Source organism: Urocampus carinirostris, chromosome 12 (assembly GCF_059441175.1).
Source record: "Urocampus carinirostris isolate Australia breed hairy pipefish chromosome 12, RoL_Ucar_1.0, whole genome shotgun sequence".
NCBI classification, from domain to species: domain Eukaryota; kingdom Metazoa; phylum Chordata; class Actinopteri; order Syngnathiformes; family Syngnathidae; genus Urocampus; species Urocampus carinirostris.
Genome location: NC_142360.1, coordinates 1,860,534 through 1,932,622, shown reverse-complemented (window position 1 = coordinate 1,932,622; position 72,089 = coordinate 1,860,534). Strand labels below are relative to the sequence as shown.

The window sequence follows — 72,089 nt, the reverse complement described above, 5'->3', positions numbered from 1 at the left end:
TTAAGTTGGTTATTTATCATTTGAATGTTTATTTTGTGTATTTGAAAAAAACAACCGAAAATGTAATTTATTAATTTAATGAAAATGAGAAGAAAGAAAACAAGACTTGTTTAAATTACTTAAAAATAATACTTATTTTTACAAAATAATACGTATTTTTCCCCGTTGTTTTACTAAAAATGTCACTTGAAAAGATCATTTTTTTATCCGTCCCACTAAATTTTTGTAATTGGACCTTTTAAAGTGTATTGGGACCACAAATCAAACACAACATGCATTTGGTTGCCACTTTTTAATGGCCAAATTCAAGGACTTTTTAAAGACTTTCAAAGCCAATTTTACACATTACCACGGGGAACACCACTTTAATACTTTACATGGCTCATTAGAAAAATGTCCATAATTGATACGTAATCTAGATCCAATTAGTTCATCGATTTTTTGTCGCGCGATTTATGAGTCTCTTAGCACGTCGCAGAGCCAGTGAAGTCAAACACGAGTTGGCAAGCATAGTAGAGCGAGGTGGATTGCGAACTAAGGAACTATCATCAAAGGTTACGGTAAATTCAACGGAGAAAACAGTCCAACTGTAGTCCAGAAACGTGTGTGAGCATTTCACACCTTACAAAAAAAAAAACGGTGATAAAGCACGGGAGCACCAATATGGTGAGTCTGCAATCAAAACCATGGAGACACCGACGAGGATGAAGGGAGCTCATAAGCAGGGTAAGCCACGACATTATTTGTTTTTATTCATTTTTTATTTGTGTTTTTAAGTGTGAAAACGTAACCTTTGCCTCTGGTAGCTCGCTGATGTTAGCGTTTGGTTTTTAGCTGATTAATGACTGTGCATGTGCGTGTGAGAATTTTTATTTGAGTGAAATCATCTTAAGCAGTGTTAAATTGTGCTTTATATAAAATAAAATAAAAACTTCCACACAATGGTGGTAAGCTTGAGCATCAAGTTTTATTTTTTTATTTTTTTCTGGGAAAGTCTGAGTGATTAAGCGAGGAACTGAAGCTTTAGTCTCTGGTCGCTCGCTTGATGTATTAGCGTTTGCTTGTTAGCGACTGTGTGTGTGTGAACGAAATACTTTTATTTCAGTTAAATGAAAGAATGAGATTTATTTGGACCACACACAAAAAAAAAAAAAACAGTACATGCCACTAATTAACAAGAGGGAACAACAAATTATTTGCACCAAACACACAAAAAATGAACAATACATTATAAAGGTTTAAGCAGTATTTAATTGTGCTTTATATTAAAAAAAGCTCAACTTGCTCACAATGGTGTTAATAAGTTTAAGATTAAGCATCAAGTTTTACTTTTCTGGCAAAGATAGATAGATACTTTATTCATCGCCGTTGGGAAATTCACATTTCCAGCAGCATCCCTTCGCTGAGAACAATACAATAATAAAGCAAAAGGAATACAATATACAATATACAAATACCCAATGTGACGTGCTAATACCCACTGTAGCGTGTTGTATAGAGTATTTAAATAGTGCTACATAAAATACACACTGCAATAAAAGTACGGTGCGCTGCCACGAGCGGCTGCCTTTTCCAGCAGCTGCCCAATTGTTTTATTGTCTGCTCCTATCTTCGGCGTTTTTTCTTCCCGTTTTGACAACTACACTATGGATTACTTCTATCCTATGGACATGGGTTTTAGCGCACAATAGATGTGTGTACTCAAGAAGTTTCAGCTCCTTGCCCTAAAGAATTCTCGTGCCGGCGTGATGAAGGGGCCCATGGTGAAAGGACAGCCGGAGCTAGCGAAGCGGCTAGCGGCGTTATAAGTCTTCGGTACCATCCGCAATTATGGTAAATGCGAACTCACGACCAAATAAGATCATCGAGTGCGGGTGGAAAACATCGAAGCGCACAGGGAACGCAGTTGCTGTGTTTTGCGGAAACGTGGCTCACGTTTAGCATTCCGGACGCTAACGTGTAGCCACCCGGAGCTACCTGGAGAAATCCGGCTTCAAGGTCGCTAAACAGAGACACGAAAGCCGGGGGGAATCGGAGAGGAGGCGGACTTGCTAACACGAGGTCGTGTATCCCTGGATTTTCACAAAGAAAAGATTTCCATCTGCCGCAGGAATGTCGAACTTTTGGACTGGCGTGACGTCATCCGCTCCGCTACAAGCACCCTAGGGCATCATGTTAATCTGTTAATAAACAACGGGGTAGACTGCTGGAGGTGTGAATTTCCCTACGGGGATGAATAAAGTATCTATCTATCTATCTATCTATCTATATGCAATGTAGGGGGTGTGGTTTAATGTGGGCCTTTACTCCGCCGGCTGGAGTTAAAGAGCCTCATGGCATGAGGAAGAAAAGATCTCCTCAGTCTGTTCGTGGTACAAGACAGTGACAGCAGTCTGTCTCTGAAGCTGCTCTCCTGTCTGGATATAATGCTGTGTAGTGGATGTGATAGATGGGTGTCCTTGTAAATTCCGCTATAATTATACTCATACTATATGTTCTTATCTTACTCGAAAACAGCAAGCAATGACAAGCTTCAAGACATCATGCACGCCGCAGCAAGCATCCGTCATCACTGAGATCCTCATTAACATGCTCACATTTTTGCATCGCAATGAAAAGTTCTCAAACAAGGCAGAGTGAGTGAGTTTGTGAGCAAGGGTGATCGTGGTTACCTTTTGCTTGTTAAAGTTTAAAATTATCTCCTCCATGATCTGCTACCTTATCGTAGTGGAGGAGTTTGTGTGTCCCAATGATCCTAGGAGCTATGTTGCCAGGGGCTTTAAGCCCATGGCAAACAGGTACTAGGCGAGGGGCCAGACAAAACGCAGATCAGAAGAGCCCTTATGAAGACAGAGAACATTGGGCCAGCATTTCCCTCGCCCAGACTTGGGTTACCGGGGCCCCCATCTGGAGCCAGGCCTGGAGGTGGGGTCCGCTGGCGGGCGCCTGGTGGCCGGGCCTTTCCTCACGGGGTCCGGCCGGGCACAGCCCGAAGGGACGACGTGGGTCCCTCTTCCCATGGGCTCACCACCTGTGGGAGGGGCCAAAGGGGTCGGGTGCGTAGGGAGCTGGGTGGCAGCCAAGGGAGGGGTCCTTGGCGCGACGATCCCTGACTACAGAAACTGGCTTTTGGGACATGGAATGTTACCTCCCTGGCAGGGAAGGAGCCCGACTAGATATAGTTTGACTCACCTCCACACACAGCTTGGGCTCTGGTACTAGTCCTCTCGAAAGGGGTTGGACCCTCTTCCACTCTGGAGTTGCCCGTGGTGAGAGGCGCAGAGCCGGTGTGGGCATATTCGTTGCTCCACGGCTCAGCGCTTGTACATTGGGGTTCACCCCGGTAGACGAGAGGGTAGCCTCCCTACGCTTTTGGGTGAGGGGACGGGTCCTGACTGTTGTTTGCGCTTATGCACCAAATAGCAGTTTAGAGTACCCACCCTTCCTGGAGTCCTTGGCGGGTGTGCTTGAGAGTGCGCCCCCTGGGGACTCCCTAGTAGTGCTAGGAGACTTCAACGCAATAACAGTGAGACCTGTAGGGGCGTAATTGCGAAGAACGGCCCCCCCCTGGCCTAAACCCTGATGTATACTTATTGGACTTTTGTGCCCGTCATGGTTTGTCCATAACCAACACTGTGCTCAGACATAAGGGTGTCCATATGTACACTTGGCACCAGGACACCCTAGGCCGTAGTTTGATGGTCGACTTTGTAGTCGTTTCGTCGGACCTGCGGCCGCATGTTTTGGACACTTGGGTGAAGAGAGGGGCGGAGCTGTCAACTGATCACCACCTGGTGGTGAGTTGGCTCCAATGGTGCGGGAAGATTCCAGTCCGACCCCGCCGACCCAAGCGTGTAGTGAGGGTCTGTTGGGAACGGCTGGCAGAATCTCCTGTTAGAGGAAGTTTCAATTCACACCTCCGGCAGAACTTTGCCCATGTCCCGAGGGAGGCGGGGGACATTGAGTCAGAGTGGACAATGTTCCGCGCCTCCATTGTCGAGGCAGCTGATCGGATCTGTGGCCGTAATGGAGTCGGTGCCTGCCGCGGCGGCAACCCTCAGACCCGTTGGTGGTCACCGGGATGAGGATAAGCACCTCTGAGTCTGGTACTCAGACAGAAAAGGGTGGCATGCCCCCTCCGGGTTGGGGATGAGATCTTGCCCCAAGTGGAGGAGTTCAAAGCTCTCGATCTACCGGTCAATCTACGTTCCTACCCTCACCTTTGGTCATGAACTGTGGGTTATGACCAAAAGAACACGATCCCGGATACAAGTGGCCGAAATGAGTTTCCTCTGCAGGGTGTCTGGGTTCTCCCTTAGAGATAAGGTGAGAAGCTCAGTCATCTGGGAGGCACTCTGTGTAGAGCCACTGCTTCTCCGCAATGAGAGGAGCCAGTTGGGGTGGTTCGGGCATCTGATAAGGATGCCTCCTGAACACCTTTCTCGGGAGATGTACAGTGATGGGAGGAAGAATTTCCAAGTCGGGAAAGAAATCTGATAGCTCTTATTATGCTGCACTGGTGGATAAAACATGGTACAGTAACTCTGTTATCTAATGATAAAATCTTACTCGGTACACTGTGAAACATCATACATGTTTCTTGGTCCTAATAGTATAAGATCTTTTTTTTTTTTTTTTACAGAAGTTCTATTTGACCATTTTATTGACCAGTGTTATAAGGATGAAGGAAAATTCCAGATCATATATATGAAGCAACTAAGAGCTTTAAATTTAACAAAGATCCAAGTCAGAAACCTGATAACCATGGAAAGGAAGCTAGCAATTATCAAGAAATATGATGGAGCTTCACGAATCGCACAAGAGGGAGCCAAATTGGTTTCTAATTGAGACAGGTTGTCAACTCACCCCACACCTCCCACAATGCAGCCTGACCCTTCATTAGGACAGTTCAGGCTGCACCCAGTGTTGGGTGATTTTCATTTTCCACATTCACTTTTCCAGCATTAAAATTACCATCACCTTTTTTTCAGTGTCATCCTGATTTGTGAAGTTTGGTTTTTGTCTCTGGTTCTGACCGTTTCATTGTTGTTTTGCACCATTTGTTGGTTACTTAATTTATGATCTTGGTATTTTTGGAGCAACTTTTGCGTTTGGGTCCACTGCAAAAACACAAGAGGACTAGCATTAAAAATAAATTGATTAAAGGGCATGACTGTCCTCGCAAATTGAAGTTTTAATTGAATCCACTGTCCGCTCCTCCCTTTGCATCCACCCACTAACTCTACTCTATCAGCTCAGGTCACGTCATACTAAAGGTAAATCAAATATACTTTAGTTTATTTTTATTTACATGTATTCATAATGTTATTCAATTGTATGCACATATATTACACACAAATAGTGCTTAAGATATACTACTATATTCTTTCAATGTTTTTATTCAGCAGTACCAGGATTTAGGGAAACTTAAGCTAATTACCGTATTTTTATATTCCCTGTTATATGGCAATTTCCCCCCACCTCGGGACAGATTCATTGCTTATCCCAGGTGTCTATTGTATACTACTCATAACAAAAGATCAATTCCATCAAATGGACCAGCTGCTTTGCATTTAGAGAATTTGCATTTTATTTTAAAGCATCGAACTGTAAAACGAGGAAAATATCTGTGCTCTGATGTGCCATATATAGAAACATCATATAGATTTTTTTTTAGGCCGTAACAAACAATGATACAAAGAAAAAAAGAACCGATGAGCCAGGGACTGCCTTTTCATGCATTTTCAATGAACATGGCATGCTTGAGTAATACATCATGAAATATTCAAGTTTGGTCTTTAATGCTTTTGAATACTGACTCTGGGGTGTTTCATTACGTAATTAGAGTGCAAAGTATATTTTTCACATTGCAAACTTGCATCAAAAATATAGAACATCATACCATAGGCTGAATTTAGGACTGTCCCAAATATGACCTTTTCGTTTAATCGTGAATTCAATCTTTGCTCAACATTTTGGCACTTTGTCTAATTTTGCACTTTATTACTGCAAAGTTGTGTCAAAGAGCTACAACCTGTTACCTCACCCGTGCCTTGTTCCTCAAAAAGGTTTTAGCCTAACAAGCTGAAATCCTGCACTGTGGCAGTTGCTTTAACAAAAGGAACAGAATGATAAGTTTATATTGATTTCATGATTATTTCTCAACATGATTATTGTTCCTCTTCAAGGTGTACAGTATATGTCATATTAGGGAAAAAATTGACAATATATTCGTCATTTGTGATTTTCTTTTTTTTGGTGTGACAATTAATCGGCTACAGAAATTCCTAATCTTGTCAGCCCTGGCTGAATTTGAAGAAAAATATATCCAACATGAACCATGTGCATTTATTAAACGCAAAGAAAATAAACTTGTGAGGTAACACAAATGATTCTGCAGTCTGCAAATTGGTGTCCAGTGTGTGACTTCAAGTCTTGGGGAAAAAAGTGTGATTCCCTTTTGGCCAAGATGTTGACAAGTGACATGCACCTGTGAGCCCCATGTGTGCGCAAATGTATGTGCATACCTCAGCTTACCCAGGTAAACTCAGGTTTGCTCCCTTGTGAATTCTAAGCATAAACACTAAGCCAAGTTTATCGGTTTATGACGGTCCAGACGTACACAAATATTTAAGTTCAAGCAGAAATACCCAGAGGGTTAGTTCAACTTTTTAATAGCCAAATTCAAGTAATTTTTAAGACATTCATAGCCAATTTTCTAACTTCTCCAGTTCAGTTCACCCTGTATACGTCAGACTTTCAGAACCACTGTGAGTCTTGCCACGTGCAGAAGTTTGCTGATGACACTGCTATCGTGGGTTGTATCAGCAATGGGCAGGAGGAAGAGTACAGGAAATTGATCCTGGAATTTGTCCAATGGGGCGACGCTAACCACCTGCACCTGAACACCACATAGACAAAGGAGATGGTGGTGGACTTCAGGAGGCCGAGACCTCACCTGGAACATGAAAGCATCAAAGGAGATTATGTAGAGTTTTTCCAGACCTACAGATACCTGGATGTGCAACTGGACAATAAACTGGACTAGACTGCCAACACCAAAGCTCTGTGCAGGAAATGACAAAGCCGACTGTACTTCTTCAGAAGGCTGGCATCCTCGAACACCTACAAAAACCTCCTGCAGATGTTTTATCAGACTGCTGTGGCAAACACCCTCTTCTATGCGGCAGTGTGTTGGGGGGGCAGCACTAAGAAGAAGGATGCCTCTCTTCTTAATAAACTAGTGAGGAAGGCGGGCTCTGTTGTGGGCACAGAGCTGGACAGCCTGACAACTGTAGCTGAGAGACGGGCACTGAACAAGCTGCTGTCAATCATGGACAATTCACTACATCCACTACACAGCATCATCTCCAGACAGAAGAGCAGCTTCAGCTACAGACTGCTGTCACTGGCTTGTTCCACGGACAGACTGAGGAGATCATTTCTCCCTCATGCCATGAGGCTCTTTAACTCCGCCCAGGGGAGTAAAAGCCCACATTAACCCCCAACCCCACATTTGCATATTACCCTATTTTTATTCTATCTACCCTGGTCATATCCCTCAAGGGGGGTGACCGACAGCAAGACAAACACATACAAAAACAAAGAAAATTTAAAAAAGGGAAAAAGTAGCAGAAACACACACAAAATTTTTGGACCATGGCCAACCCAAATGCCCAAACACCCAAACAAGTTAAGCACCTCTGCACCCAAGTTGGTCATGCTTTGGTACCTCCAGAGAGCGGGACACAATAAAGCGGCCATGTCAGCTTTCACTGGTTTACCCCTGCCGCATCATTCAGGTGCCCTGCCCATCCCTTAGAACGCGTCTAAACATCCCACTATCCTTTTACAACACCTCTCCACTCATTCCTATCACCAACAAGAGCTCGAGCTTCCACTATGTTTAAACCTCTTTCCTGCAGTGCAGTCATGACACCATTGATCCACGTTAATCGCGGCCTTGCTCTTGGTCTCCTTCCATTTACTTCTGTTCTGTAGATCCTCTTCAAAATTCGCTCCTAATCCATCCTCTCCATGTGTCCAAACCAACTAAGTACTCTCTTATCCACACGCTTGCGGAGTTGCACTACTTCTCCAATTCCGTCACTCACAATTTCATTTCTCAATCTATCCAATCTTGTCACTCCTAACATACTCCTCAAACACTTAATCTGAAAAACATTTAATTTCCTTATCAAATCTGTGTTCAGGCTCCAAGTCTTTGCACCATACAACACAGTCGGCACAATCACACTCTCATACAATCCCCTTTTAACATCCATACTCATACTCTTGTTGCTCATCACTCTCCTTATAGCACCCAAAACCCTGCTTCCTTGATTCACTCTGTGCAATATCTCGCTCTCCATTCCACCAACTGCAGCCACATCACAACCCAAGTAACTAAAGCGTTCAACTTCTTCCAGCACCTGTCCATGCAACCTTATTTCTAACGCCATGCCCAGTCCATCACGTGAACACTTCATCACCTTACTCTTCCCTCTTCACACATAACTTACGTCTATCATACACTCTTCTAAACTCCATTACCAACCTCCTCAATGTTTCCTCAGAATCAGCCACAAGCGCTGTGTCATCTGCAAACAACAGCTAACTTACCTGCCAGACCGTTCCACTCTTGCAATCACCTCTTTTACGACACCATCCATGTACACATTAAACAGCCATTGTGACATCACACACCCCTGTCTCAAACCAGTCAACACAGGGAACCACTCACTTGTCTCACTCCCTACTCTTACACATGCTCTGCTGTTCACATAAAAACTCTTCAATGCTTCCAACAACTTTCAACCCACTCCATACATTACCATCACCTGCCACAACGCCTCTCGATCGACACTTTCATACGCCTTTTCCAAGTTCATGAAAGCCAAATAAACACCTTTACCTTTTACAAAATATTTCTCACACACCTGTCGTACTGCAAACACCTGATCCACACATTCTCTTCCTTTCCTGAAAGCACTCTGCTTCTCCATCACGACTTCATTAGTTCTTCCTCTCACTCTCTTAATCAAGACTCTTCCATACAGCTTACCCAGCACAGACAGCAAACTGATAGCTCTCGAATTGCTACATTCATACTTATCACCTTTACCCTTATACAATGGCACCGCACATGCACTAAACCAAACAACAAGAACCACACCACTTAAAAGGCATACATTCAATAAGCGTACTCACCAGTCAATCACAGAGGTGCCACCTTTTTTCAAGCATTCAGCAGTACAACCATCCAACCCAGTTGCCTTCCCCCCTTTCATTTCTTTCACTGCCTCTGTACCTCCCATGTTTCCACAGGCTTCACATTTCAATCACCCAACACGGGCATTCTCTCCATACCACCGATTGCCTCGACTTTCACTTCTCTCCCATCCTCCACATTTAGCAACTCCTCAAAATACTCTGCCCATCTTGTCCTGACTGCACTACCGCTAAACAGCAATCTACCGTCCTTATCTTTCACTTTTCCCGCTTCTACCAACCTTTTCTTCACTTTATACCTTTGATACGCATCACCACTCTTATCTTGCACCCACTCCTCTGAGGCATGTCTCCACTCGGTCACAGCCTCTGAGACCCCATCATTCCACCATTCACTTCCTTTCCTAATACCTCGACCAACTTTTCTCATTCCACACACTTCTTTCACACTCCTCAACACTGCCTCTGCAAACCACTTCCATTCCAATTACACACTTTCCACTTCTCTTCTATTATCCTGTTTGTACTCTTCCCCTATCCTCTCTTTAAACTCGCTTTCCTTTTCTGCATTATTCAACTCTGACATTTTCACCTCTACCCTCACAGTCTTCTTATAACTAGCCCTCCACGATCCATCTCATTTCACCTCTGTAAACATGCACATCCAACTAACTTCTTCACATCCCTTTCCTAACCACTACATAATCCATTAATGCTCTGGCCACCATCTCACCACCATCCACTCAGACAAAGGTATACTTATTTATGTCCCTCTTTTTAAACAATGTATTTGAAATCATCAAATCATTTTCCACACTCAATCAATTTCTTCCCACTCTGATTTCTTCCTGGTACTCCATATCTACCAATCACGTTTTTAACCGTTCCATCACCCACTCTAGCATTCAGTTCACCTACTATTACCACTTTCCTAAACAAAGTCCATATGCACTTATAAACATCCATACTTCTACACCCCATTTTAACCTCACCCACATCAATCTGGAAGATATCTCTTTCCACTTCACCAGTTTTTCCTTTGCTTTCTCACTCACAGGCACAGCCACTTCTTCTCTAGCATGTCCACCCGTAACTCCAGACTTTCTACCATACATACCTCCAAGCTGTAATTCACCCTTTCCTTTCATCTTATCTCATCTCATTAGCTGCACCGCTTATCCTCAGTAGGGTCGCGGGGTGCTGGAGCCCATCCCAGCAATCTTCGGGCAGTGGGCAGGGGACACCCTGAACTGATTGCCAGCCAATCGCAGGGCACACGGGGACAGACAACTCACTCGCTCATTCACACCTAGGGACAATTCGGACCGAACAATTCACCTGAAATACATGTCTTTGGAATGTGGGAGGAAACCGGAGTGCCCAGGGGAAACCCACGCAAGCACGGGGAGAACATACAAACTCCGCACAGGAAGTCTGGAGCTGGATTTGAACCCACACAGGAGGTTCCCATGACATGAACTGTGCCGCACATGCGCTAACCACTGCGCCGCACATAAACCTTCCTTTAAGTCATCATCCTTTCGATCTCCTTTCTTCCACTCAGTCGCTCTACTTCCTCATCCTCTCACATTTAGTGACCGGTTTGCGGGACCTTTCAGTCTCCCGCCCCCCTTAGTAGAGGATCACCAGTCCGCTCGCTCCCTCCACTTTTGGTCGCCTCTTACGACTTGCACTGGACCACGGTGGGAGAATTCTCACACCTCTAAGGGGGAGAGGGCCCCTCGCCACAGGACTAATTTTATTTAAGTGTCTATTCTTCGGAACACTATTTAAATGCTCTTTATTCCACACGTTATATTGGGTATTTTTGTATTTTATATATCTCTTACTTTTTTTTCCAACACAGGGATACTGCTGGAAATGTGAATTTCTCTACGGGATGAAAAAGTATCTATCTATCTATCTATCTGGAGTGAATCGTGTGTTTTCCAGATCCACGAATATATCTGCTATCTTGACTTTTTTAAATCTTGCGTGTGCATTTATCAAGACATATGATTTTTAAATCAGAAATATATTTGTGGATCTGAACAACAAGTGTATAAATATAAATCTCTCCCAATGTAGGTGTTGGGTAAAAACGGCAGTTATATGTAGCTTACACTTTCAATTACAGGAAATACTTCCCATTACAATTTGCCACTGGGAGACAAACAATTCTTTATTTTTTTTGCATGGGCCATAATGAATGCCCATAATTGATACATAATCCTTGCACTAATATACATTTCCATAGTGCCCTATTTAGGTGTAGCATACACCTGTCCTCTTGGACGTGACCCATAAGGGGCAATGAGGCTTCCTTGGAAAATGCGATACAAACTAATGATGAGAGAAGACGAAATGCAATGGCGAAGCCACCAGAGAGCAGTGTCAGCACAATTATTAGGCACACTTGATGAGAAACATGGCAACAATTTAAAGCATTTCACCCGAAATGCAATAATTTTTCATTCCTTGAAAACACAACATTAAAATTCAAGCACTGGGATTTCAAGCACCTGTGCAAACCCATATATCCAGGGACATTGGTTAAGGGACATTGGAACAATATTTTGCGTTGTGTGCTTATTCATGTATAACACTATTTTAAGTCACCACCGGAGATTAATGTAAGAAGAATAGTAAAACAAAGTCATCCTGAAAGATATAATATTGAAAAGCAGATGGAGGAAACCACACTTAATGTATCTGATGATAAATTAAACTTTGAAGGACATTAAATAAATACATTGTAAATTTAATGTTGTTATTTGTAAAGTACCATATTTTCCGCACTATAAGGCCCACCTAAAAGCCTTTATTTTTTTCAAAAGCTGACCATGCGCCTTATAATACAGTGCGCCTTATCTATGGATCAATATTAATTCGCAAAGTCTTGCAACTGACTTGCAGCCGCCGACTAGATTTTCCCCCGAACGCCAAGTAGTCCGCGGTGTATGCTGGGATTTATTTAACGGCGTTTCATTGGCGAACCAATGTGTCACTCATCATTTAAATGGATCACTATTGGCTAAAGTTATTCGGAGGTCAAGGGGAGGATCCTTTTTATCATTTACAGGCTGGCACTGGCAAAACAAAGCCTGCAATTGGCCGAAAAAGATGAATGTGTATAGCACGTGGTTGACGGCTTACAGAAAGCATTTTTTACTATTCTGCATCTGTAAATATTTTATTCTCCTGGATTTACTACACTCACGGATATAAGAGGACCACGGCTTCACATTATTATGAACACAACGACTTCGGTGAGCTACTTCGGCTATATATTTTCCCTGTATCTTGTTTCAGACTGAACTCAATGTTTCTGTGATAAGCGGTGCAGATAATGGATGGAACCGAGTGTCTATTTTTAAATTAAACTCAATTCCAAGTGTTTATTGTCATATGTACAGTAAAGTTGCGAGCGAAAAAGAAAATAGAAACTAAGGAATTGTTGGCATTTCTTGAATCCCAAGACTTTAACCTTCCGAATGATGAAACGATGCATTTGAGTGACATCGTACAGACACCGCATCCGCACGTGTTCTCGACATGTATTTGCGTCTTTGCAAGCTTTCGGAATGTTAAGGGGGTAATAAGTTTGACTGAACTATGTGACTGTTTTGTCGACGTTCCCATTGTAGCGTCTTATGTATGTAAAAAATAGGACCAAAAACTATTTTTTCGGGGTGCGCCCTATAACCCGGTGCGCCTTATAGTGCGGAAAATACGGTAAGCTACTTTTAGTTATTGTGTATTTCTCAGACTCCTATGTTACAAATTAACTTGCTATGAAATTAACTTCTTTAACCTGTTTTTTTATTTTTAATACAGAAGTAATCATTCACACACACACACACACACACACAGTCACATTCAAAGATCCACGTTTTACAGTCTTTTTCCATTGTATGTAAAGTAATGCGCATGCGTGACTCCATTGTATGTACTTCGCATGCGTGACTCTTCAATAAATGCAGCTACTGAAACCGGAAATAGATGAAAAGGATCCGGTCAAGCTAGCTGGCGGATCTCTCTCCCTTCTGCAGTAGTCCTTTTAAACTTCAATTTCTGCCTCTGCCTGAATTCTTTGGTCAGCCGTGGGTCTATATCTTTTTAAACTCCAACAGTATTATGCACAGAGTGCCTGTTATACACAAATACAGTGCATCCGGAAAGTATTCACAGCGCTTCACTTTTTCCACATTTTGTTACGTTACAGCCTCATTCCAAATTGTATTAATTTAATCTCTTATCTCAAAATTCTACACAAAATACTCCATTATGACAATGTGAAAAAGTTTTTTTTTTACTTTTTTTGAATTTATTAAAAATAGAAAACTAAGAAATCACATTTACATAAGTATTCACAGCCTTTGCCATGAAGCTCAAAATTGAGCTCAGGTGCATCCTTTTTCCACTGATCATCCTTGAGATCTTTCTACAGCTTAATTAGAGTCCACCTGCAGTAAATTCAGGTGATTGGACATGATTTGGAAAGGCACACATCTGTCTATATAAGGTCCCACAGTTGAGTGTGCATGTCAGAGCACAAACACCAAGCATGAAGTCAAAAGAACTGTCTGTAGACCTGCGAAACAGGATTGTCTTGAGGCACAAATCTGGGGAAGGATACAGAAAAAATTCTGCTGCTTCGAAGGTCCCAATGAGCACGGTGGCCTCCATTATTCGTAAATGGAAGACATTTGGAACCACCAGGATTCTTCCTAGAGCTGGCCAGCCTTCTAAACTGAGATAACATGTCATACTTAAATTCCTTGAAAATGATGATTATTTACTTTAGCCAATTTGAGTTTTCCACCCTTTACAAAAAAATGTACTTTTTACTCTTACAGTACAGTTTCTTCTGCAGAGCTATCACCACCCTAAACAAACACACAGAACTGTCAAAAATATCTTATTTGTTTTATTACATATTTATCTCATGCTTTGATTCCTTAAAAGTAATAAGAATAATTATTATTATTCTAATTTTAAGTATTTTCCCCCATTCTTTCACAAAAATGTACTCTTTACTTGGCTAGATTCACACTGCAGGGAAATCAGACTTTCTTGCACGGACACGACCAGTATCCAATCTGTTAAAATCCGTCTGAATGAAACATATCTGATTCTTCACTCTAGACCACATATGTCAGAGTCAAGGCCCGCGGGCCACATTAGGCCCGCGAGAGGGTTTTACCTGGCTCGCGTGACGATATCAATATATTATTAGATCCGGCCCGCAGGCCGCTGCAAGCCAGCAGCCCGCAGTACGCATGAATACTACATTTCCCACAATGCAACGGGGACGCACCGAGCGGGAGCAAAGCGGGAGGCGGTTTGATTTATTCAGCAGTCGATCAGCAGCAGTCATTAGCATAACAGCAAAAATTAGCCAACATATACCCATCAACAATGGCTAAACGGAAGGTGGACACTGAAAACCGGGGCTTTCAAACAAGGTGGGAGTTGGAGTACATGTTCACGGAGGTAGCTGGAAAAGTATCAGCGTCAGCCTCAAACAAGTAATGTAGAGTTGTAGTAATACAGTACTGTATATAAATGTATGTAAATACAGTAATAATACAGTAATGTTTCCTGTGCAATTACACATTTGAAGTTTTTACTCCGTTCAAGTTTAAAAGTTAAATATGCACATAAAGAAGGTCTTGTTTTTTGTTGTTCCCCTCGGGAATTTTAAAGCTTTATTGTCTATGTTGACTATGTTGTTTTTGTTTGCCGACTCTGTCCTGGGAGTGTTTCTTGTTTTTCGGCTTTTCATGGAAAATAGATCTTGATGTGGACAACAGTCTTTTGATAAAATTGTCTCCTATTTAGCAGAGAAAATGACTTTTGATTGTTATTATTTGTTAATCAGTAATTCCTTTTTTTCACACTAACCCAGAGAAAGCCCAGAAAGGAAAGTCAATGTACATTTGAGCAGGACAGATGAGGTCCAGTGTTTTGATTGCTATTGGTTTTAAGTAACAAGAGATTTTTGCACTTTATTTTATTGTATTTCGAGGCAATATTTCTTTTTAATAATTTCAGATGATTGAATGATAGAAAATGGTTATGAGTTGTTGTTGTTATGAGATATGTTATGAGTTTTTTATATAAAGGACATTTGTATTTTGTGCCTGCTGAAATTAAAAATGACTGACAGAGTCATAAGAAAATATTGCTTTATTTATACAATCATATTGTAATATATTTGTTGTGTTTTCAGTAGGTTAAATCTTGGTTTCAGTAAAGATTGGACAGTCCGGCCCTCGGCTTGTAGCCAAATGTTTTATTTGGCCCTCCGTCCATTTGACTTTGACACCCCTGCTCTAGACCCACGCCAGTTTTATATGTGGTCCTAAATCCGATACTTATCTCATCTTTTAGAAAGAGACTTCTGAATGAACAGTCGAAACACATTCATGAGACCTGCTTGTCATCGATGGCAGAATAGTGGAGGAAGTGGACAAATCAACGACCATGGCAGATAAAAACACGGCGCTACATAAATTCACACATCCATGGAAGATGAACACTTATTTATTTTGTAACTTACGGAACAGTTAACATGTGGCTCGAGTTCATTCTTAGAGCGATAGTATCCTCTGGTGGTAGTTAACAATACTTACATTCAAATCACACCACATAGAGAGCATTTGGGGGTAAAGCGCATTTTGGGATTTCATTAATATTGGTAGGAAAATGCTCCGTTGTTGACATCCATGAGTACTTTCACAAACATAAGCTCATTACGCGTGACGTCACATGTCCTTTTCTGCATGTTGCATTTAGTTGGAAGTGTGAGTGATCTCACAAAAAAATCGAAATGGAGCAATCAGCTCTGCAGTGTGAACCTAGCCTAAGTTTCCTTTCCAGGGCCATCACTGTACCAAACATGCACACAAAATTGTCAAAAATATCTTAAAGATGTATGTAAAATGTTTGATCCATTTTTATTCTTGAATGTTATGTCTTTTGCACCTTATTCATTGCACTACAACTTAGGGTAGTCTATAAGCACTACCTTTGTAAATATTAAATTCCAATCCTATTTTTTTTTTAAGGGTGTTTTATTAGATTTTTAACGCCACGTCTAAACTTAGTGTCAATGAAGTTCATTATTTCAATATCAATGACAATAAAGAGAATTATAATTACTTTAACTCAAACTTTTGTGGTGTACTCTGTAACAGACCTCAATCACAATGTTCAATTTGTTGTCACCATTCTATTTGATGATTCTAATACACATGTGTCAAACTCATGGACCGGGGGCCAAATGTGGCCCGCCGCAACATTTTAGAAGGGTTCCTACAGTTTAAGGCAAGTTGAATTCAAGACTTTTTAATTCCTTGCAAAATAAAATTTAGGACCAAGTCGACAAAAGAAAAAAATATGAATAATTTTTTTTTTTTAAATTAAGACAAAACAAAAAAAAACACTGCATGAATTAAAGGCAATTTGAACAAATGCTTATTTTTTTTAAATCACATAATTGTCCAGTTAAAAACTTTGCATCTCGAAAAGATAGCATTCTCCAAAGTTTTTGACATGAAAAATAAACATTCATGAAGCATTTTTATCATGATGCATGAAAAATGATTTGAACAAAAAAAAATGGTAAATAAACAAATACAAATATTATGTGTTCACATTTTTAAGACTTTCGAAAATTGGATTAAAGACATCCATCATTTATCTGCTCCGCTTATCCTCAGTAGGGTCGCGGAAGAGGACACGTGACGTCACACGCAATGAGCTTACGTTTGCGAAAGTACTCATGGATGTCAACAGCAGAGCATTGTCCTCCCGATAGTAATTCGATCCGAAACCTTGCTTTCCCCCCATATGCTCTCCATGTGGTGTGATTTGAATCTAAGTATTGTTAAATACCACCAGAGGATACCATCGCTCTAAGAATGAACTCGAGCGACATGTTGTGAATCCAGTTTTACCCAATGCAATGTTAACTTTTCCGTGAGTTACAACATAAATAAGTGTCCACCCCAGGTATCTTCGGGCAGTGGGCAGGGGACATCCTAAACTGATTACCAGCCAGTCGCATGGCACACAGAGACAGACAACTCACTTTATCATTCATAGCTGGTGATAATTTGGACCGGCCAAATAACCTGACACGCATGTCTTTGGAATGTGGGTGGAAACCGTAGTGCCTGGAGCAGAACATGCTGTGGTAGCTAGACTTAAACCCTGAACCACTGCATCATGGGGATGCGCGCTAACCACCCCAGCTGCCGTGCCACCCGAATTCAAGACGTCCTAATGCCAATCAAGGCCTTATTATTAGAATAATGAATTTAATGCCTTTTAAGACTTTTCAAAGATCCGCGGGGACCCTTTTTATGTGGCTCGCAAGATATTAAAATGTCTGCGCGTCTAAAAATTAATGGGGTAAAAAGAGTGCTTTGACAAAAAAAAAAAACGACATTTCCGACAATGCCTGTCAACTAAAATACCTGCAAATTGACGGTTAAGTGCCACTATTCCCATATTAAATCTAATGAGTGGAATTAACAAATAAAATTTTGTTAATTTATTAAATTAAGTTCATAATGGATGGATGGTGTTATGAGTGCACTGCAGGAAAGAGGTTTAAATCTAGTGGAAGCTAAAGCTCTGGTTGTTGATAGGAATGAGTGTGAAAGGATAGTAGGATGTTTGGACGCGTTCTAAGGGATGGGCAGGGCACCTGTATGATGCGGCAGGGGTAAACCAGTGAAAGCTGTCGGGCCCTGCTGTTGAACTAAAGAGTGTGTTGTGTCATGGGCGCTTTCTTGTGTCCAGTTTTATCTGGAGGTACGGAAGCATGACCAACTTCGGTGCCGAGGTGCCTAACTCTTTTGGGTGTTTGGGCATTTTGGTTGGCCATGGTCCAAAAATGTTTGTGTGTGTTTTTTTGCTATTTTTTTCCCTTTGTTATTGTAAGTTTTGTCTTGCTGTCGGTCACCCCTCTTGAGGGATATGACCAAGGTAGATAGATAGATAGATAGATAGTTCATAACATATATGTTGAGTGACATTTTTTCAATGCAACATTAATGTTTGTGGCTTGATTAAATAATACATTGTAGATTTTTACATACTATTCATTTACATTTGGTTACATTTGTAAGTTACATCAGGCCCTTAAAAAGATGGGGCACTTCAAATGAGGTGTCCTTAAAAAGTTGAAAGTAAAATATTTTCTCTATTGAGTACAGTGGAACCTCGGTTTTCGAACGCCTCTCAGTTCGAACAAATCGGTTCTCGACCCAAAATTTCGAGAAATTCTTGCTTCGCTTTTCGTTCAAAAAATCAGAGTTCGAACGCCGGTACGCTAGGGGCGATGCTGAGCGGTGTACGGGTGTAGATTGCCCCCACCCCTCGTGAACAACTGTTATGACGTGCGCGCACACTTCTTTTTGCTTTCGCTTTAGATATCGGTGAACGGAGTGTTTTAGCCCCTAATTATGCCTCCGAAAAAGGTCGGCGCAAGCAGCAAAGTTGCTGCAGGTGAAAAAAGAAGGGTAGTGCGTACAACTATTGCATTTAAGAAAGAAATAATAGCAAAATATGAAGAAGCTGTGCGAGTTTCCGATCTTGCTATACATACAGCATGGTTTCTGCTGAAGACCACAAAGGTAAGAAATCCTATTCATAATTATTTTCTTTATCCTTTAACCGCTCACCACTTTTTGTGGAGACCTGGGTGCTGAATGACGTGTAAACGACCTGATTTTTTTAGTTGTACACGTTCATGTTAGCGTAATCTTTAGTACGGAAGATTACGCTAACGCGAACGTACGATTAGCCTGGGTTAGCTTCAGGTTTACGTGCATGGTAAGCGTTCAGGGTGTTGGAACGGATTAAAATGATTTTACATTACTTTTAATGGCAAAAACGATTTTCGGTGATCGACCAAATCGGTTTTCGAACAGGGTTCTGGAATGGATTATGGTCGAGAACAGAGGTTCCACTGTATGTGTTAACAAGTCCCAACTGAGTTCTAAAAACCTTTATATATTTTTTTTTCTCACCACGCCCATCTTCTTTTATTTTAATTTTAGCACCGCTGTTCTGGGACTTGCAACACAATATGAATGGGGGAAGAGGAGTGGAGAGGGATTTCGGGCTTGTCTTCTGGCTTTTTTGTTAGTCCAGCCTGAAAATGGGAAAAATAAGAAAAGGCCTGTTTCAAACACAGTCCAAACGCCAAGCCAAACCCCCAAAAAGATGAAAAAAAGTTTTTTAGTACTCGAAGAATGAGCTGACTGAAGCTGCGATCATGACTTAAGTTAGGAGATGATCGCATGTTAAGGTCAGGCATACCTCCCACCACAAGAGGGTTCCAACTGGAGTTTTGAACTGGGCACATATATGTCCAATTATCACACACCTGTGCCGAATCATCCCGACCCTTTTAAAAGGACATTTTTGTTAAGCAAACTCTGTCGAGTATCTTATTTTATTTTTTTATTATTTTTTTACAGTTCTCATGTCATTATATTTGTGTCATTTACACTCTACTTCTCTTCCCAGATTATTTTTTTTTTCGTTTCTTTTTTACTTTGATCCCCACATTTTCAATTTCCAGTTTCGGTCATTGTTTCTAGTTTTAACTTTGTCAAGTTGGCTTTTTGTTTGTAGTTTTTTGTTTGGACATTTTGTTAGTTGTTAAATACCCACTTGTTTGTTTCGTACTTTGGTCCTGATTTTGGTTGATAAATACAGTGGGACCTCGCTACTTCGCGGTTCGACGTTCGCAGCTTCAGAGCTTCGCGGTCTGTAATGGTTAAAAATGTTTTTTTTTTTTTTTTTTTTTTGAAGGGGCGTCGCTACTTCGCAGATTTTCACTTTTTGCGGGTTTTTTTGGCGTCAGCGGACGCGGGATAAGCTGGATGGTACGGGACGGGGGGGGGGGGCTAACCCCGTAACTGGGGGGAGCCTGCTCGTCCGATGACCCCAGTAGTAGTTGTTTCCCGGCGCGCGGTTTCGGTGCGGCTTCCACAGTTCCAGCCTCTCCCACATGGATGCATCATCCACAATCAAAATTAAACACAGAGTAGCAACATTTCAAGTTGCCGACCCCACCTTTAAAGCCCCAATGCGTAATATTTGACCACTAGATGGCACTGAGTTGTCTCGTTTGAGCGAGGACCAGTGACATATGGCACAGCGTGGCGGGAGATGCTGGACAAACATGGCGCCAACATGAGTGGGGATTCCACAGTGTACAAGAAATAAAAAATTCTCGGTCTAGATTTCTTTTTATGAAAATTAACAATGGTATGATAGTTCATGTATTTTTGCCAAGTATTCAAATCGATGTTTTTTTATCACTGGGTCAAAATGTTTTTGTAGACACACTGTCCCTTTAATGACAGCCATTACTTCGATGTGGCACACGGTGAAAATAAGTTAGACAGCCCTGTTCTAATAGAATAAAACAATAGAATAGATTACATTGAGTAATATCCTGCCCTCGAAGAGCAATGCATTGATGACGCTACACCCAACTTACGAACGCGTTCGGATGTTCATCGTAAGACAAGGAAACGTCGACTGAATACTGAATAGCATCTCAGTCGTAAACACATTTACTGAATGACATATTTAGACCTTTCAAAATTGATTCCAACATGAAACATAATGTGATGTCAACACCATTATTGACTAGATGGGCAGTTTCTTACCTGTAAGTGCCCCTGGTACATATTGAGGCGTCGCGGATGTCTCCGCTAGTTAACTGCTGGGGCTTGCTCCAGACTTGTCCGGTCTCAAAGTCAGAGTAGAAGTGATGACGTTGACATGAAAAGATTTCAAGAGTCATTAAAGAGAACAATGAAAATTTTTGGTGCTCGGCAGGGCACTTGAAGACGCCACTAGAAAAACTCGCCCGGTCCCTCGTCCTCTTTTCCTGTTCTAGTCGTCAGCTTCAGCAAACCCAAACGAGTCTTGGTCACCCCGGTGGCTCCATTTTACGTCCCAGTTCTTCGTCTTCGTCGTTTCTGGTTTAAGTGAAAGCTCTCCCTGGGTCGTTCAGGCTTCTTACAGCCCGCTCATCATCGTCGTTCGGCCGGTGTTATGCCGAGAAATGCACCCCCGCCGGAGCATAACACCGGCGCGCTCCCTCCGAGGTAGCCGTAGCGTGAGGAGGATGGGAGGGGGAAAGAGGGGAAGGGCATGTCGCTTCATGAGTGACGTGCTTCAATTAAAATGTTAATTTCGTAAAGTTTTGGATATAATGTTCGTACAAAGGTTATGATCGTTAAATAGGTTTAACAACAGTGGTTCATAGAACAATTCAGTATTGTTTAAATTAGATTTTAACTAGAATAGTCTTTATTGACCCTTTTTCTGTGTTCGTAAACAAATGTTACGTTCACTAAGCAGTGAGCGCATCGGTGAGGCAGAACTGCGCAATTGACCCTTTGCACATGACGTCACGTTGCCTTCTTTGGCAGAATGATAGCCATGACGGACGGTTAGTGGCACTTGAGCGCAGGGCAGTTGAAAAGGCAGTTGAGTTGAAAAAAATACCAATAATCACCACAGAAGAATAGAACTACGACTTTTCACGATGGCGATTTATTGCTGTACCAACCGGCAGGGTTCTTTGCCCGATTTGAAATGTCATCATATCCATTTTGATGAAGACGGCGATGTTTATCTGCAGATAACACGGAGGGACCAGCAGCCCTCAAATTATTCCAGGATTTGCAGCAGGCATTGTTCACATCAATTTTATGTCAAGTAGGTACAACTGTTTTGGCTAACTCACCACCAGAGGTATTTCACACCCCTAAATGTGGGCGCCCACTCGTTTTTTCCCATGCTTCTTAGCGCTGCCCAAAGTGTGTCACGATTGTAGACCATATGATGTGTTTATTAAGGAATATTAATTGCGTGATTAAAACAAAAAAACAATTTGGACCAGCCAATCCACCTGAAATGCATGTCTTTGGAATGTGGGAGGAAACCGGAGTGCCCGGAGGAAACCCACAAAAGCACGGGGAGAACATACAAACTACACAGGAAGTCCGGTAGCTGGATTTGAACCCACACAGGAGGTTCCCAAGACCTTAGAACTGTGCCTGCACACGTGCTAACCACTGCACCGCCGTGCTGCCCAATAATAATAATAATGATTATTATTATTATTAACAATATTACAAAAGAGCCACTAGCTAGCACTAGCAGTAGCAAAAATCGTCTATAGTAGGCATTGGTGGCAAACATAATTCCTACATGTCCCACTGACACTTACCAAGGCATTCAAGTTATCTAAACCAGATCGCCAAATATTTTTGTAGCAGTCATTAACTTTGTTTACAACCCTCTAGTTTTGATCTGACTTGTGTGTTGTGTTACCTCCCCAAAATGTTTTGTGAGTGCATAAACATTAAACAACTGAAAGTATTGTAATTTTAATAATAATTTTGAGGTATTTATTTAAAGCTGGGGTGCACTGTTTGAGGTGTCCTTAAAAAATTGGAAGTTGAATAGTTCTCTTGTGCTTTATTTTTCACTGTGCCTTCCTGCTTTTATTTCACTTTGACCACTTGAAAGAAACATATCCTAGATGCAACTGGGACGCATTGTCAGTGATGTATCCTGAGTTCATTGAATGTTTCGGGTCTCGCAACATCAGACACTCTCGCCCAGGTGACCCAGCCGAGGTTGATCAGGCCTCAACTTGCGTCCCAGTAGCAGTCCACGGATCTGCCCTTTTGAGCCAAAGCAACCTGGTGGCTTTTTCTGCAGCTTCACTAGCGGATTTAATGGCTTTCTTCTTGGCTGCCCCTGTCACACCCAACCGTCCAGCAAAACCCCTACAGCCGACCTCTATTGGCTCAAAGAAAACTTTCCAGCCCCTGCCCCTGCAGTCCTCCACCATCTCCTGGTGCTTTGCGCATTTCCTTTCATTGGCTTCCTCAATGCGCTCTTCCCACGGGACTGTGAGCTCCAGCATGATCAGGTTTTTCGAAGTCTCTGAGGTAATTATCATGTCTGGTCGGAGCGATGTTGCTGATATATGCTGGAGGAACCTTAGTTGTTTCCCAAGGTTCACATGCAACTGCCAATCAGAGGCAATGTGGAGGAGTCCGGATGTTGTTTGAGCACAAGCCCTGGGTTTCTCCCCTGCCTTGATGAAATTGACTGCCTTGCTTGTGGCTTGACAGTGTTTGCCCCTGTTGACTGCTAGGGCAATGCACTCAGCAACTGCTTTCAGAACCTGGTCATGGCACCAGGGATAACGACCATCAGCCATGGCCTTTGGGCAGCTGTTTAGGAGGTGTTCCAAGGAGCCTCTTCCAGAGCAAAGGGGGCAGGAGGGTGTTTCACTCTTTCCCCACTCATGAAGGTTCGCTGGGCTTGGTAGGACATCGTAAACTGCCTGCACAACGAACCGGACACGGTGGAAGTCTGCTTGCATGTTCTTCGACCAGGTCACTTTGCGCTCTAATGTGTTCTCCCACCTTGTCCATGCTCCTTGCTCAGGGTTGGGTAGGGTTACATTAACTTGATTACTTTCAATTACTTTTGGATTACTCAATTACCAAATATGCTAATAAAAGACAAAAGAAACTAAATATGAATAAAATTACTACATTTTGTGCAGGCTTGGGGAGTAACGGAATACATGGAACGGCAAAAATGATGTTGGCAAGCTGTTTGGATTTATTTTCATTTTGTTTCTGTCGCATTTTATGTTAGTTTTGCCGGAGATCAAAGAGATCAAAGCCAGGAGAGAAAGCTTACTACGTGTTGTGAGTCATAATTTTATTCATATTTAGTTTCTTTTGTCCCTGTCCTTGCTTCCGGAGTCCGACTGCCCTGCTCACCCACTCTTCCTCCACACCTGCTCGGACCTCTTCCTGGAGAAGATGGTGTCTCTCCTTCCCTTGGGCTTGACTCACTTTGGTCTTTGGAAAGAAGCCCAGACCTGCTCTCCCCGATGCAGAACACATGAAGTTCGAGGAGAGGAAGAAAGGGGGTAGTGCTGGAGAGTGACATTATGCTCGTCCATAAAATTTTTATTTGATTTATTTTTGTTGGCGAAGGATGAAAACGGTGAAAGTAAAAGTCATACCTGAAGTAGAGTCCAAACGTCAACTCAAACTCCAAGAAAAGTGAAAAAAAAGACTTCATTCAAGCACTTCTAAGAAATTGCGAATTCGCAAAGGCCCTTGATATTTTTAAGAAGAGGCTTAAGACCCACTTTTTAAATGGCGTTTAATTCATCATTTTTATTTAGTTTGGATATATTAAACTTCTAATATTTGACTGTATCAAACTTTACTTTAACTTAACGTTTTTATGTTTGTTCTGCAACAAACATAAAAACTACAAATAAATATCTATTGTATTAATATTTGTTTTTATTTGTTATTTTATATTTCAGTGTTTCCTTATGTGGGGGGCCCACACTAGTAGGGTGCGGTTCAATGACTAAAATCCTTGAGGCAATCGGTTACCATCAATATCCTCACATGGTTTATCTATTTCCATCCATTATCTGCAACGCTTATCCCCAGTAGGGTCGCCGGGGTGCTGGAGCCTATCCCAGCTGTCTTCGGGCAGTGGGCAGGGGACACCCTGCCAGCCAGTCGGAGGGCACACAGCGACAGACAACTCACCCGCTCATTCATACAGAGAGACAATTTTGGCAGACCAATTAACCTGCCTGCATGCTTTTGGGATGTTAGAGGAAACCGGAGTGGCCAGAGGAAACCCACTCAGGCACGGTGAGAACATGCAAACCCCACACTGGGAGGTTGCAGTAGCTGGACTTGAACCCTGAACCTCTGCACGGTGGGGCTGCACGCTAACCACCCACTCGCCGTGCCGCCTAACCTATTTCCATCACTATTTATTTTGCCTTTATTGTATTCTAAAACTTTACCTTTTCCACTTTTATTTGAAATACATAAAACTAAGAGACGTTTTTGCACGTTCAATGTTTTATAGTTTTTTGACCACACTGCAACATTTTTTAAATTATTTTTATATTTTCACTTATCTTATATGCTAAATAAACTTTTGCCCTTGTCTTGTGCAAGGTAATTGACAAACTAATTAGGAAGAACAGTGTGGCACAGCGTAATTGACTGAAATACTTCTGAGCCCACAAGAAGGTACAAGAACAGAACAGGAAAGATCATTCCTGTTTGAAGGCAAACGTCTTATTTCAGTATTCTTCATGTTCTTCCTTGATCCTGTTCTTAATTTTTATTCTTATTTTTGGGAGGTTTTGTTTTCCTTCCTTACTCCCTCTTTTTATGCTTCTTCTTTTTTCCTTCTTGCTTCTTTGTGTTTTTTGTGTTCTTTCATCATTTTTCTTTTTCCTCCTTCCTATTTTTCTTCTCTTTCTTTATCTTCTCCTTCTTTTTCTTATTGTATTCTCTCTTTTTCTTTCCAGTCTTTCATCCTTCTCTTTTCTACCTGCCTTTTATCTCTTTTCTCTCTTTGTCCTTTATTCTTTCTCCTCTCTTCTCTCGGGTTTTCCATATTTTATCTTCTCTCTTTCTTTCCTCCTTTTCCCTTCTTTTTTCCTTCTTTGTCAATTTTTCACTTTTCTTTCTTTATTCCTTCTTTTCCTTCTTCTTACATCCTTATCTTTCTAGTTCTCCTCTTACCTCTTGTACTTTTTAAAAATGTTCCCTTCTCTTTTCTTCGCTCCACCTTCTCTTTTCCTCTGTCTTTTCTTTTCTCTTCTTTTTCTTCGTTTTCACTTTTACCTCTCTCTTTCTTTATCTGTATACTTTCTTCTTCTCTTTTCCCTTTCCACCTTCCACTTGTAATTTCTTCCTTCTGATTTCTTTCTTATTTTCTTTCTTCTTTTCCCTGTTCTTCATTCCATTAGGAAACCTGATATTTGTTTTAATTTCATGACCTGAGAGATCTTTCTTTTCTATTCCTTCTTTTATTTTACTCCTTCCTTTCTTCTTAATTTCCTTTTTCTTCATCCTTTCTTTGTTTTTCTTTCCTATGCTTCTTTCTTCTGTCCTTCTCTCTGCCTTCTTACGTCCCTTTTCTTCTTTTTTCCTCCTTCTCCCTTCATGCTGTCTTTTCTTTTGCCTTCTTCTTATTCTATATATGCTTTCCTTCTTTTTACCCCTTTCTCTCTTCCTTTCTACTTTCCTCTTTTTTTCTACTTTTTTGGGGGGTTATTTATTCTATTCGAAAGCGTGCAATTTGTTTCATATCACGGCCCAACACTCACCCATGGCCGTGCGACGTTGGAAAGGCAAAACCTTGCGAATCCTCTCCTTATCGACATGTTGACAAATGCTTTTCATTTTAACATAATCGAAGCGAGGCTTGCTTGTGTCCTGTTCATGTGAATTTGCTGTACACAATGACGCTTATCTTATCATCCCTTTAATTACCTGTAGGGGCACAAGAGGCGCGATTTATGATAATTATGAAAAATGTCTGATAATCAGGCCGGCACTTGTAAAGGAGCATATTGCTAACACGGTTGAAGGATTCATGATGCTCCAGCACATCATTCCATTCATTTAAATGGCAGCTCCCATTACGGAAATTGATTTTCTGAGACTAACGTAGGAGAATGCATATAATACAGAGTCGAAAATGATGATGGTAGGAGTCAGAAATAGACTGGGATGGCACATTTGACAAGGTCATTTATAAACTAATCTATCTGACAAAGCATATGATAAAAAATTCAGATTTCAATTTTGGACCATGTAGCTATAATGGAATGGGTGTTTTAAACGTAAATTGTAAAAGGACGCTGTCGGAAAAAAAGTTAGTGATGCATTTATAAACGATACAGTCTCTACAATAAACAAAGCAACAGGAAACAGATAACATTTAGTTTGTAAGTCACAACTGTTTTTAAGCGTGACCGTCTCTTCTGGTATGAAGTGTATTTGCAACCTTGGTGTCAAGCGGTTTCACATTTGCATTTGACGGAAAATGAGCCGCACTGTCTGCATTTATGAGATCGTTTGGCGAGAGATGGTCCATCCCATGACACAAAGAATTGATAGTGATTTAATGTTTTTGAGACCAATAATTGAGTTGAAGAAGGAAGTGATTGTGTAATAAGGGAATGTATACGAGTAACTGCCATCCAATCTCTGCTCAAAGGTAGAGTGGATACTTTAAATGGTTTTATATTTTTTATATGTGTTTTGTCTCATCTTTATTATCTACACATTTAAATAATCATTGTTGTTTAGGTAGCTGTTTCATTTATAGTTGGAGTATTTTGAAATGCGTAGGAACGTAAAACAATTATGTAATCCTCTTTTATCATGGTAAATGGGGAACAGAACTTCTTGCAATATGTCAAATTCCGTAAAGTATCCAGTCTCACTACCTCCATTTTTAACATAGTAATCTAGGGATGAAGGATTGCGCCTGTTTTGGTGTTGTTTGATTTCGACAGAATATAGAGCCGTCACACATGACATACATTTTCTCTCTCTCTGCCCAAACTCAGAAATAATTAACTGGCCTGTCCTTTGTAACAAAATCTGAGTTAAACAAGGTTGTTCAAACAGAGACAAAGAAGAACAGTGACCAGTGGATAGTCATTTTTTAAAGTCAGCGAGAGAGAAGCTCAGCCCAATTTGAACATACCGACCAGGATCGAAATTCGGATAGGCTCTGGCTCAGGCTTAAGATCTTAACTCTAGGCTGAAAGTGGCAGACAAAACCTTTTGCTTGCAAAAGGCTGTCTCACCCCAGAATTGTCTGGCCTTTTGCTATTAAATCAATAAATATATTTCCTTGTAAAACTTTTTGAGTTTAACAGCTGTTGGTGCGGTCGCTTTGGTGGATTACTTATGTTCATCTTGAAATTAATTAAAACCATCTTTCAGAAATAATGGTTTTAAAACTAAGTGCAAGCAGAGTTCTTTGTAAAAATAGGACAAAATATTGCTAACGAGTATACTAACCTATTTACCTTCGGTGCAGAGGGTGCTGGGCATAGTGAAGTGCGCTGTGTGCCTAGGCAGTGTTCTCGTTTGCCTGCGTCCCTGCGTCCTAGACGCATCATTTTAGCTGGGGACGCATTGGGTCAAATCAACGTGCGTCCCCGGGACACAACGTTTTTGACACCAAATTGTCATTATTACCCAATTACTTTTTTTTTTTTTTAACAAAGATTTACCGCACTCCAAACTTTTCGTCAGGCAGATCCCCCATCCGCCATTGTTGTTTTAGTCTCGCCCCGATCTCGGCAAACGAGATATTGTCATTGTTGTGGCGGTTGTCGAGTGAAAGAGAAGTATGCCTCTGAAAAACAGTTGGTACTAGGTGCAAATCAACAAAAAACTGGTAATTAATTCAGTCTCCGTAATAAGTCGAAACATAACACAGAAAGTGGTAACAACGGCAATGTTTCCGGCACGAAAAAACGGCGGAGAAATTCTTCAGAAGACCGCGAAGGGAAGGAAAACACGTGTTTTGATGCGAACAATTCGACGAAAGAAAATAAACAAAAGAATACTAGCAAGAAAAGGACTTTTCTGCCCAAATGGACTAAATTATATTCCTGGTTACGCTATGAGGAGGATGATAATGGATTGGACCTTGAGAAGGCATTACAACTATGGCGGGACAGCAAACCACGAAGAATATATGAACGAAAAATTTGAAGTGATAACTGCTTTGTGTTACCAATTAACTGTGATGATTAAAACTGCATGAATATATAAATATTTCAGCAATATTATTTTGTATAGTGTACAATATTGTGAACTGAAAAATCTAAAGTGATTACTGCTTTGTATTACCAATTAACTGTGATGATTAAAACTGAATGAAAATATAGATTAATATAATTATTTCAGCAATAGTATTTTGTATAATGTACAATATTGTTGTGAACTGAAAAATCTTGAAGTGATAACTGATTTGTATTACCAATAAACTGTGATGATTAAAACTGAATGAATATATAGATTTATATTATATATTTGTCACCGATTTACAATTTCAACCTCGATAACACTAAATTTTGGGGACCCATAGATCTCTGTTGGGACCCATTGATTTTTGAGCATGCGAGTGCCTGGGACCCATCACTTTTCAGAGGTAAAATGAACACTGCATAGGTCCACCCAACCCACTTCTTACCCCATAAAACTGCTCTGTATGCCTTTCTGGCGTTTCTGGCTGTTAACAGTTTTTTCCATTTAAATCTTAATAATAAAGACTACCCTTCTGTGCCTCAACACAATGAATGAATGAATAAATGAAAACTTTACTCGAACATCAAAATAAAAACAGAACAAAAACAATATTTTTAACAACAAAATAACGTTACATAATATGTTCGAAAATTGGTAGTAAGAAGTGTTAGGGTTAATATTTTCGTAATAGGTTAAACTGGAGTGATCAGTAAGAGAGGCAAATGTAGTTTTAGAATTTATTCACTGCAGTGGGCAGACGGATTCAAAAAGTCTCACCGTCTCACAAGTTTCCCGCGTTGCAAACAAGTTTTGTTCAAAAGCGTGCGCATGCGCAGAAAGTATCAGTGACGTCACACATACGTCTACGGTTCAAAGTTCGCACATGCGTAGTAATGACCGATGACGTCATACATATGTCTTTCGGATAAAAAATGGTACAGCAGAAAACGAGTTGTAATACAGGTCAAACTCATCAGGATTATTTGTAACATAGTAGACAGAGAAATACACAATTAACTAAATATGATTAGCTTTGACATTTCCCCCCTGTTGTGGATTTCGAAGGATATCAGTAATACCAGAGATTTTCAAGTTAACACGTCATTAAGAAATACAACAGGTTAGTAGTTTCGTGGAGGGGCGAAAAACCTTCGTAAAGGAAAAAATTCCCCTCCTCCCACCTCATTTCCATGAGGTCGAGAGTGTTTCTTATGCTAGAAAACGTAGTAGTAGTAATGAGCGATGGTTAAAAACACAAAACAAAGAACCCTGCCTGTGCGTTGGTCTCCACAGGGCCTGAATGACTTGGTGAACGGGACTCGATTAGCTTACCCGCTCAGATCTTCGCGTGTGCAATAGAGAGGTTTCCCTTTATTGGTAGGGATGAGTCCTTTTAGACAATGTTGTCTAAGTCCATTTAAATTCGGTGTATGGGAACTGATACCAATGTAACAAAGCAGTCCGTAAAGTCCAAAATTTTCAACATAACGATAGAAGAAATTAAACCTAATCTCGTTTCTTCCCACAGTTGTTAGGATTCTTATTTTGGTACTTTTACGACCATTTCTCTAGATATCATTGTAGAATCTAATGCCTATTCTTTCGGAAGAATAGATTAGGGCACTCTTGGCAGCTTTTGATGCAGTTTTTCATGAGCATGGGCATCATAAGGATCCCCACACCTCCTGGCGTGATGATGATGTGTTGCTTGTAGATGAGATGACACCATCCAGTTGTCAACATTGGATTGCTCCTCTTTTCGGATCTGGCAAGTTAGCTTCTTCCCTGAGATGACAACAGCCTCCTGCGTCGAGGCGGACGTGTGTAGGAGACACAGTTGATGGCGCGAGTGCTAGCACACTCCCCAGAGTCCTGACCGCTGCCCTTGGGAAGAAAAGTTAGGTTTGACGCTCCCTGTGGGCTGACAGAACTCCATCATCTGATCAGCAGGGGTCACCTTCTGTATGGATGAGAAGCATAAATCAATACCATAGAACTGGATATTCAGGGAAAGCTGTAGTTGGGGAAAAAAGGATAGTCAGGACTTATTTTTTTTTTTATTAATTAATTAGATTGTGCTATCCATAATTTACTCTCCCCCCTATTGAGACTTCATGGCTCAAAACAAATTAAAAAAAAAATTCATTTATAGATTTGTATATTTTCTCAAGTTGTCTTTATATTTATTTTAAGTGAAAATCAAAATCCCCACTATAAGATGCCCTATCCATTTTGAGCATTTTATCCCAAAATTCTAACTAGAAGATAAACAATTTATTTTTTAAATTGTCAGTTCTAAATTTCAAATTTTGCTTTTTCACTAAATCCAGTCACTGAATCAGTTTAACCATTATCCTTGTCAGAATCATTTACCCTGATTTGAGTGTTTTCTCTTTTGTAGATTGATCACATTCGAGAAAAAACATTTGTATGCACTTTTTATTTGCATTTTCTTTTGATTTTCAATGTGTTATCCTGCTGTTGGCCATTCCCCTCGAGGCAGATGACCAGGATAGATTGTTAAATTATCAGTTTAACCCAAGAAAAGACGTTTTTATTGTTATGATTCACCCTTTGTTTTGCCTTTTGTAAAAATTATAACCTATATATGATCTTTTCAGTAAGTAAATTTGTTCAAAATAACAGTATTTTGCAAAGAAAGCAGGTAATTCACGCTCAAAGTGAATGATTTTGCCAAAAAATGAAAAAATACCATCCAAAAATGTTCTCAATGTGGGCGATTTTCTAATGGTGAATGGTTATTTTCATTGATTTTTGTTAATCAATTTGATAAACATTGTAAATTTTGTTATATTACAACATTTTTTCTGTAAAATTTTTCTATCCGTCCAAATTTCGTAATTTGAATCTCAAAAAACAGTTATATGGAGAGCTTATTCAGAAGACAATTTTTCATCAATTTCGGAAAAAACTAGGTTTTAACTTATATTTTACGGAATGTCTCAATGTTCCCCCCTGAGTTAAAACCTAAGTTCACAATCTATGAATAGGAGTGAAATCAGACACATTTATAAATTTGCAAGATGAATTTATCAATCTTCCTCAAATACATTTACACTTTGTATTAACAAGACTCTATATAACTTCAAGCAGACGTATTCTTGAAAGTTGTTGTCTTTCAGTCTTTTGATTTGCTTATTCCACATTTCATTCACCATTTGAATGTTGCTTTTGGCCCATCAAAAATAGTTTTTCAAAAATGTGTCCATGTCAAACACAAAATGACTTTATTGACTTTTTTGTCAATTTCACTGGTAACGACCGCTGTCTGAAAAGCAGTTGGGATGTGCCCCATCACTCCCTTGATGTCGTTGTTGATGAGCGTAGCTGGGATGTGCTCCATCTCACTCCCTTGGCCTCGCTGTTGATAAGCGGCGCAGATAATGGATGACTGGTGTCTTTGGCTCTTTCAGCAAATGATTTTTGTCCATGATTTCTTTTTGACAGGGTGGTATGTCCTTTGAAGAGTAAATGGACTTTCAAAAAGAAAGAGTCTTTTTGTGGAATTCACTGGCATTTAAGAGTCTCGCTAATTCCATTGTGCATCCGTAGTGGGATTTTTTAGTAAATTGGCCGCATTATTCAATGTCTTAAATTTTTCTCTAAATTTAACTACTAGTAGACATTATCTTAGTTTAATCAATTTCTATTCATTTATTTCCCATGCAATTATTCTTAAATTAGCCCGATATGTCTCAAAATCAACTAATCCGTTATTTCCTATGACCCTCTTCAAGATTGATCAGTTTCTCATTGTCTTCTAAAAATGCTCTTCCATAGAAACCGTTTCCTTTTAACTTAACCAAAAGTCAGTATTTGTTACACATTTGTTTATCATTTGTCAATTGTAACACTCAATCTAAAAAAAATTCAGTGTGTAATCAATTGTCCTCCCAATTTCCTTTGGGCTAAATTTGTCAAAATTCCAAATTCTCACACTAAACATCAGAAATCTCAAAAGATCAACAAAAAATTCTCAAAAAAATGCCAAATCCAATTTAATGTCATAACTTCTCTAATTGTATTTTCTTCTCTCTGTAACCATAATCAATCTTTTATTGATTCAATATAGAGCCATACATACTTGTCACTTATGAATTATCTTGTTGAGTGTATCTATTTTGTTTATTCATTATCTTTTATTTTGCGCAACAATCTTTGTTTCTACGCACTAGTCTTCGTTCTAAGCAGCCTTTCGAGATCCCTTGTGATTAAAGCTAAACAAATTAACGATCTGGTCCGACTTCATACTTGTTTCTTTTTTTTCCTGTTTAAAAGAAAAAAATAGATTCAGTGACTGAAATAGCTTCAGCTACGTTATTAATGATTTCTAGTCTCGAATTCTTCTTTTCTGTGTTAATTTGTCGTCATTTTCAAACTTCTTTCAAAATTTTGATTATTTGAAATGGTTCAAATGACCTATTGAGAGTAATCTATTATTGAATACGAGAACAACTAAGGAAATAACCTTTACATATTACGCCTCTTTTGAATTTGTCCATTTACGAACGAGAAGATGAACACTAAAATTATGGACGTTTTTCCAGTCATCTTCATTGCTTTTTTCGTCCCTGCTTTATCAGGAGCAAAACTACATGTCTTAAAGTTATTACCCTTTTGCTATTCGCATATTCAACAAAAATGATTAGTTCTGTTACTCAAATATTCTTTCTTTTTAAACTATTCTGTATAGTTATCTTGTATTATACACTCATTGTTTTCATTTCCCCACGTCATTTATGCTGGGGACGCAACTTTTTTCCCTTTAAATTGTCATTATCATTTAGTTACTCTTTAACAAAGATTTAACACATTACAAGCCTAATCGTTAATTTGGTTTTGTTATACGAGTTTTATTTTCCTGCACGCCGATCTTAGCTAACGAGATCTCATCGCTTCGAGATTACGTCATTGTTGTTGGTAATTCTTGTCGAGTGAAGGTCAGTCTTTTTATTAGACAAACGGCTTTTTTCCTTGTTCAATTCATCAAAGAGAGCTTGCTTTTACGGCTCATTTGCTTTGATGATTGATATCACGAATTATGTTGTACTAAGATGTTAAAGAGAGAAGTACAGAAAGTAGAAAAATGGAAAAAAGACAAGCCTGTTATTTGCAATTACCATCAACAAATGCAGAAAATAAATTAATAATTTGATGATCAAAACTGAATGAATACGCAGATATCTTTGTATCACTTAATTTCAGGGGTTATTAGATCTCTCCCAAGATCTATAAATCTTTTAGCAAGCTAGTACAGGGAATTCAAAATCCCTATCATATTATCATTATTGATAGTTCAGTATTAAAATTGTTTCATATATATATATTATATATGTGTGTGCAGCACGGTGGCGCAGTGGCCAGCACGTGTACTGCATTATTAAGGACCTGGGAACAGGTGTGTGTGTTCCAAGCCAGCCACTGGCTCTTGTGCGGAGCCTGCATGATCTCATTGTTTCCGTCCGGCTATCCGGATCACTTACCTCTTTCAAAAACATGCATTTCAGGTGGACTGGCTGGTCCAAATTATCCCTATGTGTGAATGAGCTAGTGAATTGTCTATCTTTGTGTGCCCTGCAATTGGCTTGCAACCAGTTCAGGGTGTCCTCCAATCGCTGCTCGATGGTCGCTGTGATGGACTCCAACATTCTTGATACCCCATTGAGGACAAGCGGTGTAGCTGATAGGATGAGATCTAGTTATGGTTCATACCGGCCGAATATGAACACAAAACTTTTCTGGTTCTCACCTGTAACACCTTCATTGATGACATATTCCTTTAATATCATAAAAATTGGTTTTTCACTTACCATTGTTCATCACATGGAATATCTTCATCATGTTATTTGTGCTACCTTTCGCTGATCCCATTTTCTCCCATTTTCTCCTCAGCGGGTTGTTGAGTCCAAATGAGACAAGAACCAAAATTCTAGAACTCAAAACATTGTTAGTGCAACACTTTTGCTGTAAAATCAAAATTTACCTTAGGTCCTTTGTAGTGTTTTCATGATGGTTCCAACTATTTTTCTATAGTCTATAATATTTTCCATTATGGCAACGAAATAGTGTAGTGTTCGATAGTATATCTATATCATTTGCCTTCAAATAGATTTTCATCCTTTAAATATTTTTTGTTAATTTACACAAATCTCAATTGTATGTAACATCTTACGTGCAATTATTTTTGTGTAAATATTGTATCAATTATGACTATAACCTTACTTCTCTGTTCCTTTACCTTACTCTGAAGATGGATTGTTATGCCAAATTTTATTGTCAGTCACAATATGTTAACCCATTTTGTAACTATGTCGGTAAAGGTATATTCTAATCTATTATAAATGGTTTGCATTTATATAGTGTTTTTCAAGACCCTAGAGGAACTCCAAAAACACTAATGTGATGTTTTTCATACTTTTGTCTTAAGTTTTTCATATCCAATTTTCAGCGAATTATTTTTTTTCTTTAAATAACTTTTCCCTTTTACATTCCTTCTCTTACTTGTATTCCACTTCCTTCTACCAACTCTTATTTACTTGCATTATCCTTTCTTCTTTTTTCGCTCTGATCAGTCCACATCTTGTGTCTCTTCCTTTCCTCATCTTTTCTTTCCTTTCGTGAACTAATTCAGCCTTCAATCTGATCTTCGTGCCTACTTCCTTTAAAACCTTTCTTCAAAAACTTGGAACTTTCACTGTCCCTTCCACTCATAAATTTCACATCTGGATCACCTAACAACTTCCTATTGGTCTGACCCATTTTCTTCCTTTAACCAAAAAGAGAAAAACAAAAAAAAACAACAACCCTAGTTTCATAAAAAGTTAATTAACCAAACAGAATTTTCTTTCTATTCTTGTAATCCTTGATTTATATATATAAAAAAAATATTCAAAGTTGAGAATACACAAACCCAAATACATAAAAAAAAATCAAGAAACAAAAAAAAATTCATCGAATAAATTTTTTTTTTTTTTATTGTTTTGTATTAATTTGGCAATAACTTTTATCCATTCCAATTTGCTCAATTTGATACTTCCCCCGTCTTTACAGTCCTTAATTTTCTAATTTAGAACTGAAAACCGGAATATTCTATCTTTATTTTTGTTATTGTATCTTTAGTAAGTGTTATTCTGGCATTAACTTCATTTAACGCATCTAAAATAACTCAAACATAAGTTCTCTAAACTTATCACTCCTAAATTTATCGTTTTCCAATTGAAAAAAAACAAAAAAAATTTGGACCGAAAAAAATATTTTTTGGAACCCCTTAGGCCCGCAGGCGTTATGTTGTACACCGTTAGCGTCAAACGCCGATTTCCCAAAAAACGAACGTTTTCGATTCCTAACGCGATGTGCTCTCGGTTCCACCCAAAACCAACATTTTTTTAACGGTCTTACTGTTTAAAAAAAACGTTTCTCTCGTTGCAATGTGCACTTAAATTCGCTTCCTTTTTTTTTTCTCTTTTTTTAAAAAATGCACGCGCTCTCTCGTTTGCGGCAATGTTCCTTCGTATTTTTCTATTTTTTTTTCTTTTCAGTTACGTGGGCCGATTAAAAAGCTAGCTCAAACATATAAGACAAGAAGAATAAGAATATAGGAAAGAATACAAACATTTACACATTGAACAAACATAAAACATTTGACAAGACAGAGTGGGCCCACAAAAAATTAGTTTAATTTTAGACCGTGTACACTTTTTTATGAAGCCATGCAGTTTACTTAAACCTTATTTTATTTTATATAACCACAGAGGGATCCGTCCTTTTTTTGAAAAAGGACAATGGGAAAAGTGGGGGGTCGTCTCTGTACCCCTCCCCCTTACTTTTCTTTCCCATTCTACCGACCCCACCTTGGGGTTAGTGTCGACATATTCCCGTCCCGAGGCAATCAATCCATTCCGTCTCAAACAAAAAGTTTGAGTATTTAAAATACTTCGTATTTTATTCTGATTCCTTTTGGGTATTTACTTAGCTAAGGTTTTGTAATGGCTTCTCAAGCCCACATATGGCGCCCGTCCAACACTATTGTCTCTCTCTGTGGCCAATTCAACTTTATCTTTTTATAAAAATGGCTTCGTTCTTAGAATTATTCCAAATTTTTATATTAGAAATGCATCTCTTACCGATCACTTCATCCTGGTTCGTTGACGGTGACGCGGACTTTGAAGGGTTTCCTTTGTTCTAGACCACGCGGTAGAATTGATTGTTTTTTTTTTTTCGTTTTCAACTTCAAAATACTACGTACCGTCCGGGTCTCGGCATCAAAAATGTTAGGGTTAATATTTTCGTAATAGGTTAAACTGGAGTGATCAGTAAGAGAGGCAAATGTAGTTTTAGAATTTATTCACTGCAGTGGGCAGACGGATTCAAAAAGTCTCACCGTCTCACAAGTTTCCCGCGTTGCAAACAAGTTTTGTTCAAAAGCGTGCGCATGCGCAGAAAGTATCAGTGACGTCACACATACGTCTACGGTTCAAAGTTCGCACATGCGTAGTAATGACCGATGACGTCATACATATGTCTTTCGGATAAAAAATGGTACAGCAGAAAACGAGTTGTAATACAGGTCAAACTCATCAGGATTATTTGTAACATAGTAGACAGAGAAATACACAATTAACTAAATATGATTAGCTTTGACAGAAGCAAAATGCTTACATTACCAACCCCTTCATCTTCCCCACCAAACACAGTGGAACCTCGGTTTTCGAACGCCTCTCAGTTCGAACAAATCGGTTCTCGACCAAAAATTCCGAGAAATTCTTGCGACGCTTTGCGTTCAAAAAAATCGGAGTTTGAACGTCGGTACACTAGGGTGCTATGCTGAGCGGCGTACGGGTGTACGCCGCTCAGCATAGGAATTGCCCCCACACCTCGTGAAGAACTGTTATGACGTGCGCGCGCACTTCTTTTCGCTTTCGCTTTAAATATCGGTGAACGGAGTGTTTTAGCTCCTAATTATGCCTCCGAAGAAGGTCGGTGCTAGCAGCAAAGTTGCTACAGGTGTAAAAAGAAGGGTAGTGCGTACAACTATTGCATTTAAGAAAGAAATAATAGCAAAATATGAAGAAGGTGTGCGAGTTTCCGATCTTGCTATACATACAGCATGGCTTCTGCTGAGCACCACAAAGGTAAAAAATCCTATATATAATTCTTTTCTTTATCCTTTAACCGCTCACCACTTTTTGTGGCGACCCGGGTGCTAAATGATGTGTAAACGTCCTGATTTTTTTAGTTGCACACGTTCATGTTAGCGTAATCTTTCGTACGGAAGATTACGCGAACGTACGATTAGCCTGGGTTAGCTTCATGTTTACGTTCATGGTAAACATTCAGGGTGTTGGAACGGACTAAAATGATTTTACATTACTTTTAATGGCAAAAATGATTTTCGGTGATCGAACAAATCGGTTTTCGAACAGGGTTCTGGAATGGATTATGGTCGAGAACCGAGGTTCCACTGTATGTGTTAACAAGTCCCAACTGAGTTCTAAAAACCTTTATATATTTTTTTTCTCACCACGCCCATCTTCTCTTATTTTAATTTTAGCACCGCTGTTCTGGGACTTGCAACACATTAAGAATGGGGGAAGAGGAGTGAAGAGGGATTTCGGGCTTGTCTTCTGGCTTTTTTGATAGTCCAGCCTGAAAATGGTAAAAGTAAGAAAAGGCCTGTTTCAAACACAGTCCAAACGCCAAGCCAAACCCCCAAAAAGATGAAAAAAAGAAGAGTTTTTTAGTACTCGAAGAATGAGCTGATTGAAGCTGCGATCATGACGGGGGTCACTCCTGGGCCAAGCGACGGAGCGAGTTCAGCGGACGCGGCGCCACACAGCGCGACGTGAGAAAACGCGGCGATATCACAACAATTGTAATGATATTAATAATAACAATTTTGATATAAGAATAGCAACAATAACACAAAGTTAACTCCACGCATTATTCCCAATCTCCCGCACCACTCATACCCCACCCTCCTCATCTCTGTATTCCGCCAGGAATGTTCCTTTGTATCTAAACCTGAACAAGTGAATAGTTGGACACCGTTTGATCTCGTCTTGCAATCCGTTCCAAAGCTTGACTCCACACACAGACACACACATACTTTTCTTGGTGGTTCTCACCTTTGGGATTATAAATTGCATTTATTATCACTTCTCACTCCCACAAATAATAATAACAAAACGAGTGGTTTGCATTTGAAGGAATTGCTCTGCATACTACTGAAAGTGGGGGCTTGGGGAGTGCATTTTTGTTAGGCCTGGTGGTGGTATTTGGCCGTTATATCCATCAAAAAGTTAACTGAACTGGTTCGACTGTGATACATTATCCCCGATCACATATTGCTGCGAGTCGAAACTGCTAGGGTGCACTTTTGTAGATTCCGCTGTTCTCTTTTTGTCGTTAATGTACTTCCACCTAAAATGAAATGTAGTTGTCCAGCCGCAATCCATTATCCCCAATCCCGTATTGCTGCAAGTGGGGACCGGCAGAAGGTACTTCTATTGAGCGGTAAGCCGCTCTGGCCTGCTTAAAGTCAATTGTACTGTTTTTCCCACAATCCATTATCCTTGATCTCGTACTGCTGTGAGCAGAAAGCAGCAGAGCTCACTTATGTTGGGCCTGGTCATTGTCTTTTTTGTCGTTACTCTATCAATTCCTAAAATGAACTGCACTCAGAAGTTACAATCCTTTATTCCCAAATTCAATATTGCTGCAACCAAGGACTGGCAGAAGGCATTTTTGTCAGCAGGCATGCTGTTCTGACCTGCCTTAACTGAAATGCACAGTTGTGCCCGCAATCTTTTATTCCAGGTCAGCTTGTGCGAGATCAGGGCCGTCAAAATGCATTTTTTTCAGTTTAATGCCGGTGAAGCCTGTCAGCATGATCTGCCTAAAATGGAATGATCAACACCTAAATGAGGACAAGGAAAAACTCAAAAACCTCAACATGAGGAAAATAAAGAAACCTTGAGAAGGGACTGCACATGAGGTAATCCGCCTTCCAGGATGACCAGGCTGCAATGGATGTTGCAATAACAAATAATAAACCAATATTGTCAACATAAAATATAGGTTATTCATATGCTATAGAATAGAAGTGTATTTTAAGCTAAGATTTAAACATTTCCACTGAAGTTGCAAATCGAATCTCAGGGGAAAGAGCATTCCACAGCCCAAATGGAGAACGCTCTCGAACCTGCGGATCTCTTCTTGGCTCTTGGGATCACTAGGAGACCAGCATTTTCAGATCAAAGGCTCCGGACCGGATTGTACAAAAACAAAAAGGAAACCATGAAGTTTTCCATTCTGGCAAAATTTTGGGGGAAAAAATTTGGCATGAGGAAAAAAAAATCAGCTTTAATAACATAGTAGATAATGGTTAATTTCAAATTGATCACTTCACTCTGTAAATTATTGAAAATAATTCGTGCTCTGGAATCATTTAGTTTACATAAAGTAAACAACATTATTATTCATTAGATATTTTTTTGAATGCATTCAAATTTCCATTTAAATTGCAATATCATAGCCACTTGTATCACTGGCTGGGGACGCCAATAGGGGATTTTTTATTTAAACTCAAAGCCTCGGCACCCCAAAAAAGTTAGTAGGACATCATGCTGCCTTATCAATTACACTAATGTGAATATCATTGCAATTAAAGTCCTACCTTTTGCCCCTTTTTTGACTCAATCATCCATGAGGCAAACAAGAAGAAAGGAGCTCATAATTGCTCTAATTGCAAATTGACAATTAAAGAGCCTAGTTCATGAATTTTGCAGGAGAGCAAAGGGGAAACTTCTCATTAGGACAATGACACTGTTATCTCTGTCATTAAACAAACACTTCCACAATTTTATTCACTCAATTGTACAGGCATGTTTCAGAAAATGACAATATAGTGATCTAGTTCTTTATTTGTGGTAACACAATTAAAAAAAACTAAATATCATACATACTGGATTCATTACAAATCAACTGAAATACTGCAATAAAGAACCACCTGAGATGTTTCCTTTATACCTTCATTACGAAATAATACAATATATACAAAATTGTTTGTGAAACAAAATAAATACAACAATAAAAAAAAATGTATCACGGCAGGTTGTGCGGGCAAGTGACATTTTTCACTTTTTTTAATTTCCTCTAACCAGGCTCAAGGCATAAGCCAACTAAGCGGCTGCTCAGAGGGCCCTGCGACCACTAGGAACCCTCAAAGAGCGGTTACCTACTTGGGTGCCAACCTTGCCCCCGGTGTCACTTTTGCGTGTCTCCCAGAAAAATACAAAAAAATTCTACAGAAATACTACAAAAGCATTACAAAACTAAATATCAAATATAGTGCTTAAAAACAGGGACCTCATATATTGTTTTGCTTTAATTCTGGAAAAAATAATTTGTATAGAAATACTACCAAAATACTATTTTACAAAATACTCCAGAAATATTACCCCAGAATTACTACAAAAACACAACAACAGTAATATAACCAAAAAAAAGTAAGAAATGTGTCAAAAACAATAGATGGGAATACTACAAATTTTTAAAAAATATATATTACTCAAATACTGCTTTGGAAATACATCAAAAATACGTCTACAGAAATACTACAAAAAAAAACTTCATATACAATAAAACAAAACGTAAGCAGACAAATATTACTAAAGATATACTGCTACAGAAGTATTACAACAGAAATACTGTGAAAATACAATTAGAGCGATACTACAAAAATCTACAAAAATAAAACTACTGAAATACTACAGATGTACATAAAAAATTCTACAATATAAATACAAAAAATTACAACAGAAAAATTTAAATCGAATACAGTATTTTAACACAAAAAAAACATTAAAATACTGTAATTCCACAAAAATACTACAGACATACAACAAAAAAATCTGCTATCGTAATACAACAAAAATACTACAGAAATACTAAGAATTTACTACTATGGAAAAACCACCAAGAAAACTACTCTAGAAATATTACCAAAAACAACACAGTAATACCAAAATAAAACTACTGAACTTCAACAAAAATCTGATTACAGAAATACTGAAAAAATACTTTTAAAAAAGTACGACTGTAACGCTTGAAAACTAAATATCAAATGAATTGCTTAAAATAGGGACCTCATATTATTTTGCTTAAATTGGGATCGTTTCAAAACCAGTGTGATGAGACTAATCTAGTTCAAAAGGACAATACTATGTAAAAATCTGCATGTATATTTATTCCTAAATTTAAAAATTGGATATTCTTCAAAGATCTGCCCCTTGGCCCAAAATTCTGGACAGAATGTGGCCCCCGACTCCAAATAGTTGCCCATCGATAGATTAGAACATGGAATGAGTTATCGTAGGTATCCAAATTGAGGAATAAGGGGCCCTAAATCTAATTTAGCTTAGGGCCCCATTAAGGCTCGGGCCAGTCCTGTCTCTACCGATCTGTTTATCACATAATTCCAGATTTTTTACTAATTACCTATGTGTTGTTTTTTTCATTGATGTTCACTTTGTTTTATGTATTGTTACCCATTGCAACATCTATTACGACCTGGTCATCCTGGAAAGGGGATTGCCACTTATGAAGGCCCCTTTCATCGTTTCTTATATTCCTCATTTTTTTCCTTGCCCAAATGTTTCAGATCAGGGGTTGGTGTTAGTGTGGCCTTTGAGAAATTATGTGATAAGGGGCTACGCATTTAATTGTGAACTGACTTGAATGTATTAGGCATATCACAAAAAAACATCATAAATCAACAAAAAGAAGCAATAAAATATTTGCACAAAGATCAGCAGTACATAAAGATGTGCCTAAAGGGACCAGGCTGGAGTCGCCTTTTTACAAGGAGATAACAAAGACAAACTCAGTCTATATTACTCTGATAATATAGATTGTGTATTTTCCCTTGGTTTGTTTTTTCATTTAGAAGTAGTAGTGGTTAAAAACGTGATAAAAAAGTAAAGCTTATACTGAGGAGAATGAAGAACCCGCCTATAAAATCCACTGCAATACCTTTCAAAATGTTGTGAGCCTGTGGCGTTCCCTGCTGTAAAAAAATGAGTATTTCAGTTCAAGCTATATATATATATATATATATATATATATATATATATATATATGGGCAGCACGGCTGCGCAGTGGTTAGCGCATGTGCGGCACAGTTCATGTCTTGGGAACCTCCTGCGTGGGTTCAAATCCAGCTCCAGACTTCCTGTGCGGAGTTTGTATGTTCTCCCCGTGCTTGCGTGGGTTTCCTCCGGGCACTCCGGTTTCCTCCCACATTCCAAAAACTTGCATTTCAGGTGAATTGGCCGGTCTAAATTGTCCCTAAGTGTGAATGAGCAAGTGAGTTGTCTGTCCCCGTGTGCCCTGCGATTGGCTGGCAACCAGTTCAGGGTGTCCCCTGCCCGATGATTGCTGGGATGGGCTCCAGCACCCCCGCGACCCTACTGAGGATAAGCGGTGTAGCTAATGAGATGAGATATGAGATATATATATATATATATATATATATATATATATATATATTAGCATTTTTGAAAGGGTGTCGCTACTTCATGGTTCCACGTTTGCGGGTTCAGAGCTTTGCAGGTCTAAAAAATAATAATAATAAATTAAAATAATTAAAAAAAAATAATAATAATATATTTTTTTTTAAGTATTTTTAAAGGTGCACCGCTACTTAGCGGGTTTTCACTTATCGCGGGTGGTTTTGGTCCCCATTAACCGCGATAACCGAGGTCCCACGGTGTATATATGTATATATATATATATATATATATATAAAATGAATAAAATAAGTATAACACCCTGCTATTTTGCTATATAGCTCCACGTAGAAACGTAGAAACCAAGGAGGGGTCTGAAATTTTCATCGTAGGTGCATGCCCCCTCTTGGGATCCAGTGCTTTTGCGTTTATCAAATAAAAGAAATACAATTCACCCCTGGGAGAAGACACTGTTGTATAGAGGGGAAAAAGTAACCTATGCTAATTAGCTCCAAATCACATGACCTCAGAACTGTGCCGCTGAGGCGCTAATCCCACAGCTGCTGTGCTACATTCTGAGAATCTTTTCATGATTTAAAAAAAAATTGTCTATGTTGTTTAGTAGGTAAAATGCCGTAATAAAAAAAAAAAAAGAGCTTGTTCCACACTATAAAGTGAAAACGCCATACCCGATAAAACTGTATAATTAATTCCCCCAAAATGGCTTTCTAGCTGGCCCAAAGTATTAAGAGTTGTAATCAGAGGGGTTTGGTCATCTAATGACTTAAAAAAAACTTTGAAAATGAGATCTAACTCTCAAGGTGCTGTAAAAATATATGTCTCATCTAATGTTATCCAATGTAAATCTAAATTCAAACTCTAAACTACCGTATAAATCCTGATGTGTGTGTGTGTGTGTCTGTGTCTTTCTATGTGACTCATAGGCTTCAAAGTGGCTGAACCGATTTTCGAGAATATTTACACAGCTGTACATTCGGCCTTTGCGAGTCTCTCTAGCTAGACTTAGTGTTAGGGCACCCCAATAAATACCATTAAAATCGCTAATTATCTGCTTTTGTGTACAAAATGCATGCAGCTCTTTGACGCTCACTAGTGGCTCCCTGGTGCTTTTTCAACAAACCACTGCCCCCACAACCTTGACCATGTAAAATGCTGGGAACTTCGCGAAGCCATTGTACTTGAATTCATACATTTTTAAAAATATGAGTTTCTACGTCTAAGAGGCCTCAGGATAACTTCTTTCCTGAAAGAAAAGTGTGTGAGTCTGATGTGGTTGTGAATCTTCTCCCTGGACTGCAACAGGCAGTACAGCGATACGGTGTACTTGGCCAGCACTAAAGTACAGATGACTTCTACCGACAGAAGACAGACATAGAAAAAGGCCACAGATTTACACCTCGACGATGCTATTGTGTCCTCTTGCGACAACGGCGACTTGTTCGCTTGTGGTTGCACCGGGCAGGCAAAAATGATGGGTGTTGTCCAATTGGGGTTCAGCGTAACCCTCAGACTTGTGGTCTCTTGGGTTGTGGGTGGATTTCCGATGGTAGTGGGAATCATTGGTGTGATTGTTGTCAAAACAGTGGTTGTTGGCGTTGTGGACATTTGCGTTGTTGTGGTTGTCGAGGTTGTACTTGAGTTAGTTGTAGGTGTTGTTTCCGCCTTTGTTGAGGTTGTGGTTTGAATCGTTGTTGGTGTTGTCACAACCATTGTTGTGGTTGTACTCTGGGATGTTGTCGGTGTTGTCACCACCACGGTTGCACTTGGACTTGTTGTTGATGCCATTTTAGAAATTGTATTTGGAATTATTGGTGTTGTCACTGTCATTGTCAAAGTTGTTCTTTGAACTGTTGTCATCACCAGAGTTGTGCTTGTACTTTTAAGTCTTGTTGGTGTTGTCGCAGCTATTGTTGAAGTTGTTATTTGAACTGTTGTCGGTAAGGTTGTCGCTGAAATGGTTGTGGGTGAAACAGTTTTCACTGTGGACGTCTGGGTAGTGGTTGGTAGGGTTATGATTGATATGGTTGTTGTGGTGGCAGTCGTTTGCCCTGTTGTTGGTTTTACTTCAGTCGTCATATCTTTAATTTCAGTGGAAACTGTTGTGGTTGACGGTGTAGCCAACCTGGAAGTGGTTGGTTTTGGTCTTTTGAGTGCAGTGGTGAGCAAAGTTGTAGTTGTGACTGGAAATGTAGGACATATAAATTGCTCTTTTACCAATAAACTCAACTCTTGTTCCTTAAGATCTTCAGGACTCCAACAGACAACCGGTTTACGAACAATTGGGAAGTTGTCTTTGATCCAGCGATGTAGATGTATAATGTTGCAGTCGCATTTCCAGGGGTTGTCGTTGAGGTAAACTTTACTGAGATGTGTTAATGGTGCAAAAATATCCAAGGGAAGTGTTTCAAGTCGGTTGCCGGACAAGTCTAAGGAAGTCAGAGACGGGATGTTTTCGAAAACATCCGAAGCTAAAGAGTTAATCCTGTTGTTGCGGAGGTTCAAAGTGGAGAGCTTGGGAAGTCCTTCAAAGTAGTCAGAAGACAAAGCGGTGAAGTGATTCTTGGAGAGGTCCAACTTGGTCAGGCGACTTAGAGAACTGAAGACAGCTTTTGGCAGGTCGCTCAGTTCGTTTTGACTGAAGCTCAAGTCCATAATTTTGCTCAGATGGCCAAAAAGCACGGGTGGAAGCTTTTGTAGTTTATTTTTGTGCAGGGTCAGCGTTTTGAGATTTGAGAAACCAACAAAATATTCTTTGTGTAAATTTGTCAGGAGATTGTCATCCAAAGCAATCTTGGTGAGTTTGTCTTTATGTGGAAACTGATTGGCAGATAACTCTGTCAATTTGTTGCTCTGCAAAGAAATTTCTTTTAAATTCGGTAAACGATCAAAGATGTCCTCCGGAATGTTCGTCAGTTGGTTCTCATACAGTCGCAGCGTAGTTAGCTTGCTCAGCTTGTAGAACCAGTTGCTTTTGACAGTAGTTAGGTGGTTTTTGGCCAAATGGAGGACCATGAGGCTCTCCAGACCATCAAAAGTACCATCTTCAATGGACGCAATCTCATTTCCGTGCAGCTGTAGCTCTCTTACCTTCTTAAGACCGTCAAACAAACCTCGATCTAGATTGCGGATCTTGTTGAGTTTGAGAATGACCCTCTCCAGGTTGCTAAGACCCGAGAAAACCCCCACGGGGATTGACGTCAAAGGCGCGCTGGAGATCTCGATGTACTTCACGTCCACCAGACCTTCGAAAGCTCCCGCCTCTATGATGAAGGTGTTAGTGTTAATGAACTCCACTTTTTCCAGATGTGTGTTTTCCACGAAGGCCGCTTTAGGGATGGTGTTAATGTGGCTGTCCAGGAAGAAGACTTCAGTTACTCCCGCTTTCAGAGTGCGCGGGATTTCCGTAGCGGCGCTGAAGACGATTTGGTTTTCAGAAAGACAGTCGGTCTGTTTTTCACAAGGCTGGTTTTGAGTCGAGAAGGTGGCTAATAGTAAGATCAGAAAAATAAGAAGGACCTTTTTCCGCTGCATGCTTATTTACTAGAAAAATAAGAGATTTTTGTATGTGATTTATGTGTCAAAACCAAATGATATACAGCAAAAGTATATTAATCTTTTGCAGTTTCTCCCATTGTTCTGCATAAAATTAATATTAAACGTGATCTGATCTTCGGAAAAAACAGTATCTGTTTTAACTAAAACCATCCATATTCGAAAGGATATCATGCAAACGAGGAGGACGAATAAGTATGTGAATGCTCTGTCTGAGGAGACACAAAGAGCAATTAGAACTATTGCTGCCAATTAAGTGGGGGGGGGGGCACAATATATAAAATGTGGCGGTTCCGTTACTTATTCCTCCCCCTACCAAAAGATTCACATAGTTTTTCATGCCACTATTGTCACAATCACCCGGATCGGGAACACCTGTGTTCAGGATTTGGCCAGGACAGTTGATTGGCGCACCCTGTACATTTAAATCCCCAGCTTCCGGTAACACTTTGTTCGATTGTACTATGCGATCCGTTGCCATCTGCTCAGAAAGCTCGTACCTCCGACTCTTTGCCTGCCTCCTGTTTTTCTACCTGATCTCCGTTGCCGACCCTTTTCCGAATTTGCCTACGACCTGCCCTGCCCGCCTGACTCCTGATCTCTCTTCCGAACACAACGACGCCCTTCTTCTCCAGCCCCAACCAACAACACGACGACTACGCCTGTCCACGACCATTCCCGCCAAGCCTTCACCCGCCTGTCAAGTCTCGACAATCCGTCAAACAACGGATCGAAGATTCACGTCTTGTCATTCCCTCCTTCCAATAAAAACCAAGAAACGAGTGCAAGTGACCTCAGTTTTCCTTCCGTCCCGTCTGACAACTATATTTCCTAGTTGAACTATTTAATTGAATTAAATTCACTATGCCAATCCTTGGTAAAAAAAAAAAAAAGTCCAAAAACACGCAATTGATTTTATTATTTGCAGAAAAATGATTTGAATTGCTCTTTAAGTCTGCCAAGGCAGAGGGTTCAGTTACTTATTCCTCCCCATTCTGTTATTGTTCGCATGCTTACCTTGTTATAATACAGAAACCTCTAAATGGTTGGCTTGTTTTAGTTAAAGCAGACACAGTTTTCTGTTTTGTGTGCTCCTGACCAAGATCAGATCACATTTGATGGTGATCGTATGCAGAAATGTGAGAAATTCCAAAGGGTTCACATACTTTTTATAACACTGTAAAATACAAATTCCAAAGGACCTACCTAAAGCTTTTCCGTAGCAGGATGCAGAAGAGGAAATGCAAACAGACGCAGTTTAAGTTCAGTTTTGTGGGAGTGAACCACAAGGGTGTGTCTCGGCACATTCCTGCGACTGCTGATAAGCGCTTAAGTCGGGGACTGACCACGGCTACAATAAATAAATAAATGATAATAAATAAAATGACTTGCTTATTTTTCCATAACAGATTAAAACAAAGGACAGAAATGTCACTTTTTTCGTCATCATTGTGTTGTATGTTAACCTTTTAAGTGTAATTGATCTTTTATTGTTGTTGTTATTTACTGTATGACAATACTGTATTCAAAGGTCTGCTACAAGTGTATTTTTAAATAGAAAATGATTTAGTCATAATAAAAAAATATTCATTTGATATTTGAAATGTATTCTAAATACTTCAAAACGTATTCATATATTGGGAGTTTTTATGAGTGAGAGAAAACCATCCCAATTTTCATGTTTTAAAAATACGAGTTGTTTTTAGTTTGCAATTTTCTCGAAAATATCTACAAGAAAGAAAATGAATAATGTGTGTATGCAGTTTCGCTTCACGGGGCAAAACAAATAAATAACTTTATTTTTGTAGTTACTCAGTGTTGCCTGCAGATGTCAGTGTCTCCATAGTCAGCAGTCAGTCGGTTTAGATGTAAAATTTATAAAACTACAAACGTATTCGACTCTTTTCCGGTTACTCTTTTTAGATATATTGCATGTAAACTTTTTTTAGACTAAGGGTGATGTGTTGTCTTTCTAATAGCTTTTGAAAATTCATATTTACAATATGAAAAGGTAAAGGTTTGTTGGCAGATAAGAGCTACCAGCTACCTCATATCTGCTAGCCAATTACCAGGATCTCGGTGTGTGTGTGTGTGTGTGTATGTGTGTTTAAGAATGATAGGGGAGCCTGTTATTCTATGCTTTTGCAATTTGGCAAGGTTTATTCCCATGTATTTTTTGTGTCTTTATTTACGTGTTGTTAATGGCAGTTGTCATTATAAAAGGTTTACACCTGCTGGATACACGTCACTGGAAACATTCATGGAAATGAAGTAATACCTAAGAATGTGTGGAAAAACACTTTTACGTAAACTGCACTTACCAAGAATTGATTCAAGAAATGTAGCGGAATAACTGAAAGTCTTCACTTTTACAAATGTTCAACCTCAGTTACGTAGTTTGATTATGGCACTTAAACATCATCGATGTTCAATTTTTTACAATCTCCCCTGATGGCCGAAGTTAATCAGACCAGTTTTCTTCCGTAGATAGATAGTCATAATATTTCAATTAATTTTGTAGGTACTATATAACGGCTTCACTTTAAAGCAAGGGAAATGGTTCTTGTGTATTAGTGAGTGTGCTTGATAAATAGCAGTTCAAACTCCTTTACAAAACAGAGTCACTCGTCCTGTGGCCTATATAACCCCGTCCTTTTTTGTTCCTCTTCCAGAACAGACAGCCGATAATGGCGACGCTTATGATGAAAGTCGCGAAGACTGCGGCAACGATGAGGATGACAGAAGTCTGATTCAGGGTGTGGTTAGGTACTTCAGGTGAAGTTGTCGTCGTGACGGAAAGTAAAGAACTGCTACTTTTCACGGGCGGTGTTGGTTTTATTCTTGGTGGCTGCTCTGTTAAATTCTGCACTCCCAAGTTGTCTTCCGTCAACCCACTAATTATCTCCCCGTTCAGTTCCTGGGGCGTCTCGCACACAACTAAAATTTTATTGACTTTTGAAGGGTGCGTTCTTAGCCAGTTGAGTAGAGGCAGAATGCCTTTGTCACACCTCCAGGGGTTGTGATGAAGAAGTATCTCCTCCGCCACAGAGATGGCATCGAGATCTCTCTGCGGCAGGTGGGTGAGCGTATTATTCCTCAGATCGATCTGTCCTAGTGTTTTTAAACCTTGGAGGAAACCAACCGGTAATGAATTGATGAAATTATGCTCCAGAGATATGTTGACCAGCCTGGGGAGACCTCGGAACGTCCCCGATTGCAACGTCTCCAACAGATTGGTGTGAAGCGATACCTCGCTGAGTTGTTCCAACCCTCGGAAGGCTCCGGTAGATACGTGAGAGATCCGGTTGCGACTAAGCACAAGGAGACGGAGCTCGGTGAGATTCCTGAATGTGTCCTCCTCGATTTGAGTCAGTCTGTTGTCGTACAGCCACAACTCTTGCAGGGGCATCGGACCAAACACACCAGTGCTTAAGCTTCGCAGCTGGTTTTCGTACAAGGAGATCTGGGATAGCAGGGGAAGATGTAGGAAGAGACCCGGTGCAAGAGTCCCGAGTCGGTTGTTGGAGAGGAACAGCTTTGTTAGTTTGACTGTTTTAAAGAACAAATCATGTTGGAGATGAATGATTTGATTGTCCTGTAGGGAGAGTTCCTCGAGATTTCGGAGATCATCCAAACTCCCGCTGGGTATTTCTTGTAGGACGTTTTTATTTAATCGAAGGTATTTCAACTTGAAAAGCCCTTTGAATGTATCGCTAGGCAACTGACTGATTTGATTTCTTGCTAGCAACAAGTACTCCAGCTCAGATAGTGGATGAAAAGTTTTCACAGGTACAGAGGTTAACTGATTCTGAGTCAGATCCAGGGCGGTGAGAGCTTTAATCGGGGAGAACCAATTTGGACTGAGTGCTGTAAATTTGTTGCTGTTCAGATTTAGAGTCTCGAGTTTGTGTAGATTTCTAAACAATGCCTCTGGGAGATATTTCAATTCTGTTTCAGAAATCCGTAAAGCTTTTAAGTTCACTGTTTTGTCAAATAAGCCTGGTTGAACGTCCCTTAAAGCGGTGTCATTAATGACGATCCCAATCATGTATGTTAAATCTGAAAAGTCATCTGATTTTAAAAGACTTATGTTGCATTTGGAGAGGTAGAGAGCAGTTGTAGTTGGTGGTAGAACAGGGACTGCTGAGATACCGATGCATAAATATTCATCTCCGTTGCATTGGCATCCAACTGGACAAGACCAAACAGCACCATTCAGGAAGCATAAGAGCACCAAAACCATAAATGGAAGCCTCATCGTGGCCCTAAAAAAACACAGAACATTGGATAATCGTTTTCAATCACATTTCCATTCATGGGAATGTAGTTTTGGTGAATTGATACAGTACATTTTAATCACATATCCATTGTTTGAATATACTTGAATATATTAGGGATGCACAATAATTAACAGGCTACTTGTAATTGGATAACAGACAAATAGGACGTCAAAGTCGTTAGCTTGATAGAAAGAAAAATTGAAGAATTCTCTTTTAGCTCGAATATTCAATTGGCTGACACTACTTGTTTGAAAGAGTGGGTTGGTCATTTATCTTCTCTCCCTCCTCTAAAGTGTGCGATAATTGGTCACTTGACACCACGCTATTATATTCGATCAGCCGACGCTACTTCTTAAAAAGGTTTGAAACATTTAATATCTCATAGAAAAAGATATTTTTTTTTCTATAGAAGTAGGTGCACAAGTTGTTTGTCCATACCTGTCAACCTCCATGGCTCCATGCCTGTACAAACTGTCGTATTTTCCCTTACAAAATACAAAATAATTGTACACCATATTTTTTTTTTCTCGGAATGATGCATGATGGGAAATCCCCAGGCGGCAGACGCATGCGCACAGTAGAATCAAACCGCTCGCTTCGAAACAAAAAAAACGATACCGAGATAGAGGCTTCCGCGGCAAACTCCTTTGACTTGATTGATTTGCCGTTTCGTGATAGTAGGTGTATACCGGATGGTACCCATCATTGAAAAAATTTGCGTATTTCCGCACAGATTTCCTTGTACGTCGTACTCGTCTTAAAATGCATAAAAAACGTACTTTGTACGGCAAAACCGCACAGGTTAACAGGTATGTTTGTCTTTCATCTCTACCTTTCCGCAATGTTCTCAAGGCACTGGAGGGCTCGGCCATAATCTGTCGCATGGCACAGGATGTTAACAGGCTGAACTCCACAGCAGTGTTTGTCAGGTGTTACATTTGCGCAATGTATATTTATTATTATTTATTCTAGCTAATTTGTCCAGCTAAAAAATCCCACATGATAAGAATGAGTGATCTATTCTTCTCAACCAAGGCATGTGTGATATTGAGTATTGAGCTTTTAATTATTGTTTGGAAGTGATGCATTTTTGATTAAGACGAGTTATGATTTCAGCCCACTCATTATAAATTATAATTCCAACATTAAATTATGATAACTGAGTGATTGGCTGTGTTTCCAGCAAGGCCATTAAATGCCCGCTATTTATTATTTTTTCCGTGACCTCGTGTTTAGCGTGGTGATAACTGTTTTTTTCAGCAGGATATGTTCCCTTGAGCAACTCCCCCAGAAAATCCTAGTTCAGAAAGTTCATTGTGTTCATTTATTTATGAGCGGAAGACAAGCAATATATTACACAACCCTAGCATCTCCTCTCAAACTGCTGAGAGAATAAAAAGTTAACAAACTTCTGCTTTTGTAAACATTACAATTTTCTCCTTTATTTGTAGCAGGATTGAGGGATGACGCCAGCGGTGGGCATACTTTTATTAGTGGCAGGCCACGTTGGGGTTAAAAAAAACCTAGTAAAATTTTCATTTGACTTTATTTTTATCTGTCGATAGTCTGTGTGGAATAAAAAGTTTTTCCTGCCCCTCTTTACGGCATTTTCCCCCTTGTACCATGTCAACCACAAATTATTTCTGGTGCTCTACACTTTGTGGTGCTTGTGCGTAAGTTTTTCTTCAAGATGCCTGTCTAATATTGGTCAACATCATATAAAATGCTGGTCTGCTCTTAGTTCATGTCAAGACATCGTGAAAATATAGATATGCTGTTGGCTGAACTACCTTCCACAATGCCTTTCAGAATAGTGTGTGCTTTGTAAAGATTTAGCAAGTTGGCGCAACAAAACTGAATCATTTGGTACTATATTTATTTGCTATGGATGCCAAGGCTTGCAGTGCTGAAGGCAGAAGTAAAAATACATAGAAACGAAGCCTGTGACTATCAAGAAATACGAAGAAGGCACACTATCTGGCCATTGCTAATCGACATTAGGGACTATTATTAAAATTAAGGAGGCAATTAAAGTAAAGAAATCCGCTAAGGGCATGACACTTCTTGCAAGTAAAAATGTAACACTTTTCCCTAAATATTTTTTTCTATTTTCACCTAAAATCCGAATCCAAGACGTAGCCAAAGTAAATTGAATACTGTTCTTGAACGGTTTGGAGAATATGGTTTTGGTATCTTTTGAAACGGATGTCACTCAACTTCTTGCACCTCAACTCTGAAAAGAACGAAATGTTAATTATTGGTCCATCTAAATGCTGTGACTTGTTCTCAAAAATGGCTTTGAATGTAAACAAATGTAATATAAACCAGAGAGACTCGGTAGGTGTCACATTTTACCCCAATCTGTCCTCCCAAACACACAAAGAGAATATGACTACAACAGCTTTTTCCAGCTTTGCAACATTGCTAAAATCCACCTTATGCGTTTGTTACCTTCCGTCTCGATTACTGTGATGTACTACTCTCCGGTCTCCCGAAATCAGAAATCAACAGCCTGCAGCTGCAAAATGTTGCAGCAAGGCCTTTGACTAGGACAAGAAAGTTTGATCACATTACTCCGATTTAGCTCACCTGCATTCGCTCCCTGTATCACGTGTGCGGCACAGTTCTGAGGTCATAAGATCGAACCTACCTGTGTGGAGTTTGCATGTTCTCCCCGTGCTTGCGTGGGTTTCCTCCGGGCACTCCGGTTTACTCCCACATTCCAAAAACATGCATGTCAGGTTAATTGGCCGGTCTGAATTGTCCCTTGGTGTGTATAAGCGAGTCAGTTGTCTGTCCCTGTATGCCCTGTAACTGGCTGGCAACCAGTTCAGGGTGTCCCCTGCCCACTGCCCGAAGATGGTTGGGATGGGCTCCAGCACCCCCGCGACCCTACTGAAGTTAAGCGGTGCAGATAATGGATGAATGGACATATATATATATATATATATATATATATATATATATGTATATATGTATATATGTATGTGTGTGTATTTATTGTAGTTTTACTATTTTCATTTGGCGGGCCCGATTAACAAGTCTATGGTCCACATATGGCCCATGGGCATTAGTTTACCCCTGGACCACAATACAAAGATAAGTAACAAAAAAAAGCTAATTCAATCATAGCTTTTAATTAGATATCAAAATGTGTTAGTAGGCTTTAAAACTGAAGCTACTAGCTAATAACAATGGAATATTACTTGCTAACTTTAAGCCTGCCTCGTAACATGAGCAAATCTATACAAAGTAAGTGCAACATTTTGAATTTCTTACCTTGATGTGTGGAAGGAAAAACCCGAACGGAGAGTTGGCGTTTATCTCTGAAGCACTCGTTAAATTGAACCATGGAAATTTTATATTTGCCTGCTTGTCATTTTACATGGGATCTTTCATTAGTCTTCGTCATCCTCCTCCCAGTTTGCCAACAGTTCTGACTGTTTCTGTTGCAGGTTTTTGTTGAATGAGAGCATTCGGGTGAAAAGGAAGCCCTGCCCCTTTCTGGCATCAGAACTTGTTCGAGTAGACTCTTCAAATCTTGGAGGATCCATGTGTGTCAGGTTCTGCACGGTTGCCATGGCGTCCAGCTGGCACCGCCCCTTGACAACGGCTGACTCGCATTTACCGATTACTTTTGTGGTTACTTTAACGTGCTCTTTTAAACTGCGCTTGGCCAGATCGTTGTTGAAAACTTGTATATACTTGTTGTGCTTGTTTGACTTTGTTGCACTTCGGTGTAACATTCTGAGAGATTCCTGCAAGTTCTGATTAATTCTGGAAATGCCTAGTTTGTAGTTTTGCCTGTGTTTGACCCGTTTTGTTTTTTGGTCGGTCCGTTTGTGTTTTGGACAACTTTTCTTTCTCGATTAAAGTGTGGACGTCTACGCAAATGAGTTCCTACTTCCTGCTTCCCGTTCCGTTTTATGACAATGTGTTTGCAATTACTGTACGTGAGTGTGTGATTCTTCTTACAGGAACCAGATGCTGCATGAAAGATTGAAGTAATGTTGATAGAAAACATTGTTTTAAGAGAAGAAAACGTCCCTGTTGGATTGTTATCAAATGCTATTCCCTGTTGATTCTCTTTTGCTTTGCACTCAATATTCCTTGTACACTTTAGCTTTTAGTGAACATTGTTTACAACGAGTTTAGGTGTGGCACTCAGATGAAGCATCACATGTTTTAAAGAAAAAAGATAAAAAGGAATTTTAAGATAGATAAGCAATCTTTAAAGGATAACGCTTGTAGGGGGGACACCCTGAACCACAAAATCCAGATAATGAGGGTGGAACCACAGTAACGTACAGACCCCCATCAGTAAACATTCAACATAAACTGTAGAAGAAAATACTTGTATGAAAAGCGTACAGTTAATAGTCAGGTCCTGGCATGGCTGGAGAAGCAGATGGATGTGGCCATGAAATAAGATTTTATGAAATGTTTTAATGTCAAAAAATGAATAAGTATTGAATAGTGTACAGGAACAGAAAATGAAATTTTGCTGCAATCTTCTGAATTAAAAAACATCAAAGTCATTCTAACTCGGGTAGACAACACATCCATGCTACATCATGTTGAATAACTAACGAGATCCAAATGAACAAAACGTGAAAGTAGAAGACGCAAGATATGGTTGAACACTACATAATGTTCCAATACCAAACAGCTCTGACAGAACAAAGCATAAAAATAAATTAACAATAAGAGTGCCATGATGACTAGACCATGAAGTATAATTCAAGCAAACTAACTAGCTGAAATTATATTATACTAAATTATAATGACCAAAATATAAAGTAAAGACAATTCAGATAATTTTGTAACATTAACTTTAACTGGACAAAAAAATAGAAGAAAAGAAGACCATGCAGCATATGTTGGAATGCAAACTAACTCGAAATAAACAGAGTACAACATAGGATACATTGGAATATCAACTGGGTCTAACTGAACATAACTGAAGAAAGAGGACGCTAATAGTCATGCATGGATATAAAAACATAATGGTACAACACCAACCATTTCTTACAGAACAAAACATAAAAATAAGACAACACGTGATACGACCTGGTTCTAACTGGGCAAAACATGTTCCAGCACCAACCAGCTCCAACAGAACAAAACATGACAAGACAATGCAGGATACGTTGTAATACCAACTGGTTCAGGGAACACTCTGATTTATAGATGGAACAACTAAGTAATATCCTGACACCAACAACCTAATAGAACAAAACATAAAAGTAAGACATCTGATATGTCGGAATACAAACTGCTTCCAACTGAACACAACACATACACAGAGAACATATTTAGACATGAGTATAACAAACTACAGTGACGTGAAAAAGTATTCGCCCCCTCCCCGATTTCTATATTTTTTGCATATTTATTACATACAAAGGTATCAGTTTAGCAAACAAAATTGAATGTCACACAGCGACAACCCAAGGAAATACAAAATGTAGTTTTGAAATGGTGATTCCATTTATTAATGCACAAAAAAAAAATTAAAAATCTATTCGGCCCCATGTGAAAAAGCAATTGTCCTCTGAACCTAATAGGTAGTTCAGTCACCTTTGGTAGAAATCAAACGTATACCATATTTGATAATGAGTCTTCCACAATGCTGTGTAGGAATTTTGGCCCACTCGCTGTGTAAAATTGTTTTTTAATCTGCTATAACGGAGGGATTTCTAGCATAAACTGCTCTTGTAAGGTCACACCACAGCATTTCAATTGCATTCAAATCCAGACTTCGACTTGGCCACTCGAGAACCTTCATTTTGTGTTTGTTTTTTCTCATTCAGAAGTACACTTGCTGGTGTGTTTCGGATTCTTGTCCTGCTGCATGATCCAAGAGCGCTTAAGTTAGAGGGCACGAAATGATGGTCGAATATTCTCCTTCAGGATCTTCTGGTAAACACCATCATTCATTAATCTGTCCACCACAGCAAGTTGTCCTGTTCCTCGGGCAAAGCTTTGTGAGTGACAATTATGCAAAGAAACAGAGAAATCAGAGAGGGGGCAAATACTTTTTCATGGCACGGTTTTTTCCACCACCAACTAGCTCTTAACAGAACAAAACAGATCAGAATGAAATATGTTCGGACACCAACTAGTTCTAACAGTAAAAATCCAGAAAGGAAAAATATATTGAGGTAAGAGAACACACTTTATGACTTTTTTCTACTGTTTGCAACTTATAAAGACAATCATTCTAAATTTATTGTTTGAAACTAATACAATATACTATTGTTTTGAATTTATTGCTGTCTTATCAAAATTTGACCTTCACAAGGCACTGCTTATTTTATTGCGAACTTTCCGCCTATTTTGAACGGTGCGGTTTTCTCTGCCATGCGAGAGCTGTTTTACATCTCCTGTTGTGGAAATGCAACCTACTGGAAAGTCCTAATCACATTGTTGTCATGGGAACCAACTCAAAAGCCGCTTACAAATTAATCCGCCTATTGTTTGCTTTAAAGTTATGGAATGTCCGGGTCCCGCGGTCATTACAAAAAAGTTGAAATCCCTTTGAATAGTTTCAAGACGATGCTTAAATCAAATGTATTTGTTTTTTTTTTACTGTTGATTGTCCTAATAATGCAAGAAAATATTTAAAATAGCTAGCTTTATTTCTTAAAGACCCGGTGTGTATTATAAAGTGACCTCTAGTGGTTGTTAGGAATTCAATATTAAAATGTACCGCTTAGCAAATTGTTCGAATTAGTTATCTGAGTCCATTAACCAAACACAACCTACATTCACCTAACAATGCGCACTCGTTTCTTGATGGAAAAGATGAAAAAGAGACTGGCATTTCCAGACGGGGTCAGATTTAATTTCTTAAACAATTTAACTAAGTGAACTCAATCGAATATGGCCGAATTAGTGTCGCTCGAGTTTCTGTCAAGCCTCCTCTCTCGATCTCCTGCTTCCTACTCTCGGCCCACGGTTTTTCGCAAGCTGGTGTGCCGGCTCCTCCCATGGGCGTGCCAGGAAAGCCCCCCACATGGGTTCCACCATCTCGGAAAAGAGCGTCCCGATGTCTGAAAAACTCATAACAGCAGAGCGTTTATCAAAACAATGCCAAGAGTCCTGTTATCAACAGAACTACACAAAACATTCCGCATTCGGATCAGCGTGACCTGTCATTGAACTTAAGCCTACTCGGTGAAAATCTTCATTGCACTCAATAAATGTAACTTGTATTTAATCGTATAAAATCCTTTATAGTAAAATGTATAAAATGCTTCATGGTGCAGGATACTTCATCCAATTAAATAAAACACAATGGATTTAAATAGTAAGAAAAAACACATGAATTAGCTGGTAAATTATCTCAAACAACCTGAGGAAGCCGACATGTTTGGCTGTCTTTTTACTAGAATGCAAGCCTGGATGCCGATTCATGTCATTCAACTATCTTCCAATTTGTTTTCCACTGTTTCCTTTCTAGGCAATCAGCTCTTCAGGTGTATCAAACTTGCAAAGTCTTTTGTTGTCGCTTGCAGGAATTCACACAAGCTTTAATGTCCTGTTGCACATGAGATTTCATTTTTTGCAAGAACATATACCTGTCAACCTCCATGGCTCCATGCCCTTACAAAATGTTTTTTTTGCCTTACAAAATACAAAATAATCTTACACCATATTTTTTTTCAAACGTGTTTATTTATGGAGTTTATGTGTTTCGTTATATCATATACTGGACTGTCTCAGAAAATTAGAATATTGTGATAAAGTTCTTTATTTTCTGTAATGCAATTAAAAAAACAAGAATGTCATACATTCTGGATTCATTACACATCAACTGAACTATTTCAAGCCTTTTATTATTTGAATATTGCTGATTTTGGCTTACAGCTGAAAAAAACTCAAAAATCCTATCTCAAAATATTAGAATACTTCCTCAGACCAAGTAAAAAAATAATTTTATAACAGCAAAACTAAATCAAACATTTGAAAATGTCCATTGATGCACTCAGTACTTGGTTGGGAATCCTTTTGCACGGATTACTGCATCAATCCGGCGTGGCATGGAGGCAATCAGCCTGTGGCATTGCTGAGGTGTTATTGATGCCCAGGATGCTTCGATAGCGGCCTTCAGCTCATTTGCATTTGTAGGTCTGGTGTCTTTCATCTTCTTCTTAACTATACCCCACAAATTCTTGATGGGGTTCAGGTCAGGGGAATTAGCAGGCCAATCAAGGACAGTGATGCCATGGTCAGTGCACCAGTTACTGGTGGTTTTGGCACTGTGGGCAGGTGCCAGATCATGCTGGAAAATGAAATCCTCATCTCCATAGAGCTTTTCAGTAGATGGAAGCATGTAGTGCTCTAAAATCTCTTGGTACACAGTTGCATTTACTCTGGACTTGATGAAATACAGTGGACCAACACCAGCAGCTGACATGGCTCCCCAAACCATTGCTGACTGTGGGAACTTCACACTGGATTTCAAGCAACTTGGATTTTGCTCCTCTCCAGCCTTTCTCCAGACTCTGGCGCCTTGACTTCCAAATGAAATGCAAAACTTGCTTTCGTCTGAAAAGAGGACTTTGGACCACTCTGCAACTGTCCAGTGCTTCTTCTCCATAGCCCAAGTCAGACGCTTCTTCCGTTGTCTTGAGTTCAGAAGTGGCTTGACCATGGGAATACGGCTATTGTAGCCCATTTCCCGGACACGTCTGTGAACTGTGGCTTTTGATACCTGGACTCCAGCTTCAGCCCACTGTCTTTGAAATTCTGGAAGCGGCTATTCGTCACAATTTTGTTAAGGCTGCGGTCATCTCTCTTGGTTGTGCAGCGTTTCCGGCCACATTTTTCCCTTCCAACAGACTTTTTGTGGATATGCTTTGAAACTGCACTCTGTGAACAGCCTGCTCTTTGAGAAATTTCTTTTTGTGTCTTACCCTCCTGATGGAGGGTATCAATGATGGTCCTCTGGACAGCAGTCTTCCCCATACTTGTGATTTAGTTTACTGAACCAAGCTGAGTGTTTTTAAGGCTCAGGAAACCCTCGCAAGGTGTTTCGAGTTAATTAGATGATTCAGGTGATTAGTTGAATAGCCTACTTGTATACTTTTTCATGATATTCTAATATTTTGAGATAGGATTTTTGAGTTTTCTTAAGCTGTAAGCCAAATTCAGCAATATTAAAATAATAAAAGGCTTGAAATAGTTCAGTTGATGTGTAATGAATTCAGAATGTATGACATTTTTGTTTTTTTAATTGCATTACAGAAAATAAAGAACTTTATCACAATATTCTAATTTTCTGAGACAGTCAAGTATATTGTTAATTAACATTTTGTTGTGAGATACTGAGTTGCTCGACAAGAATGAGGTTTATTATAAAAAAGGTTAAAAGATTAAGTAGCTTGGACGTTCACCGTAGAAGGAAAAAATACATGCAAATATAATTAAGTAGAATAATAAATTTTCTTATTGAAATTATTAATTCATTTTCTGCATTAAATTATTGTTGGTAATATACTGATTAAGGCAGCACGGCGGCGCAGTGGTTAGCGCTTGTGCGGCACAGTTCATGTCGTGGGAACCTGTCGTGGGTTCAAATCCAGCTCCAGACTTTCTGTGCGGAGTTTGTATGTTCTCCCCGTGCTTGCGTGGGTTTCCTCCGGGCACTCCGGTTTCCTCCCACATTCCAAAAACATGCATTTCAGGTGAATTGGCCGGTCCAAATTGTCCCTAGGTGTGAATGAGCGAATGAGTTGTCTGTCCCTGTGTGCCCTGCGATTGACTGGCAACCAGTTCAGGGTGTCCCCTGCCCAATGCCCGGAGATGGCTGGGATGGGCTCCAGCCCCCCCGCGACCCTAATGAGGATAAACGGTACGGCTAATGAGATGAGATGAGATATACTGATTAAAGGGATAACCACAAACCTGTCTTTTTTCATTTTCTCCTTTTATACTTCCTTTTTTTCTTAACTTTTTTATACAACATAATAATTCGTAATATAATGCATCAAAGCAAGTGAGCCGTTTAATGAGTTGAGCCGAAAAAGCCGGTTCTCTAAAAAGTGACGGACTTCCTTCCACTACATAACTACCACATGAAATCCGAGGCTGCAGACGCATGCGCAAAGTAGCCTCAGACCGCTCGCTTCGTTTGCAATGAAAAAAAACGATACCAAGATAGCGGCGAACTCATTTGACTTGATTGATTTGCCGTTGGTGCCGTTTCGTGATAGTCGGTGTATACCGGATGGTACTCATAATTGACAAATTTGCGTTTTTCCGTACAGATTTTCTTGTACGTCGTACACGTCTTAAAATGCATAATAAACGTACTTTGTACGGCAAAAAAGTACAGGTTAACAGGTATGACATATGGAATTAATTAGGCTTGCAGATGATGCTAGGTAGTATCTTTCAGGCTTGTTTTAGCTCCAGTTTAAGATCAGCCCTTTGAGACTCTTTGTGATTAAGGACTATATGAACCTATAAATTAATACAAAAAATAAAATCTGTGATTCACTGTGGATGCAAAAGTTGAACTGAGTAATAGTGAGGGAATACTGTAATCCATGTTTTTTTTACCACTCTTTAACTTTAACATTTAAATGTTAGCGAATTGAAGCATCAACTCTTTCACCCTCTTACTAAGATGATGCATAATATACATGCTACAAAAGATAAGTACCACAGCAAAAACTACGAGAATGACATGAGAAAACATCAGCAAGCCAGTCAAGACTCTGTTAGAGGACAAAAACCAGACATACACCCAACCATGTAGAAGGATGTGGTGAACAAAGTCCGGACCCTGTTCTACTACGAGCTCGTCATAAATCGGTGGCAAAACGTCGTAAGCGGAGGAAGTCTTGTCCATTGTGTCGCTGGTTTGGAGGTGGCGTGAGGTTATTATGGTGAATGCTACTTGAGTCGGTTCCGGTGTCATTGCCTCAGTCGGGGTGACCTCACAATTAATCAGTTCCTCGTCACTTAGAGAGTCAAGAGTGCGGAGGATTTGGTACTGTGGACTGTGACACATCACATCTTCCCTATCAAAAACTGCACTCTTGTTCCTTCTTACCCAGTCAGCAAAACCTCGAATGTTGCAGCTGCAGTCCCAGGGATTCCCACTCAAGCCAACTTCTAGAACTTTATTGGAAGAAAAAATATACTTTGGGAGATTTGTTAAGGTGTTGTTCCTCAAATCCAGCATGGTGAGTTGTCCAAGCTCGTGAAATATATTTGTCGCCAGTTGGTTGAGGGTGTTGTTATTGAGAAGAAGTATCTCCAATTTGTTTAATCGGGAAAAGTGTTGCGGATGAAGGAAGTGTAGGTCGTTGGATTTTAGCGACAGGTTACGTAGTTCAGGAAGGCAACAAAACAGATCTGGAGGCAAGTCTCGTAGTCGGTCGTTAAAATGGAGGTTGAGGGCCCGCAGGCCAGACATGTTGGAAAAAAGATTCCCAGGCACTGTTATGAGGTTTGTGGCATACAGGTAAAATTCCGGCATTTCAGGCGTGTGTCCCATCAGCTCTTCCGGTAATGATACGAGCGGGTTCTTGTAGAGGGTTAGCTTAAAGAGCTTGGGCATGTTATAGAAGCTCCTTTCAGGAATGTGCTGAAGTTGGTTAGATGACAAGGTGAGGTTCTTCAAGGTTCTCAGTGACCAAAACAACTTTGGAGGGATTGAGGCAATCTTGTTGGAGAAGATTTGAAGATACTCAAGGTTCTCTAATCCCTCAAACATCCCCGATTCCAAACTCTCTAAACGGTTTTTATTCAAGCTGAGAGTTTTTAGTTTATTTAAGGTTAGAAATATCAAAGGTGAAAGTCTTTTGATGGCGTTGTTCCCAACGTTTAAGATTTCAAGGTTCTTGAGTCCATTAAAAGATCCTGCAGGGATACTGGACAATTTGTTGTAGCTCAAGTCCAGGTCCTGCAAAGCAGCAAGTCCTTTAAACTGGTCGGCTGTGATGCTTTTCAATTGGTTCCTGTTTAAGTAAAGTTCTTCCAGAGCAATGAGTGGCTGGAAAACATTTGCATGGAGTTCGGCGATATCATTGGACGACAGCTGGAGAGATTTTAGCTGCGGAGTGACGCGGAAAGCATACGGATGGACGGTGTGAACGTGACTTAAAATCAGACTGAAACGCGTCATTAGGTCTTTTCCCGCCAGACTATGCTCATGTATCACACGCATGTTTGTGCTGTTCAACTGCAACGTATACGTGTGAAGGGAAAGATCTTTTGGAGTATCAACAATGCTTTGGCCGGAACAACGGACCTCACCGTTGGGAAGGCACTCGCAGTCGCTGGGGCAAGCTGCTTTGCAGGTGGAGAATATCATCATTGAAAAGGCGAGTATAATGAACAATTCTGAAAATACAAAAAAGTTCATGATAATACAGGACTTTTTTTTACAAAATTCAGGGACATTGACAAACTGACTCAGGCCACTCATCAGAGAAGGGAAAGGGTACGTGTCCCGCACAGGAAAAGGTTTGGCCCTTAGTTTTAAAAATTATTTGTTTCTCATGCATTGCAAAGGTATCGGATTGAGACTCTGTAATCAGTAATAGTTTTTTTCGTCTTTCCCCGTCCTTCTGTCGAATAAAAAAAGTTTCCTGGCCTAGTGGTTGGTTAGTATTTATTTAATTGGGAATATACTGTATTTGTAATGTTTTGGAACATAAATATAATTTGAAAGTATTCTAAAGACATGGAAAAAAATGCTGAAAAATATTTTACTGACCTTGTAAAGAAGTATCCATCTTTTCAAAATTGATACAAAACTCAAACTGGTCAAGAAGCAAGACTACGACTGCCTTTCCAAATTGTAGCTTAATATAGGTCCTCTCCCCAATGTGGTGTCGCTGATAGTCGCTAAAAGATGCTGGATCATTTCCTTGTACTTATTATGACTGATACTTTGTGACGCAACACAGTGTAACTTAGTTGTTGGAGCTCGACTTGTTGAGATCTTTTCCAAGAGTGCTGTCAAGAAATCATATCTGGCATTAGATTAGTGCCGCTGCCTGATGTTGTATTGCCCCGATTGGTAGTTTGGGTTTTTAACTGTTTAATAATATTAACTTTCTAATACTAATGTAATATTAGAATAATAACTCAATTATAACTAGACTCTTCCTCGCTAACTGGTACCAGGCAGTGGTGATGACATACTCATTCTGACTACCAAAGGGTTGTGTTTTTTTGTGGGACCTGTCTAATTTTTTTGGTGCATCAAATATGCTAAAAGTGTATTTTTCCTGTTTGACAGTGGCATAACACTAATGAAAGTTAACTTTAAGGTTTTTAGCTAGTTAAATCTTACGAACCTTCGTATGCCCACATGTATCTAAAGTCCATTTCAAAATCATAGTACATACACAAAAAACTCAAAATCATTAACAATATCACAGTGCAAAGACGCGTAAGATGGTAAACAAGCAAATCATTACTCGTCTAACAGAAAAGAAATATCTGCATTACAAAAAGAACCAATGTTATGAGGAAATAATTCACATTTGCTCACACTTACTATCTTGTTATCGTATCATATACACTATTATGGTCGCGCACATTTACTATCATACTCTCTTACATACACTTCTAAAGTCTCGCACATTTACCGTATTTTCCGCACTATAAGGCGCACCGGGTTATAGGGCGCACCCCGAAAAAAAAGTTTTTGGTCCTATATTTAACATACATAAGACGCACCGGATTATAAGGCGCTACAATGGGAACGTCGACAAAACAGTCAGATAGTTCAGTCAAACTTATTACCCCCTTAACGATCCCAAAGCTTGCAAAGACGCAAACACGTGTCGAGAACACGTGCGGATGCGGTGTCCGTACGATGTCACTCAAATGCATCGTTCCATCATTCGGAAGATTAAAGTCTTGGGATTCAAGAAATGCCAACCATTCCTTAGTTTCTATTTTCGCTCGCAACTTTACTGTGCATATGACAATAAACACTTGGAATTGAGTTTAATTTAAAAATAGACACTCCATTCCATTCATTATCTGCACCGCTTATCACAGAACCATCGAGTTCAGTCTGAAACAAGATACAGGGAAAATATATAGCCGAAGTAGCTCACCGAAGTCGTTGTGTTCAATAATAATGTGCAGCCATGGTCCTCTTATATCCGTGAGTTTAGTAAATCCAGGAGAATAAAATATTTACAAATACAGAATAGTAAAAAAATGCTTCCTGTATGCCGTCAACCATGTGCTATACGCATTCATCTTTTTCGGCCAATTGCAGGCTTTGTTTTACAGTTTAAGCCTATACCAGCCTGTAAATGATAAAAAGGATCCGCCCCTTGACCTCCGAATAACTTTACCCAATAGTGATCAATTTAACTGATGATTGACACATTGGTTAGCCAATGAAACGCCGGTAAATAAATCCCAGCATACACCGCGGACTACTTGGCGTTCGGGGGAAAATCTAGTCAGCGGCTGCAAGTTAGTTGGAAGACTTTGCGATTTAATATTGATCCATAAATAAGGCGCACTGTATTATAAGGCGCATGGTCAGCTTTTGAAAAAAATTAAGACTTTTAGGTCCGCCTTATGGTGCGGAAAATACGGTACTATCAAACTCTCACATACACTACTATAGTCTCGCAAATTTACTATCATACTCTCTCACATACACAACCAAAGTCTCGCACATTTGCTATCATATTCTCTCACATACACTACTATGGTATCGCACATTTACTATCATATTATTTTACAACTCGATAGTGAATGCATGAGAGAATGATATGAGATGTGTGCGAGTATACACGTATTTATAAGAGTTTGATTGAAACGGAAGTCAACATGAATTTCCAGTTTATGATTGGCTCATCACTGATGTTGTCATGGACCACAACAGACTCTCAGATCCAATAGCGTCAGTTTCAACAGTGCTTTTATTAGAAAGGGTTACGGCTCGGTAACAAGGTGAGCCTTGTCCCTGTGGTGAGGGGCCCTCTCCTTGTGAGAGGTAAGAGAATTCTCCCACCATGGTCCGCTGTGTGTCGTAAGAGGCGACTAAAGTGGAGGTAGCGAGGGGACTGGGGATCCTCTCCTCTCTATCTCTACTCCCCAAGAGACAGCAAGGCAAAGAAAGGGGGGCGGGAGACCGAAAGGTCTCGCAAACCCTAGTTATAGGGTCATTAAATGTGAGAGGATGTGCAAGTAAAGCGACTGAGTGGAAGAAAGAGGAGATCGGAAGGATGATGACTAAAAGGAAGGTTGATGTGTTAGCCTTGAAACAAAGATGAAAGGAAAGGGTGAATTACAGCTTGGAGGTATGTATGGTAGAAGGTCTGGAGTTACGGGTGGACATGCTAGAGAAGGAGTGGCTGTGCTTGTGAGTGAGAAAGCAAAGGAAAAACTGCTGGAGTGGAAAGAGATATCTTCTGGATTGATGTGGGTGAGGTTGAAGTGGGGTGTAGAAGTATGGATGTTTTTAAGTGCATATGGACCTGGTTCAGAAAGAAGCGCTGAGGAGAGAGAGGAGTTCTGGAAGGACTTGTCCGAATGTGTAGCAAGTGCAAAAGAAGGGTGGAAAGTAGTAATACTAGGTGACCTGAATGCTAGAGTGGGTGATGATTGGTAGATATGGAGTACCAGGAAGAAATGAGAGTGGGAAGAAATTGATTGAGTTATGTGTGGAAAATGAGTTGGAGATTGGAAATACATTGTTTAAAAAGAGGGACGTGAATAAGTATACCTTTGCCAGAGTGGATAGTGGCAAGGTGGTGGACAGAGCACTGATGGATTATGTAGTGGTTAAGAAAGGGATGTTAAATAGATTGTTGGATGTGCATGTTTACAGAGGTGAAATGAGTGGTGTGTCTGATAATTTTTATGTGGAAGGTTCCGGTTTCCAACATGGCGGCGCGTGTTTACGTTGCGGCTAGTTGCTATCCGGCTATCCTACTATTTACCACTGTCCTCCTGTTAGATCGCTTGCTCCTAAAGCTTTACTTGTAGATAATATTATTCGCGATTATAAACTTAACTGTTTCGGTCTCTGTGAGACTTGGTTACGCCCGGATGAGTTTTTACCACTAAATAATGCTTCGCCACCAGACTACGTTAGCAGCCATTTAGCACGTTCTTTAAAAAAGGGTGGCGGTGTCGCGCTCATTTCTGAAAAATTTACTCCTCGTACCTCTAATAATCACAATTCGTGTGAGGCTCTTGTTATGAGGTCCTCTCCATTGTCAATTTATGTAATAACTATCTATCGCGCACCAGGACCATACACAACTTTCTTAGACGAATTTGCTGAACTTTTGTCTGAATTAGTAACCATTGCAGACAAAATTATAATTATATGGGGACTTGAACATTCATATGAACTCCCCACTCAGTTCACTCACTGTTGCGTTTCAGTCTCTAATCGATGCATTTGGTTTTAATCAACTGGTTGATTTGCCAACCCATAAAGATGGAAACACGCTCGACTTGGTTCTGATTCGAGGAGTTTCAACCTCAAACATGACGGTGTTACCGTGTACTACAGTTATCTCGGATCATTATTTAGTTACATTTGAGGTGCTAGCTAAATGTAGTACCAAAAAAACTGAAGGATTCAATGGACGCAATATAAGCACGGGCACAGTTTCTGAGCTCTCCGATATTCTTCCAGGAGCAGTTGCGTGCTTTCCTTCCTACATAGGCTCTATCGAATCACTCATAATTGAATTTAGTATTACCCTGGCTAGTGCCCTGGATTCAGTAGCCCCCATCCGGCTTAAATCACGACCTAAAAGATGCACGCCTTGGTTTAATGATGAAACTAGATCCCTTAAACGAGAATGCAGGAAATCTGAAAGAAAATGGCGCGCTACCAAGCTTGAGGTTTTCCATCAAATCTGGTGTGATAGTTTGTTGAAGTATAAAGCGGTCCTTGCCTCTGCAAAATCGGCCTACCTTTTGAAGGTGATTGCGTCACAAAAGAACAATCCCAAGGTCCTTTTCGACACTGTAGCATAGCTTACAAGGCAACAGACTATCCCAGATAGCTCCACTCTTTCTGCCCACGACATAATGGTCTTCTTTACTAAGAAGATCCAAGGCATACATGAAGAAATCGCTAAAGACAGTATTAATTCAACACATACTAAAGCACTCAAATCTATAGATGCACGTCATGGTGGCTATCCAGGGATTTTGTCCCGTTTTAGTGAATTGTCACTCGATAATCTTAAACAGATGGTGAATACGGCCAAACCGACGACTTGCCAGTTCGACCCGCTTCCAGGTTCACTTATCAAAGGTCTCTTGCACCTTCAGTTCTAAATATTTTAAACATATCACTCTCCTCAGGTGTAGTTCCAGCGGCTTTTAAGTCCGTCGTCATTAAACCCACACTGAAACGACCCAACCTTGATCCAGAAAACTTATGTAATTATAGACCTGTGTCAAACCTACCGTTTCTTTCTAAAATACTTGAAAAAGTAGTGGCACAGCAGCTGAATGATTTCATGTCCGAGAACAATCTCTTTGAATCAATACAATCAGGATTCAGGGCTAACCACTCTACTGAGACAGCTCTGATTAAGGTAACCAATGATCTCCTACGGGCAATAGACTCTGGCGCCTCATCACTTTTGCTGCTGCTGGACCTTAGTGCTGCATTTGACACTGTGGCCCATAATATCTTGCTAGAACGGTTGGAAAAATGGATTGGTCTCTCAGGAAACGTCCTCTTATGGTTCAGATCCTACCTCTCAGATAGGACACACTGCGTTAAATATGGCGAATTGACATCTGATCCCTTAAGTGTTACCTGTGTTGTTCCGCAGGGTTCAGTGCTTGGCCCCCTTCTCTTCAGCATTTATATGCTTCCACTAGGTCAGGGGTGTCAAAGTCAAATGGACGGAGGGCCAAATAAAACATTTGGCTACAAGCCGAGGGCCGGACTGTCCAATCTTTACTGAAACCAAGATTTAACCTACTGAAAACACAACAAATATATTACAATATGATTGTATAAATAAAGCAATATTTTCTTATGACTCTGTCAGTCATTTTTAATTTCAGCAGGCACAAAATACAAATGTCCTTTATATAAAAAACTCATAACATATCTCATAACAACAACTCATAACCATTTTCTATCATTCAATCATCTGAAATTATTAAAAAGAAATATTGCCTCGAAATACAATAAAATAAAGTGCAAAAATCTCTTGTTACTTAAAACCAATAGCAATCAACACACTGGACCTCATCTGTCCTGCTCAAATGTACATTGACTTTCCTTTCTGTGCTTTCTCTGGGTTAGTGTGAAAAAAAGGAATTACTGATTAACAAATAATAACAATCAAAAGTCATTTTCTCTGCTAAATAGGAGACAATTTTATCAAAAGACTGTTGTCCACATCAAGATCTATTTTCCATGAAAAGCCGAAAAACAAGAAACACTCCCAGGACAGAGTCGGCAAACAAAAACAACATAGTCAACATAGACAATAAAGCTTTAAAATTCCCGAGGGGAACAACAAAAAACAAGACCTTCTTTATGTGCATATTTAACTTTTAAACTTGAACGGAGTAAAAACTTCAAATGTGTAATTGCACAGGAAACATCACTGTATTATTACTGTATTTACATACATTTATATACAGTACTGTATTACTAGAACTCTACATTACTTGTTTGAAGCTGACGCTGATACTTGGCAGTGCTTCATCTTTTGCACAAGTTGATGTTGATGGGTATCTGTGGGCTAATTTTTGCTGTTATGCTAATGACTGCTGCTGATCGAGTGCTGAATAAATCAAACCGCCTCCCGCTTTGCTCCCGCTCGGCGCGTCCCTGTTGCATTGTGGGAAATGTAGTATTCATGCGTACTGCGGGCTGCTGGCTTGCAGCGGCCTGCGGGCCGGATCTAATAATATATTGATATCGTCACGCGGGCCAGGTAAAACCCTCTCGCGGGCCACATTAGGCCCGCGGGCCTTGACTCTGACATATGTGCACTAGGTGATATTATTCGCAAGTATAATATCAGTTTCCATTGCTACGCAGATGGCACTCAACTCTATCTCCCGATGAAGGAATCTGCCACACTAAACTGTGGAAATTTGGAGGCCTGCCTCACTGAGGTAAAAGAGTGGATGTCACTCAATTTCCTGCGTCTTAACTCTGAAAAGACTGAAATGTTAGTTATTGGTCCATCTAAGTCCCGTGACTTATTCTCTAAAACCGCTGTGAACATCGACAATTGCCACATCACACAGAGCGACTCACTTAAAAACTTAGGTGTCATATTTGACCCCGATCTGTCCTTTCAAACACATGTGAAGAAAATTACTAGAACCGCTTTCTTCCATCTCCGTAACATTGCTAAAATTCGTCCTATACTTTTTCAGTCGGATGCGGGAATCATAATTCACGCGTTTGTTACCACCCGTCTCGATTACTGTAATGCACTACTTTCCGGTCTTCCGATGACCAGACTCAAGAGTCTTCAGCTGGTACAAAATGCTGCAGCGAGGCTTTTAACTAGGACAAAAAAGTGCGATCACATCACCCCAATTTTGGCTAACCTGCATTGGCTCCCTGTTAGCCTAAGATGCGATTTTAAGGTTCTCCTATTACTATTCAAAATCATACATGGACTCTCCCCCTTATATCTCCTGGTGATCCCAAGAGCCAAGAAGTGTTCCGCTGGTTTGAGAGCGTTCTCCATCCGGCCACCGGTGTTGTGGAATGCTCTTCCCCCTGAGATCCGATCTGCTGCCTCAGTGGACAAGTCCAAGCTTAAAACTCACTTCTACTCTATAGCATACGAATAACCTAAACTTCTTATATGTAATAACTTGTGAAGCCCTTTGAGACTATTTGTGATTAAGGGCTATACAAATAAAAATGACTTGACTTGACTCAAGGAAAACTAGATGGATCGTGGAGGGCTAGTTATAAAAAGAGTGTGAGGGAAGAGGTGAAAATGTCAGAGTTGAATAAGGCAGAAAAGGAAATAGAGTTTAAAGAGAGGATAAGGGAAGAGTATGAACGGGTTAGTGGAAGAGAAATTGAGAGTGTGGAAATTGAATGGAAGTGGTTTAAATAGGCAGTGTTGAGGAGTGCAAAAGAAGTATGTGGAATGAGAAAAGTTGGTCGAGGTATTAGGAAAGGAAGTGAATGGTGGAATGATGAGGTATCATTGGCTGTGACAGAAAAGAGACGTGCCTTTGAGGAGTGGCTGCAAGATAAGAGTGGCGATGCGTATGAAAGATATAAAGTGAAGAAAAGGTTGGTAAAAGTGGCAGAGGAAGCAGCGAAAAGGAAAGCAAATGATGAATGGTGTCAAAAGATAGGAGTGAACTTTGAGGAAAGGAGAAAAGTGTTCTGGAAAGAAGTGAAAAGAGTAAGAAACAGTGAGTCTGGAAAGAGAAAGTGACAGATAAGGATGGTATATTGCTGGTTAGCGGTATTGCAGTCAGGACGAGATGGGCAGAGTATTTTGAGGAGTTGCTAAATGTGGAGGATGGGAGAGAAGTGAGAGTCGAGGCGATCGATGGTATGGAGAGAATGCCCGTGTTGGGTGATTTAAATGTGAAGCCTGTAGAAACATGGGAGGTGCAAGAGGCAGTGAAAGAAATGAAAGGGGTAAGGCACTTGGGTTGGATGGTTGTACTGCTGAATGCCTGAAAAAAGGTGGCACAGCTATGATTGACTGGTTAGTATGCTTGTTGAATGTATGCTTTTTAAGTGGTGTGGTTCCTGTTGATTGGTGTAGTGCATGTGTCAAGGTGATAAGTATGAATGTAGCAATTCGAGA

The 72,089-nt window shown here is 39.9% G+C and overlaps 4 protein-coding genes across 6 annotated transcripts in view; all 4 read right to left on the bottom strand.

The window, feature by feature from the left end:
- pex5la (peroxisomal biogenesis factor 5-like a) overlaps positions 1-21,398 on the bottom strand; it is a 238,467-nt gene extending 217,069 nt beyond the window's left edge. For all 3 annotated transcript variants that reach the window (XM_088349648.1, XM_088349650.1, XM_088349651.1), the window contains exon 1: positions 20,934-21,398. In XM_088349648.1, the coding sequence (XP_088205774.1) occupies positions 20,934-20,954 (21 nt within the window). In that variant the 5' untranslated portion in view covers positions 20,955-21,398. The remainder of the gene's footprint in view (positions 1-20,933) is intronic.
- An 18,884-nt stretch (positions 21,399-40,282) lies between these two features.
- LOC148354635 (uncharacterized) lies at positions 40,283-48,920 on the bottom strand. Its single transcript, XM_088348940.1, has 2 exons — positions 48,224-48,920; positions 40,283-47,005 (listed from the first exon to the last, which is right to left on the bottom strand). Exon 2 carries the CDS (start codon positions 46,994-46,996, stop codon positions 44,660-44,662), a length of 2,337 nt encoding a protein of 778 aa, XP_088205066.1. The 5' UTR covers positions 46,997-47,005; positions 48,224-48,920; the 3' UTR covers positions 40,283-44,659.
- A 261-nt stretch (positions 48,921-49,181) lies between these two features.
- Positions 49,182-54,888, bottom strand: LOC148354634 (uncharacterized). Its single transcript, XM_088348942.1, has 2 exons — positions 54,577-54,888; positions 49,182-51,282 (listed from the first exon to the last, which is right to left on the bottom strand). Exon 2 carries the CDS (start codon positions 51,273-51,275, stop codon positions 49,626-49,628), a length of 1,650 nt encoding a protein of 549 aa, XP_088205068.1. The 5' UTR covers positions 51,276-51,282; positions 54,577-54,888; the 3' UTR covers positions 49,182-49,625.
- Positions 54,889-60,668: 5,780 nt separating this feature from the next.
- Positions 60,669-64,150, bottom strand: LOC148354633 (uncharacterized). Its single transcript, XM_088348941.1, has 2 exons — positions 64,034-64,150; positions 60,669-63,657 (listed from the first exon to the last, which is right to left on the bottom strand). The coding sequence occupies exons 1-2, from the start codon at positions 64,050-64,052 to the stop codon at positions 61,886-61,888; spliced, it is 1,791 nt and encodes a 596-aa protein (XP_088205067.1). The 5' UTR covers positions 64,053-64,150; the 3' UTR covers positions 60,669-61,885.
- Positions 64,151-72,089: the final 7,939 nt, after the last annotated feature.

Bases quoted from the DNA above. Each gene is read 5' to 3' on its own strand.
- LOC148354635 (XM_088348940.1), bottom strand. From the start codon at position 46,996: ATGCAGCGGAAAAAGGTCCTTCTTATTTTTCTGATCTTACTATTAGCC.
- LOC148354634 (XM_088348942.1), bottom strand. From the start codon at position 51,275: ATGAGGCTTCCATTTATGGTTTTGGTGCTCTTATGCTTCCTGAATGGT.